General features: G+C 40.1%; 1 non-coding gene and 1 pseudogene across 1 annotated transcript; both read right to left on the bottom strand.

Annotated features, from left to right (window-relative positions):
- Positions 1-213: 213 nt before the first annotated feature.
- LOC123453824 lies at positions 214-320 on the bottom strand. The gene has a single exon (XR_006633002.1). It is a non-coding gene; the product is annotated as a U6 spliceosomal RNA (small nuclear RNA).
- A 25,353-nt stretch (positions 321-25,673) lies between these two features.
- On the bottom strand, positions 25,674-45,730 carry LOC101603820 (annotated as a pseudogene).
- Positions 45,731-72,089: the final 26,359 nt, after the last annotated feature.

Genomic DNA, 72,089 nt, shown 5'->3' with positions numbered 1-72,089 from the left:
GTATTTAGAGAAAGGTTTGTCGCTAGGGACACACTCCTACATTGACATACCTTCAAAGTGTCTTTTGAAAACTTTATGGTGTAAGCTCAGCATATTCACAGTGTTCTTATTTGCATATTTATGAGACAAACTGAACATGCCCCAAAGTTATCTCATCTACCCTCCCAACATTTTTTTAATATTTTATTTATTTATTTGAGAGCGACAGAGACAAAAAATATGGAATGCTTCACGAATTTGCGTATCATCCTTGCGCAGGGGCCATGCTAATCTTCTTTGTATCGTTCCAATGTTAGTATATGAGCTGCCGAAGCGAGCACCCCTCCCAACATTTTGATCATATACTCCATGACCTTGAATTAAGCAAGCTCAAAATATGTCTGTCATTTCTTCCTTGAACTATTATCTTAAACTAAGCATGTTCAGGAATGTGCCCATTCCCAAGGTGCTTTTCTGTATGAAAATGTATGGCCTCTCCAGATAAAATCTCTATAGTTCTTTTGTTTGCAGAGAGTGCATTTCTTTGGAGATAACACCTGTGTGCTCCTTACTTGCTGTAGACAATGAATCTTTATACAATCTTTTACTTCTTGGTCATAATAATTGTTTTGATTTCTACACTCACCAAAATATAACACAATTATGTTTCATTGCAATCTGAGTATATGTAATTCAGAATTGATTTCATGCATTTGTGTTAATTGATAGAGTAGAGAATTAACCTGAATTGTAGTTGCTTAAAGTTGATCAATTTGCAATGCCCAACAAAGGCCCTAATCTGGCAGTTGCTGGGACTATGCATATAGACTTGGAGTTTCCAAGTTCTTGGTGTCTTAATCAAAGAATTGAAAAAGTGCACAAAGATAGCAAGGCAGCGAGAAGCTTTATTAGAAAGCAAAGCAGAAGTACAAAGGGAGAAGAGGGACACACCCCAAGGGAGCAGCCAGTTCCTGAGTCAGAATATTCAAGACCCCCAGCAATTGTTTGGACCTTCCCTTTGTGGGAAACAGAAGAAGCAGAGCTTGGATAGTTCTGTTTTGAAAGACAGGCTTGAGTTATTCAAGTCTCTACTATGCATGTCCTTTCCCAGGATGCATCTGGTTCTAATCATATATCTGCCCAAACATGTAAAGGCATAGTTGGTAAACTGAGGTTTCCGATAAAAGATTAACCCAGAGAACACAATTTGCTTTCTTACACATGCATCTACCCAAACTAGTTCAGGCTGGCCCCTTCCCTCACATTTCTGGATTGTTTGGGACATGTATGAATGAAACTGGAGCCTAGTTTTAACGTTGTCAAGGAGAAGCAATTCACTCTACTCTTTAGAGTATGGTGCATATGCAGTTTGATGAAGGTGTGTATGTGAAGGGACGGTGTGATCTTAGGTTGCTGGATGCATTGTTAGTGAAGACGTGTGTGTGTTTTGCTCAAGCCAAGTAGGCTGCACACTATCCCTGCCTCACAGCTAGTCATAACTGGAGAGGTAATAATTGTATTTGGTCAAATATGATTATCTCATTATATGATCAAAAACGATAAACAGAGCCAAGGAAAGACACCCACATGGCTAGCGATCCCATGTGGAGGGCTTAGAAAAACTGAAAAGAAAAGGAAGTTCAAGGAGCTCCTGTCATGTGGGGAGCTGGAAGGGGTGAAGGAGCCCATGTGGAGAGTAAGGGCTTAGGGGGAAACTCAGCCACACCTGAGGTGCCCAAGTGGTCAGAGAGCCTGCCCTTCCCTTGCAAAGATATTTATAAGCTTATAGTGGTGAGCTGTCATCCGGCTCAGGTGAACCAGAAGGACAGCTGGTTGGTTAGGACTAGGGGCTGTCTCAGGAAGAGGCTAACCCTGACACCTACTTCGAGGGGCTGAACTTGACCATCCACAATGTTTAAATCCTTTGAAAGACCTCCCTCCCAGAAGGGGTCCTGGATGTTTGTGGAGAAACAGGTCTAGAGAACTAGGCAAGAGAAAAGAAATCAGATCCTCTTTGATATTTTGTAAATGCAAACTTTCCTGCCTATTTTACTTCCATGGGTCCAGTCACCCTAACTCTACTCCCTCTCAAGATGTTATACACACTATTGAGACTACATTTCAAAGGGAACTTGGCATTGTAAATCTCAACCACTCTCAGATATTTTACTGCTGTATCCTTAACTCATAAAAATGAAGAACAGATTCTCAATGCTGTGCTTGCTGACTCATTTCCTGAACATGCAAGGAGATAAAAAAGATAATTGATTCTACTTTTATTGATTGCTGAATGTCTTGGAGATTTTAATAAATCAAAATGTAGCAAGGATTTCATGCAAGCTTCAGTGCCTAGTGAATTGTACCTAGTTGCTTTAAATGTTGAGAGGTTATTTAAATCTACTGATTATAAGGTTTAGTAACATGACTCAGGACTTTTATGATACGATAAAGGTGGTTGGTCGTGTCAGCCATTTCAGTCATCTCCAGTTTTATTCTAAACTTACCTAAGAAACAGTCTCCCTGGTACTAAAACAAAATGCTTAGAAAGAATGCTGAGTCATTCCTGTGACACTCACTGATGAAATAGCAGCACACATGTTATGGAACCGCCAGGTTGCTTTCTGACTGGCAGCTATGCATCTCTGCATTAACCACTGCCCATTGCAGTAAGAATTTTCTGTGATTGCAGCTTCAAGCTGCTCTAATATATGGAAACATAGATATTTAGAAGGCAGTTTACCATGTTGTCTGCTCAGTATAATCACAGTACTAGGACACCCCTCCCCGGAAAGCCCACGTCCCTAGCCATAGGTTTTTGGCCAGCTTTACAGTAGTAGGCAGGAATTCCCTGTGTGAAGTGAGCCCCAAGTCCAACCAGAAGGTAATTGGTTATTCCAATAACATTTATGCTGCTATTTAACCCTTGGGCATACCTAATCTGGGGAGTCAATATGGGAAACAGAGTCCACAGCTAGGTAGGCCTGTTGTTGGTTTTTCTCCTCTAGCAACTTGCATAGCACCTTCTGGCTTGAAGGCAGCTGGCTGGCAGGGAAGAAGTTAATAGCTCAGTTTCAGCTTAATGTCCTACAACCAAAACACGTGGCGTCTTTGGCAGTAGGGAAGAGAAATAATAAACTATGTTGTTTTTAGGGGGTCTCTCTAGTTCCTGAGCAGCAACTCATTGGCAGGTACCTCATCCTGGGATTGCATTTTACCTTTAATAACCTATGGCTTCTGTGAATAGCTTTATACACTCATGTAGGGTACTTTTGTTCAAACACTTAAATGATCGTGTTTTAATTGGCTCGCCGTGTGGTATGTTTCTATCTGGCTTATTCAAACACGTTTTGGTTTGAGTCATGCCTCCAACCATCACCTTTTCTCCCTCATACCCACCCCATCACTGCTTAAACCCTTTCCAGTCAGTATTTCCTTCTTCTACATTCATGGCCCACGTGTTCTACTACCCCTACAAAAATCTCCCTCTGTGACCCAGTTCTAGCTTCTTGTCCTATACAGGAACTGAAATTTATAGCTACAAATATCTAGAAGTTCTAAACTAAGATCTACATATGAAGGAGAGAGCATGCAGCAATACCAATCCTGGGCATTTTCCTGAAGGGAAATTGTCATAAATTATACATTTTATACACTACTAGTCATCTACCATAGATTTATAATTGTCTTATACAGTTCTTTTAAATCAGACATGAAAAATGAGTGGAAAAAATACATTAGTAGTTCTAAAATTTACATATGTGGATAATTTAATGGTGTTCTTTACTATGTATTATACATTAAAAAATGTCACTCTGTGATACTCCCTATGGCATTTCTTATATTCCAGGGTTGCTAATAATGGGCTATACTTGTATTTGTTCAGTGATTAATGTCTTAATTCTCCCCTCCTTTGTGTGTGCATGGTGTGGTGTGGTGTGTGTGGCCTGGCAAGTGCCCCATATGCTCACCTATGGTAGGGAGATATTTGCTTGTTATGGACAGAATAGAACATTGGGTGTCTTGCTCCATCGCTCTTCTACTCAGTTTCTGTTTTGAGCTGGAGTCTCTTTGCTGATTCCAGAGTTTTCAGATTGCAAGGCTCCTATGCTTCTCTGGTCTTTGCTCCCATGCAGGACTGGGGTTACAGGCATGTGAGGCCACATCTGGCTGTTTACGTGGGATCTGGAGATGCTAACTCTGGCCAGTGCATGCCCTGCCAGGCCCCATGCTGGTGCAGGAAGTGCACTTAACCACGGAGCCTTCTCTCCAGCCCTTCCCCTTCATTTTTGTCAGACAGTTGTGTTCAATATGGAATTGTTGGTTGACTTTTTTTTTTTTTTACCATTCCATTCAGCTCTTTAAATATGTCATTGCACGGCTTTCTGTTTTTCATAGTGGCTTGCCTTTGCCATTTGCAAATGGTTACCCACTTCTGCTGTTGGAAAATTTTCTTTGACACATTGTTATGATACATCAGTGTGATTCTCTGAGTTTCTTAGATGTTTGCCCTAATGTTCATTTAAGTTTTGGAAGTATGTGAGCATTAGTCACGGACTTTAAATATCCTTAAATATTCTTTGGCTTTTTTTCTGTTTCTCCTTTCTTTTGGGTGTCCTAGTATGTGCAGGTGGTTTACTGTGTGGTATCCTACAGGTCTATTTCTTATTTCTTCATTAGTTTCCTTTCTACTCCTCAGAATGCATAATCTAAATTGGCATATCCTCAGCTTCATGAATCTTTCCTCTTCCTTTCCAAGTGTGCTATTGATGCTACTGAAATTTTACATAAATTGTACTATTAAACGCCACAGTTTCTCTTTGAGTTCATTTTATCATTTGTATATCTTTACTGGTATTCTTCATTTGATGAAATTCCAATTTTTAAAAAAAATGTTTTTATTTATGAGAGAGATAGTATGGATATGTCACTGCAAACAAACTCCAGATACAAGCGCTACATTGTCCCTCTCATGGTATTGAGGGATTGAACCTGGACTGGTGGGTTTTGCAAATCAGCACCTTTAACCACTGAGCAATCTCTCCAGCTTCCTATTCTTTCCTAAGCTTTCTTAAGATATAATTTCCTTTAGTTTTTTGAATGCATTTAAAAGAGGTGATTTGAAAGTCTTTGTCCAACAGGTAAACTATATAGGCTCTATTGGACTTTCTATTGATTTCTTTGGATTACACACACACACACACACACACACACACACACACACACACTATTTTAATCCCCCCCCCACTACACAATGTCAGTTTCCTGAGGCAGAATGCACTAAAGTGTTCCCTGCATTTTTTTTTTTAAATGAACAGATCTTAGGTAGTGATTTTAGACTAGGTTAGTTCTGAATTACCCAAGCAAAGATAATCCCCCTGATCTGGTCTCCTATGGAGGCACCAAAGGTCACAAATTATTCTTTTCAAATGTATTTTATTCTGCTCTATCTCTTACAGGTACCAGCAGTGTGGCTCTTAATGTCACCTCCGAGCTAGAGTGAGAGATGGGATTAAGGTCAACAAAAAGTCACAAAACTCTCAGTTCTATCAGGATTTAGCTGGTGCTTTCTGATTGACTCTGGATTGCTTCAAGCTTTGGGGCAGTTTCCAGAGTTTAGAAAGTGTTGATTTTGACACTATTTGCCAGGTTTAAAATTTTTGTCTACCATTTAAAAATATATTTATTTATTTGAGAGAGAGAAGGAGAGAGAAAGGCAGATATATAGAGAGAATGGGTGCATCAGGGCCTCCAACCACTCTCTGTAAATGAACTCCCGATGCATGCTCCACCTTGTGCATCTGGTATAGTGGGTCCTGGGGAGTTGAACTTGTGTCCTTTGGCTTTGCAGGCAAGTACCTTACCTGCTAAGCTATCTCTCCAGCCCCTGACCTGCCAGTTTTTGTTAATGTCAGTTGACTTTTTAAATTCCATTTTTTGGGGGGAGGGAAGTGAGGAAGGGCTCTGTTAGGAACACCAGAGAGGGGAGTGCCTCAGTACAGTGTGTAAAGTGCTGTGCTGTGGAGCAGACATTAGGGAAGAGCATAGGGAGCTCCTCCATAAGTTGAAATCATCTGATAGAAAACAGAGATGCATACTGGAAGTGATCAGCGATAAATTAGGTAACCTCAGGGAATTCTAACTCATTGTGTGCCAAGTGAACAAGGCCAGCTGAAATATTGTGTGGCCAGATCAGAACTACACAGCATACAGAAACTTTAAGTTAACAATATGCAAACATTATTTTTTGCTCAAATAATTATTTTATTCCATTAAGCTTGGGGTTGCTTTGTTATATGGTAAAAGCCCATTAAGAGCTATTTCATCATTGGGTTTTTATTTAAAATCATTCCTTGAAAGTTAAGTCATAATGCTCTTATTACTTTGCAGGTTTGATTCAATTTCTCATGCATTACAATAATTATACTTAACATTTATTGTATAGGCATAATATGTCAAGAACGTGCTGCTTGCTTTTAAGAACGGGCTTTTTTTGTGATATTTTCATACAAGTGTATCAATGTGATTGGTCCATATTTATACCCAAAAGTTTGTTTATGAGAGCGTTCAAAAAGGAAATTAGACCAATGTAAAATAACAATATGTGTATAGAGAAAAAAATAAGATAAAGTAAAAATACTACTGAAAGTATAATAGAGAAAAAGGATAAAAAGATAAAAGAATAACCAAAGGGAAAAGGAAAATAAATAATGCCTGGTGATGAATAAAAGCCTAAATAAAATTAGATCAATTTATGAAGGAAAAGAAAATAAACATTTTATTCATGTACATGCATGTGTGTACATCTTCTTGTATGTGCAGGTATGTGTGTGCATGTATGTGTGCATGTGGAGACCAGAGGACAACCATAGGTGTTTTTTTCTCAGATATAACATCCATTTACTTTTTCTGAGATGGGGTCTCTTAGCTGATCAGTTAGGTGAGACTACCTGGTCCACAAGCTCTACCAGGTTACTGGGTGTCACACTCAAGTCATATATGTTTGAGAGGAAAGAATTCTATTGACTAAGATGTCATCAGCCCCAAAACATGATTTAAAAATATGGTGAAGTAAAAATACCACATAAGGGGCGAAGGAGGGGCCTCTGCTGTTCACTCTTAGCATTGCCGCTTGCAGGCCGCTCACTTTCCTGTGTGCTCAGATGGAATCCCCTGGAGTGACTAATGTTCTTAAAGTGCCTTAAGAGGGTGGGAAGCAAACCCTGGCCCCCGGCTCTGTCCAGGCGGAGGACCTGTCTTTGGAACTCTCAACATGCCCGCAGCCTTAGTCACAGGAGGGAGGATGCCTCAGAGCTTCCCGTAGGCTTTGCAGAGGTTTCCTGCTGGCCTCAGGGCTATGCACGCGGGGCTCTGCAGAGCCCTGCATGATCAGTCTGCTCCTTTCAGCACGTGTCATTGTGTGGGACCCTCCTGCCCTCCACAACTACCTTCTAAGGACTGTGGAGCTACCTTCGCCTGGACCTGTGGCAGGTTACATGTGGGCTCCCTGGCTTGTGTTAGTTTCCAATTTCAGGTCCTGGGGCAGCTCAGAAGCTCAGGATGCCCCTCAGCATCTCAGTAGTGGCACAGTAGGAACGCCCTGCTCCAACACACACACACACACACACACACACACACACACAGCTGAAGTGGTCACTGCAGGAATCATTGTCTCATCGAAGCTCTCTGTGAGTGGCCTGCAGGTAGGACTGCCATGCCAGTCTCTTCGCTAGGCTGCCTGGGTCACCTTTAGGGTGGGCCTTTCACTCCCCTGTCCCTCAAGGAAGGTTTGTTTGTTCTTGTGTTGCTGCTCATCTATTCCTTGCCCCCCTCAGCTCTTCTTTCACTGCCTTCATGAGTTTCCTTCCTCTTGCTCTCCTTAGCAATTGTATCTGTTCTCCCCTCCACTGTCTCTTCTCCTTGGCTGGGTCACATGGGGAAGGTTCTGCTCTGCCGTCTTACTGGAAGAATCTCACCACTTATTTTATTTTTTCTTTAAAAATTAAATATTTTATTTTTATTAATTTGCTTTGTACTCAGTGAATACAGTCAAGTTGCTACCATTGTGAGCCTCCTCCCTGTCCTACCCCTCCCCCTGGCCTCTCCTTGTTGAGGTGTATGGGTCGTGTGTTGTGGAGTTAGCCCATAGTTATGGGTAGGAGGAAATGTCTCTGTGTATCACGATCCAACATGTGGCTCTGACATTCTTTCTGCCCCCCTCTTCCACAAAATTTCAACTCCCGCCAAATCACCAATTATTTTAATTGCAAACATTTGAATTCAGCAAATCCTCAGAGTAACTAGCAATGTGGGTACTCTTATACCCATCATACAGATGAGAAACTGGGAGGCTAAAAAGGCTTATGAGCTTTAAAATCACTACGAACTTCAAAGTCACTAGGAGGAAGGCTATCTAAACCAAAGTCCATCCGACTCCAATGGTTTGTTTTTCATCCCTATGTGCTGTGTTGCGGCACATGCTGGTGTTGTGTGTGTGTTTGTTCATGGGATAAATAATTGTGATTCAGTTGCTCATATTCTAACATTCTTCATATTTCAGAAGCTATAAATTATCCACAGTGGAAGGAATCTGGTATTTTCCATCCAACCTTTTATTCTGGGAGCTATTTCAATGAGACACAGCTGAGTCCATTAAGCCTTGGTGCCCCTGGGATGCAGCAGGGGACTGGATGCCAGGGTTTAAGGGATGTAAACCACTGTGTGGAAAATAGAATAGAGAACACTGGGGCAGTGGAAATTTATCTCCCTGTGAGTCTTGACTTGTCATGTTTATCCTGAAGACAATATGCTTATCTTCCCTTCAGTGTAGCAAGGTGTCTAGGGGGGCTTGTTTCTTTATCCCATCTTCATTCTCCCATACTCCTGCCATTCAGTCTCCTGAGACAAATTTGACTTAGGAGGGCTATTCTACCTCAGATCAAAGTATCAATATACCCTGACTTCAAGGGATAGTTATAGAATACACACATGGAGCTCATCCTTTGACTTTAAGACTGTAGATATGGCCGAGAAGAGGAAGCTATGATTACAGAAAATGATCTAAGACTTAGCTGAAGTCTGGAGCTCTAATTTGGCCGGACCACAGCCCAGGTCTTTCAAGTCAAGCAGAGTTTCTATGGTGTGGCCAACCAGAAGCCTTTGTGACTGTGCAACTGGAACAATGAGCTGCACAGATCACAAGTCCAACTCAGAGGACTTAAGAATCATTTACGCACACATATTGTCCATTTGCTTGAGATCTAATTCGATTGCTGGCTTATGTCCGACCGCTAGAAGACTGTATTTTGAAAATTTTTCCAAGTTGCCTTAACGTAATTATATTTTGGTGCTTTGTTTTCAGAGTTGAATGATGGGAAACCTGGATTTAAGTCTCTGCTCTGTCAACTTTTGTCTATGTGACGTTGGGAGAGCTTTTGAACCATTTAAACTGCCATTGGTTTTGATTTGACAAAACATGGTAATAAATACTTCATAGAGGGGTATTTTTTGTGTGTGCAAGTGTATATGTGTGACTATACACTGTGTACACGTTTGTATGTGTGTCACTGTCTCTGTGTTTTGTATGTGTTACATTGCTGGAGCCTGCCGGCTGAAAGGGCCTGGTGGGGAGTGAGGATTAAAGAAAGACAGAAGAAAGAACGAAAGCAAGGACTCCAGTCCAGGACTGAAGCACCATTTACTTCTCAGCAATGCTTTTTAGTATCTTCTTGCGAACAGTTTGCCCGTGTACAAAAATTCCATGACCTTCACACAAGTTTCTATCAAAACAACTTCTTTCTGTTACAGAGTTATGCACCTCGACCACTTCTTAGTACAAAAGATTATTCCAAGGTTCAAAGAGAAACAAACCCTCTGTTCCCAGCAATACAAGCATAAAGGTTCCAGGAATGCTCAGCTCTTGCCAGTAACACTGAATGTACACAATCTTGCTTACTTACATGAGCAAAAATCTTGTTGCCAAGCAGCTCAATGCTATGGATTCAAGGCCAGCCCAATGGCCACCGACATTACATGAATTATTTTCTGGGAAGAACGAATTAAGCACTTGCTCACTCAGGTAGGGCACCACTGACAGATTAAAGGCCAATTATACCAAGGCTCACCCAGGCAAACCAATGTGTGTATTGGGCCTCCTTACAGAGCATGGACCAAGTGGTTACTTACAGGCCCATAGAGACATCAACCAGTTGTATCATTGGAATGTCCCGTCCGAGCATGGGTGATGATCTTCTCGTAGCTCTATGGATGGAGCGCCCGTTCCCCTGATCATCTGTCCTCTATATAATTTATGTTCCCATGAGGTTGCAAGGCACAGGGGTCACATTGGACCCAGATGAGAGTGACAACCTTTCTTGCCCGCTCCTGTGGGAGAAGGTCAATGGGCTCAACTTTGAGAGTCTTGCGCATGCAGTTACACCTGCTTGTAATGAAGAGTAAGTGTTTTTCTTAGAGGGCTGAGTCACACAATAGTGTGACATGTGTGCATAGATGTGCATTCATGTGTGTATGTGCATGTGTGTGTCTACCGTACCAGCCAGAAGACACCTCAAACTTTGCTTCTTGGGTACAGTGCCCACCTCTTTTGGAAATAGGATCTCTCATTGTCCTGGAGCTAACCAATTCGGCTAGACTGACTGCTTAGTGAGCATCAAGGATTCATGTCTCTCCTTCATCCTAGCTCTAGGAATGCAGGTGCATGCCAACCACATCCAGCATTTTTACCTCAGCTCTGAGGATCAGATTCAGTGGGAAGCAAGTACTCGACGGGCTGACTTATCTCTCCAAATCTTCAATGAGATTTTGGACAACTTTAATGGTACATGTAGCCCATCTAAAGAAATTAAAAAAAAAACCCAGCTCTTAAAAAAATTATAGCTTAAATTTTGCAGCTTACAAACAAAACACCACATGAAATTCATTTTGGTATATTTGTAGTAAAATTTGTCATGAAATTTGTTGCCAAGGTCATTGCCAATTTTCAATGCCTCTTATAAAAAAAAATTCAGTTATGTTTTACGAGCAAGTTAAAAAAGACCTTTGCCTCCCTGGGAATGTGGCTTTCCTCCCCTTCCCCACTTGCCTCCAGTAGTGAGAATACCTGTTCGTTCATGGTGTTCTTTCTGCCCTCCCTCTAGAGAAGCATAGGGCGATGTTTGCACTTCTTACCAACTGTAGCAGTTTGCATGGTTTGATTACCTACTTCCCTTTCTCTCTTGTGCCTGTAATTATAAAATATTGATTTGTATTAGTTACGTTCTTATTGCTGTGACCAAAACAGTGAACAGGAACAACTTCAGAAAGGAAGGGTTGGTTCCAGGTTACTGTACATCATGCAGGGAAGGTGCTGTGGCAGGAGTGTGAAGTCGCTGGACACACAGGGTCGGCAGTCAGGAGGCAGAGAGAGACAAAGGCTGCTGCTCCCTCCACTTAGGATCCCAGCCCATGGAACGGTGTCACTCATTGTTAGCAGGAGCCCTCCCAGTCAGTTAACCCACTCTAGAGGACCCTTCACAGACGTCTCTGAGTTTTATTTCTGTAATGATTCTAAATCCTGTCATATTGACAACCAGAGATTACCCATCACACTATTTGACAATCCACATTAGATCAATGTCTGATTTTGAGACATCTTGGATTCTTTTCAGACAGGTGAGGCATCTAAATTAAGTCAGAATGACACATAGTCTCTTAAAGGTTTTGTTTCTTAACTTGACAAATGCCCTATTTCAGAAGGCTGACAAGAGTCAGGCAATGTAAACACATGCCTTGTGGGAAAGGAGAGATATGTACTGCAAGGTAAAGTTCAGTCCCCCATCGCTGCAGTGATATAATTGCCTCTGGAATGCTTTCCAGCTTGCTCTCATTTCATTGTACACTGCGGAGTTTGGTGCCTGCCTACACGTGAAGATTACTCACTGGATTTGGGATTTTGATGTTAGTGACCATTGTATTCTGCTGAATCTAGCCATGACAAACAAGGATTCTTGTTTGATTTTTGTTCAAGGTGGTGTCTCACTTTAGCCCAGGCTGACCTGGAATTCATTCTGTAGTTTCTAAGTGGTCTCGAACTCACAACAATCCTCTACCTCTGCCTCACAAGTGCTGGGATTAAAAGCATGGAATCTTGGGAATGGAGAGATGGCTTAGCGGTTAAGGCATTTGCCTGTGAAGCCTAAGGACCTAGGCTCAATTCCACAGTACCCATGTAAGCCAGTTGTACAAGGTGGTACATGCATCTGAAGTTCATTTATAGTGGCTAGAAGCCCTGACATGCCCATTCTCTCTATCTGCCTTTCTCTCTCTCAAAATAAATGAATAAATATTTTTTTTAAAGCATGGAATCTTGAAGAAGATCTCTTAGTCTGTTTACTAGCACTGTAACAGAATTACATTGACTGTGATTTAAAAAGAAAAGACATTTATTCCCACACTCTGGAGGTTCGTGTGTTCAGTACCAAAGTATTGGCATCTGGTGAGGGTTTTCTTGCTACATAATTATGCAGCAGGAAGGTGGAAACATTTCAACTCTGGTCTCCCTTCCACTGTTTATAAAAACCATCATGAATCTCTACCTCTTCACCTCAGCTTACCCTAATTATCCCCCAAAGGCCCAACATCTCAATTCCATCAATGTGGGAAGTTGGGGAGTAAATTTTCAACACAAAGACTTTGAAGGACACAGTCATACCATCTCAGAAGGGAATAGAGGCAAACCTTCTGGGTGTTCCCTGGTCCAGATCCTCCTACGGTTTCTATCTCCATACATGTGGCTTCCTTTCTCATTGCTTTCTCCTGTATCCCTTTTGATGTATTTTTTTTTCCACATCTTCTCCCTTGCACGTGTCCCTAAGACCAGCATGGAGCAGTTAGGACAGGCCATGTCTGTGGGGTCTTTCCTTGAGCCTGAGTCTGCGCAGCCTGCTTCAGGTCCAGCAGCCTGTGGAACAGAGGGGAGAGCTTTATAGAGAAAATGAAGCTGGCCGGCAATGCACTCATTAGCCTCTGAGTAGATCTTCCTTCTCTGTAAGATGCATATTGATTACGGTTGTAAAAATAACACACGATCACAGCAGATATTGAAAGAAGGAATGGAAGATTTAAAGCACAAACTTACTAATATTCAAAACTTTATCATACAAATACAGTCTCAAGTGTCTTCTTCGACATATCTGGGATGCACATCTGCACATCTTTTGTTTATGCATAGATCTGCATGGTGCCCTTGCCTATGTATGCATGTTCCTATGTGTGTGGATATGTGTGCATGTATGTGCATGTCAGAAGAACACTTCGGGTGTCATTTCTCAGTAATACTGTATGTTTCCTTTTGAGTCAGGCTTTCCTTGGCATGGAGGTCACAGATGAGGCTAGATTGCCTGGGTAGAAAACTCCAAGAATTGGACTGCCTCCACTTTTCTAGCACTAAGTTTACAGGCATCTGCTACCATGATTGACATTGGGAAACTGAGAATTGAATTCAGGTCCTCATGTTTGGAAGGGAAACACTTTACCCACTGAGCTGTCTTCATAGCCCTAAATGGATATGATTTTTAGTTGCTCTTAAAAAGAATTTGCATTACATTATATGATATTGACCCTCAGTGTTTCCATCCTTGAGTTGGATATGCTAATGTGTGTCATCTTGAACTTAGAGGGTTAAATGTCACAGGGAGATAGATACCACTGAAGGCACAGGACGTGATGAGCAAATAGTAAATTTGACTTGAGTCAGGGGTTTGGCTTTGGGGTTGCATCTTTCCTCATTGCCCAGTTATGTGTTCAGTTCGTATAAAAGTCATGGCTCAAATAAACAGAAACAGAGTCTTGAAAACATCCCGGAATGAGGATGGCCAGAACTCCCTTCTTGATTAAACAAAGGCGAGTGGTTAGCTGCCCTTTGTTTACCAGATTTCCATGAGAGTTCAGCATTGGGAGTTTAGGCAGCTTATGGAACAAAGCAAAACCTTCCAATGAAGCAGCTCAGGATTAAACCGGTCCTTTTACATTGTTCTGTGTTTGCTTTGCAGAAGGAGTCGCTGATAGGAAATGAGGGTGAGGGTCACTGTTGGGCAGGGACGTTTCCGTGCTCTGGGAAATCCCGTATTAAAGCGCCTGGCTTGACGACAGCAGATCTCAGTGTGCGGTTTGTCATTGTCCTCAGGGATCTGGTTTTCCAGCCTTTGTGCATTGCCAGAGGAGGTGGAAACCTCTGAGCTCTAGTCTTCAAGGGACAATGTCTCAAAGTGATGCCTGTTAGGCCGCACGTGAACAGACGGAAATTACAAACCAGCAAGAAGATGAAATAAAACAAGCAAAAAGAACCTTCCCCACCTTTGGGCTGGAGTTACCCTGCTGATCTGCACTAGAAGATCAACTAGAGGCTGGTGTTGCATCCCAGTGGAAGACCTGCTGACCATGCACAAGCTGAGGCTCAAGACAGTCCCTTCACTTAAGGATAAGCTTGTTGAGGGAATGGAATGATGTGGTCACAGAGATTCCCCACACACAGATGGGGTCACCTTTGTGGTTTCAAATCCTTATGTGTATATACCATCCATCATATACACGTCTACTGAGACACGTGACTGTCATAGTCCTTTTAGGGATTCTAAGGTGAATTGAAAGTATGTTTTACCTGCTGGGACTTCAGTTGAGTGAGTTAATGACCTGAATATCAATGACCACAATGAAAAGAAAATCATTAATAAGTTCATTGAGGAGACAGGCACAGGTGTCTGAGGGAAGGGAGAATAGCTGGCCTTCAGTGATTTGGGACTGAAGTGTGGCCCTTCTCAGTGGTATCACAGGCATTATGGATCCTGTCTTCCTCTAGCCACACGAGAGTTCTTTAGGATTCATCATTCTTGAAAGAGGACCCCAAAGTTCCAAAGCATCTTGTATTATCAGCTCGTTCGAGAGCAGTCCATCTATGTGAGGTTCAAATGAAGAGGTGCTATCTAAGTGCTTGGAAAGCTCTGTGTCTAGATTAATTGGCTTACATGGCCTTTAAGTTATATAATTTTAATTCTAAGACTGGGTAATGAATGAGCCCAAAACGTATTCCTAATGGGGAGCATCAATGCAATTGTATATAGGATCACAGAGCTCAGGGATAGGAAAATTTCATTTCTCCTTCTTTCTCCCACCCTTTGCTGCATGGCCTCTAAGTGACCTGCCTGTGAGGTGGTGACGGGATCATATCCACACATCCCAGAGGGCCCAGGTGAGAGCTGTATCAGCAGAGCTTGTGAATGGAATAGATTGTGCAATAGACATCTGGAGCTGGGCGGGGTGAGCAGTAACCTGACTCTAGCACTGTTTATAGGGCTTGATGACTCAGAGAAATCTCCCTCCTGACTCCAGAGCCAAAGTCACAAAGGTGGCAAGGAGTCCAGGGTCACTTCCCTGACCCTTGTTGTATCTGTTACTTTCTCATTTCTGGGATGAAATGCCTGACTAGAAGAGGCATATGGAAGGAAAAGGGTTTAATTCTGCTTAGAATTAGAGAGGGTAGGGTCTATCATAATGGGGAAAGTGTGGCAGGAGCAGGAAAAAAAACTATATATATAATCACATTGACAGGGAGGGAGAGAACAGCAAGTAGGGAAGACTGTGATAATTCCAGGTTTGCCCCCAGGGACACACTTCTGCCAGCAAGGCTTCGCCTCCATTAGGTTCCACCACTTTTGGGGGGTTAAGTATTCAAATATTTGAGCTTATGAGCTTATTTTCAATTCAAACCATTCCATTTCCTCTGCAGGAGAAGTGGAGAACATGACTTCCTGTGACTCACTGTCTCCAAAAGGAGGTCAGAACTGAGGGCTCTTGTTCATATTAAGGAAAATAAAACATTTACCAAGTGCTGCTGTTTAGTTGCATTTTGGTTTGGTGATCTTCCCCTTCTCATGAGACACAATTGCAGAGCTTTAAAAGAAATACAGATGAAACTACAGAGGAACCAGTGAGATGAGCAAAGGTGCTGCTTCGACGAGGAGACTGGCAACCTGTGTCAGGGTGACGCAGACAGACACTGAGGACACTCAGAATGCACCAAGGCGGTAACCCAGAAACTGCCAAGAGCTCAACACTCACGCAGGATTAAAACACATTCACCAAGGTTCAGGGAAGTTCTAGGAAGCGGGGATGGAAAGAATGTAGGAGCCACAGGGCGGGAGGTAACATCCAGAGACAGAACCCTCCCCACAATGACAGACTGCTGCTGTCACAGTTCATTACCCACAACTCCATGCGAATATCAGTAATCCCACTAAGGAGGGCCCTCAGTGAAGTGGGCTCAGGGAGGAGTGGAATAATATCTAGCCACACTACAGTTCTCTAGGATGCATCTTTCCTGAAGAAGGACCCCAAAGTCCCAAACTATCCTGTATTATCAACTAGTTCAAGAGCAGCCCATCTATGTGAGGTTCAAATGAAGAGATAGTATCTAAGTGTCTGGAAAGTCCTGTGTCTAGATGAATTGGAAAAATGATATAACCCGTGTTCATACAAAGTTTCTACTTAATGATAATAACAGTAATAAAATACAAATGGCTAGGTCCTATTCAAGGCAGCTTAAATTAGAATTTCTTAGTGGGATGTGGTGGTGCACACCTTTAATGCCAAGCTCTTGGGAGGCAGAGGTAGGAGGATTCCTGAGAGTTTGAGGCCACTCTGAGGCTACACAGTGAATTCCAGGTTAGCCTGGGCTAGAGTGAGACCATACCTGGGGGGGGAAAAAAAAAGAAAAGAAAAAAAAAAAGAATTTCTTTGGGACTGGAGAGATGGATCAACAGTTGAAGGTGCTTGCTTGTAAAGTCTGATACTCTGGGTTTGATTCCCAGTACCCATATAAAGCCAGATGCACAAGGTGGTTCATGTGTCTGGAGTTTGTTTGCAGTGGCTAGAGGCCCTAAGCATGCCCATGAACCCTCTGTCATTTTTCTCTCTCTCTCTTTCTCTTTCTCTCTGACTGAAAATAAATAAAAATACTTTAAAAAATGTATTTCTGAATGACAGGTCAGGACCCTGGTAAGCGCTATCAGGACATTGGTAAGTTCTAAAAGCCCACAGGGGGCTATGATTAGTGAGAAAGACTGATAAAACTAGAGCTGTTCAGAAGAGCTTCCAGCATATTCTAACAAGTGGCAAAAATCTGGAAATTGCTCACGTTGTATGTGCTCATTCAGAAAACAAAACAGTTCACATGTTATTGACGTTTCGCCATGTGCAAAACATCTCATGTGCATAATTTAAATGGACCCTCACAACATTTAAGATATAAAAGCTATAACTGGCCTTGTCTTAAGTGTTAGGATGTGGTTGCCCTGAACCACAATCCTAAGTACAGAGGAGACCAGCAACCAAACATAATGTCCTCATTCCACTGTATTGATCACCAAGAAGCTCATTACTCAGAATCCCAAGTTCCATGACTTTTTTTTTCCTTGTAAATTTGACTTCTACTCCTGCCCTCTCCCTACTCCTTAAACAATTTGAATTCTCAGGGAAGAAGAAATCCAATGGTTCAGGATATGACAGAGTATAATGTATACATGACTCATCCATGTCAAAGCAACACCAGCTAAAAATGAATTCTGAATGGTGGGCTTCATAGCAGGTAGAATCAAAACATGGCCAATGGATAACTGAGGCAGAAGTAGATACCCAAGTGCACAGATAACAGTCCAGAGATAAACGAGTTACATTTCATCTCTTTTACACTTTTATTTCAGGCCACTTCTTGTCCCTTTGTTAGTAGCTTTACTCAGCAAATACAGTACGGCATCTGGGTTTTTATCGTGGCGATTCTTAATTATCTTCCATTTAAAAGTCTCAACATTCTTCTTTTCAATGCAAGTTACGCTTCTAAGCAGTTGGGAGTTTTCTATTGTACACTGAGGTGTAAATCTAGAAGAACCACCAAAGATACCGTTAGATAGGAAAGACGTGGTAATAGTTGCTTAGATCATACCACATACATGGCTAGAGACTACTGATGGCAGCATGTACGGTATGACTTACAGTACTCATAGAGCGCTGCCTATAGAGGTAACTTAACATCCATGCTTTATTCATGAACCTGAGCTTCTCCAATCTATTGACTTGGGAATCTCAAAGAATCAAGCCTGTAAGTTTGCATTCTAAATAAATCTCATGCAAGTTTGGGAACCTTGCTCTTAGCCCCGATTTTCACCTAGGATATACCCTTCAGCCAAAGACAGTACAATGCTTGTCTGTATTGTTAGTTACTTTACGAAAATCTTCTCCTGTCCCAAGGCTTTCTGGAACAAGGGCATAGGTAGCACAGGCTGAGTCCCCGTGCTCCTTTTTGCTCACTCTTCCCCAGTCCTGCACCCTTATCTTCTAGAACCTTGTGTTTCGAACCTGGCATGCTCTGCTTTGATGTCCTGGCTGAGCTGCTGAGTCCTTTGGTTGCCCTTGATGCTGAGAGGTGCTGGAAGCCAAAACTCTCTGACTCCCTTTCTTAGCAAGGGGAGGTTTTTCTCCCTCTTCTTTCTGATGGTAGGTAATCCATGGGATGCCATGACTTCCTCTAACATTTTTTTTTTAATTTCTTCATCAGAAAAATAAAGAGGAGGGAAGTTGGGACAATGTAGCAAACTACACACGTTTCCAAAAAAAATATCATGCAAGACTGAATGCTGCTGTGACTATAGATGCCACTTTTCACAAGAAAGGGATATGCTGTTGCTGTCTTGAGACTTAAGAAAAAAAAAAAAAAAGGTGAGCTTGCTTTAAGCATATTAGTGTCAATGAAAGTACCTTCTTGACAAAAATCCAAATGGAATTACTTGTCCCTTATCTTCAAGGACTCCATCGGTTGGTCTCTGGACTTGAGGACGTCATGCACTGCAGGGCTCTGGGGAAAGTGAAGGTGACATGCATAAATGCCCTGATCTTGTGCTTCTCACCTACAGAGAATGGGCTTGCTTTACACAACACCAGGCTGATGACCCCAGGGGGCGATATGAAGGAGACTGTGGGCTTCTTATCTCCCTCCTGTCTCAGTCTCAATCTGCTACTTTTAACTTGCTTCAACATGTGAGATTTTATTATACAAAATGTATGGCTTTGAAAAAATTTTTAAAAACTGTGTTATAATTCAAATAAAGCAGCAGAATATTTTCCTACAATTTCTCATCATTTAATGGAAGTTTATTAAATTGTAGTGAGTTTTACTGACTAAATATAAGTACAAATGGAATAGATGACTCTAGAACTGGAAAAATACCATGTTGTTATATTAAATCTATAGTAAGATTAATGTTAATAGGGCATGCTTCATGCTACCCAAATCCTACTTCTAAGCATAATTTGCCAGACATACCAGTTTCTCTCAGGAAAATTGTACTGGAATTACTGCAGTAAATCTATTAAGATCTGAAAACTTCACCAAGGTCATAGAAGTGATTTCACATTCCATAATATTTCTCTGTTAGAACATTCTTCATATATAACAGACATTGATAAATAAGGCTAATAATACTCAGATCTTCTTGCTTTTTATTAGCAGATTAACATAAGAGCAGTATTTTTGAAATATTGTGAATCTCCAATGATTTTATCAATAACAAAATGTATATATTTTTGAGTATATATTAGAGTTGTGGACTGAATCACAAATGTTAATGGAGAACCAAATAAACATTTTTGGGGCAGGGTTTTGAGACATTAGCATACATTCATTTCTTCTTACAACTTGCTTAGTTTTGGCGCTGAGGAAAGTGGGTAAGTGACTCCCTCTAGAGTGATTTTGCTGCTATGATATTATGCAGCATTTGTGAACAGGAGACTTGGGAATGCCAAAAAGAAAAGAAAAGAGTGTTTCAGTTATAAATCAAGTTGTCTTGCTTTAACTAGGTGTTAACAGATCTATTTAATTACAAGGAAGAATTTCTTCATATATTTTCTCTTCCTTCCACTTTCCTTTATTGGTTACAGACATTTGCAGATTCTAAAGTCAAAGAACAGACAAACGCATATTTTTTTTCTAATATCTAATGTTCAGAGTAGAGCTAGTAAGAATTACTTCCAGAGGTAATAATCTAGGTTTTAGTTTTGTTCTTAGATACCGGATTACATTAAGACATCCTGATGCTTAAGAAAGAGAGAGAAATCCTCCTGGAGATGCTGAAAATTAGGCCAGGAGCCATACTGCCTGAATTTGCATCTGAGATTTCTCCCTTCTTAGATGTGTGATCCTGAGTGCAATGTTTCGTCCCTGTATGGCTCATTTTCTTCATCTAGAAAGATGGAATGATAATTAGTGTTTAAACCATTAAGGCTCTTGGTCGGGGTGAAAAGCAACTTTGGGCTGTTTCCTGTGATTTAGATACCAAAATGGCAACTATATAAGTACTGATTCTCAGTTCTCAATTTTTTCAAATAATTTTATTTTTTATAGTTGTAAATTTTAAAGTAGGCTATAAGAATATTTTATTTAAATAATTTTTATGTAAGATGCTACTATTCATTATAATTTATATTTTACACTGAATTGCAATATGTAATTCTAAACCTTATAAAAGATAAACTTATATATAAGTTTAATTTTGTGTTTCCACATGTATTCTTTTTTACATTCTTTGATCAAAATGTTTATATTTTATGCACTTTGAATAAAACGTTTTAGTACAGAAACAGTTCATTTAGAATGATTGTGCTTTAGCATTATAATGTCAAAGTGCAGCTCAGAAAACCCAGAATATGAATATAAGAATCATGTTTTCCTAAAGAAGTCACACACTTAATGGCTTAAAAGTTGAAATCAATGAAAGTAAACAGATTTCACATGCACATAAATATTATGTATGCATTTATAAGAACTAATGCAATACTGATAAACTCACAGGCGAGGACACTCAGCAAACATAACATTGATGCAGATGTTCTGATGTTTTACTCTAAGAATCACATTATGTACTAATACTTAGATAGAATGGTGCTTTATATAGTGAAAAGAGCACAACAGTTACAAAAATAGAACAATGGCAATTTTCTAGGTTAAATAGATACTAACGTTCAATTTTTAAAAAAATATTTTCACATGTGTATGTGTGTGTGCGTGCGTGCGTGCGTGTGTGTGTGTCTGTGTGTGTACACATGCACATGTGTGATTGCATGCCTGGATCTCTTGACACTAAAAATGAATGCTGCACATCCAACTTTGTGTGGGTGTCTGTGGAATTGAAATCCGGGCTGGGAGGCTTTGTAAGCAAGTGACTTTAGCCACTTAACCATCTTCCAAGCATCCCAATTTTGAAATTTCATGCCAGAATGCTGAATGTATAAGACACAATCATAATGAAAGAAATGAGTATTATTTGGAAAAGCAAAAGACAAGTCTCATAATGTACAATGAGTGATGTAAAGGAAGAACTTTTTTCTCTAACAGAAAAATAATTGATCAACTTCATTATAGAGTGAGCACTGAGTAATCATATATGCTAAATAATATTTCCATGTGAATTGTTAGATTACCAGCACAAAAACACCAGGTAATCAAAATTAAGTATTTTGTTTATCTACCTTAAACCTAGGGTCCACAAATGAGGAAGAATGTGATATTTGTCTTTCTGAATCTGGCTTGCTTTGCATAATATGATGATAATATAAGTTGTTCACGTGCATCCATTTCCTAATGAATAACACAATTTCATTTGGTTTTATGTATGAATAATACTCAATAACATGTAGCATAGTTTCATTACTCATTGCTACTTTAAAAGATTAGGGGCTAAGGATGTAACCTAATGGTAGAGCACTTGCTTAACATGGCCAAGGTCATAGATTTAACCTCCATCACCCTCTGCCCTCATCTCTCCCTCCCATAAGATTATTTAGAACAACTAATCAAATATGGATATATGTAAAATTATAAACTAACAGATTATAATTGTAGATAGCTATAGAGTACAAAATCTGTTCTGTGCATACAAAATAGAATGATTAAATCAAGTTAATTAGCAAACTCATCAACTTAAATACTTATAATAATTTTGTGATGAGTATATTTGAAGTTTAATCCCTTGCATTTAGGTTTTTCTCTCTGTCTACCTTTTTGGGAAAAATTTGTAGACTATTTATTTGATATCTTTTCTCTTTTTAGATAGAAGCAGTTATTACTATCAGTTTCTCATGCAGAGCTGTTTGTACTGCATCTCATATATTTTGATATATCATGTTTCCACTTTCATTTATCTGAAGATATTTTTATGTCCTTTCTGATTTGTTTTTTGATATGTTAGTTAATTGGGAGCATGCTATTCAATTACCACATATTTGTGAGATTTTTCAAAATGTCTCTTCTCCTTGCTTACTAGTTTTATTTTCCTTTATGATTAGGAAAGGTACTTGATAAGATTATAAAATCCTTTCAAATTTGTCCAGACTTGTTCTTTGGTCTAACACGTGACTACAGAATGTTTTGTGCACATTTAAGAAGAATGTGAGATAATTATAGTTAGAAGAAGGCATATTGAAAACATATTTTATTTAAGGGAGAAAGAGAGAGTCTGGATATGCTAGGTCCTCCTGCCAATGCAAACAAACTCCAGACACATGCCACAGTTTGCATCTGGCTTTACACAGGTACTAGAAAATCAAACCCAGGTCATTGGACTTTGCAGGCAAGTGCCTTTCCCACTGAGCCATTACTCGAGCCCCAATCTATGAGTTTTTATATTTGTCCTTCAGGAAGGTCATGTGTGTGTGTGTGTGTGTGTGTGTGTGTGTGTGTATGCTTATGCACACATGTGCATATTTCACCTATTCAATGAGAGAAACATAAAGTATGGAAAGGAAAGGAAACAAATGTAAAGTGTATGCAATCAAAATAGATAAATCCACTTGAAATAGTTTCCTATAAATATGCAATACTTTATTTAAGCTCAGTAAAAATAACAGTGCAATAATCTACAGTAGTCGCAAAAAAATAAATGTAAGTATCTCATATGCAAATCCAGGCAGTCTGCCTCCAGGTATAATTTCTTGTGTACAGCATCTCTAGAACCTGGGATAGCAGGCCTTGCAAGCAAGTGCCCTTAACCACCGAACCAGCTCTCCAGTCCAAAACATATATTTAAAAGATAGGAAAAAAATAAATTTAGCCTTCAGAGATGGCTTAGCAGTTAAGGCACTTGCCTATAAAGCCTAAGGACTCAAGTTTTATTCTTTAGTACCAACATAAGCCAGATACACAAGGTGGGCCATTTGCATTGGCTAGAAGCCCTGGCATGCCCATTTGCAGGCTCTCTCTCTCTCTGCATCTTTCTGTCTCTCAAATATATAACTAAGTATTTAAAAAAATTAAAAAGGAAAAAAATAAATTTAAATATTTTTCTGAAATAGAAATGATAAATGTTTGAGGATGGAGATATGTTTGACCTGATTTAGTAATTATAGAACACACATACACATATATATAATACAACATATATATTATTATATTATATATATTATGTATCTATCGTATACATTATATGTTATATATTATATTATGCACCATATATATATGTACCATAAATGTGTATAATTTTTATATTTTTAAGTGTTAATTAAAGAAAGTAACTTGAACCAGGCATGGTGGCTCATGCCTTTAATCCCAGCACTGGGGAGGCAGAGGTAGGAGGTTTGCCATGAGTTCTAGGCCACCCTGAGACTCCATAGTGAATTCCAGATCAGCCTGGGATAGAGAGAGACCCTACCTCAAAAAACCAAAAATAACAAACAAACAAAAAAACGAATCCATGATGTAAAATGTACCTTAAAATGTATGTTTTGCTGCTGATTGGTGGAATATTCTGTTCACATTAGGGTAATTTTATCTAAAGTATAGCTCAAATCCAGCAATTCATTACTGTGTTTTGGATTATTCCTTAGTATCACTGTAATTGGATCTCTCCACTTAGATTGTTGGAAAATTGCTTTATATATTTAGGTAATCTGCGTTGAGTGCATGTAAATTGAGAATGTGGTATGACTATTTTGACAAATTGACCCATTAAGTATTGCATAATTTTGTCTGAAATAAGTATAGCTAACTATGTTCTCCCTTGGTTTTCAATTTTTTTGAAATATAATTTTCAATCCCTCCATGTTAATTCCCTTTGTGTCCTTAAAGGTAAAATGTATCTTTTGTAGGGAATTTATAGTTCAATCTAAGTTTTTGAAAATCAACTCAGTCACTTTTATGACATATTTTGAGCATGTGCATGAGTGCATGTGTATGTGGGGGGGTAGAGCATGTGTGTTATGGTATGTGAGATGATGTGTGTAGTTTGTGTGTGTGTGTGTGTTTGTGCATACATGTACACCCTGAGAACATGCACACAGAGACTAGGGGAGAACGTCATATACTCCCCTTTTGCTCAGAATTCTATTTCTTTGAGTTGGAGTCTTTCTTTCAGTCAGTTCAGTACTGCTATTTTCATAGCTTTTTAGTCCCCAAGTCTCACTGATTTTCTCCTGTCCAGCTTTCTCAGGGCTGAGTTGCAGACATGTGTGGCCATGGCCGGCTGTTTACATGGACACTAGATAATGGCACTCAGCGGCCTAAGGCCCTCTTGGGGCACTCATGCTTGTGGAGCAAACTATCTTTTTTAACTGCTGAGCCATTTTTCGTCTGCTTTATGACTTTCTATTAGTGAATTTAATATAGCAACAGTAATCTTTTAAAATCTGATTTCTGTTAGTTTTGAAGATTGGTCCCCCTCCTTTCCTTGTCTTCCTTCATTTCTTCCCTTCCCTTCCTTTCTCCCTCCACTCCTCCCTTCCTTCCTTCCTTCCTTCCTTCCTTCCTTCCTTCCTTCCTTCCTTCCTTCCTTCCTTCCTTCCTTCTTTCCTTCCTTCCAAACTTTCCATCCTCCCTTCATTGCCCCTCTTGCTATTCTTTTCTGTTACCTCTAATTTGATTATTTTCTGTACAAGTGTGCTTTTAACTTTCTATTTATTTTGGGGGGCATGTACTATAGAATATTGTTTTGTTATTTTCATGAAGCATAAACAAAATATCGCATAATTATAGCAAACTATTTCAAGTGGATAAATCTATTTTGGTTCCATAAAAATTTACATTTATGTATTTTTAAAGACAAATGATATAGCAGTAAACATACACACTTCTAACACACTAATCACAGGGAAGATTTTGATATACTCAACTTAGCAATGAATAGGTAGCTGTGGTAATCTATTCAATAGTACGTTCTGGGATTGTGATTGATGAGCTCAGTCTACATGGGATGGGGGAGCAAATGAAAACACAGAGAGTTAAATTGGATCATTTAAGAATGTGGCAAGAAGAGGAAGAGAGAAATAGTTAAATATTGAGGAGGTTGGAACAGCAGCGCTGAAAAGTTTGAATGTGGAATTATCATAGACATAAAGAAAATCACAGAGTGGAAAAAGCAACCTGACAGCTTTAAATTGTCACATCATTAGTAACTGCCAGCCTGGGATAAGCTAGGCATTGACTCCAGATTTAAGAATTCTTTCCATCTTCATGTTCATGAGAATGCTTTATTGTGGGGTCTTACACATGGCTGCTGCCATCCCTGGACTGATATTCCTCAATAGACAAGCGAATGTGATGAGAGAAAAAGGAGAAGAGGACCCGGCCTGGGGAGCCTCAGAGAACGGGGCAGCCCCTCTGGCGCTTACTCTTGGACTTGGAGGCCTGCGGGAGTTGCCATTTCAAATACCTCCCGCAGCCCTTCCTTGGTTTTGGCTGAACACTCAAGGTAGCCAAAGGCAATGATTGTGTTTGCCATGTCCGGGCCTTCCTCCGATTGAACAGACTCTTGCTTCATCTTGGCCAGCTCTCTCCGGGTGTGATCATCTTGCCCTGTGTCCTTCTTATTCCCCATGAAGACTGAGCACATTGGGGCAGAGGTGCTTCACCTCTTCACCTGGGTCCATTTCTCAGGAATGTTTTCCAGGCTCTCAGGGCTGTCAGTGGAGAAGCCCATGAGGATGACGTCTGTGTTGGTGTAGGAGAGAGGCCACAGGCGATCATAGTCCTTTTATCCGGCCATAGAGAGCCAGCTCTACCTGCTTGCCGTTCACCTCAATGTCTGCAATGTAGTTCTCAGAGACAGTAGGGACCTAGACCTCTGGAAAGTGAACCTTGCTGAAGACGATAAGTAGGTAGGTCTTGCCACAGGCACCATCACCCACAATCACCATCTTCTTTTGGATTGTAGCAATAGCTGGGACTTCGGAGGCTGTGCTCCATTTTGAAGGTGTGGATGATTCCCTTTGCTCTGATGCACACTTTATGGTGCATTTAGGGTTAGACAGCTTGGCACAGGTGCAATACAGGGTGTGTTCCTTGGCTATTTTGAAACATCCTTCTTTGAGAAAGATGGCTACTATTAAGTCTATCACAGATTAAAGTTAAAATCTGGCTCTTGGTGTTATGGTAACCACATTCATGTTTATTCCCCAAAACAAAAAGAACTGTGACAATCTGGAAATATCATATAATATTTAGCATTAACTAAATAATCTTGAGGTATACATATACCCTCTCGGAGAGATTCAGTGAATTGCTTCAATGAAAAAAACGAAAAACAAAAAACACTAGCTCAAATGGAGCAGAACCAAGAGCCCAGTGCTAGAGATGTCTTTAAATATGTTAAAATTGTAAGAGTGACAATGAATTCAAAATCTTGAGTTGTGGAGAAAATTCAAGAGATATCAATCTAGAATCGGCAATATTAATATATAATGCTTTATATACAAATTACATTACCTTTCATCGTACTATCTAGAAGGAAGTCTTCCAAGCAAGAGGGCAACCAAATTTGCAACTTCTTAAAACCTGAAGACTATCACTGCCTTTCACTTGAGAAGAACATTTTCTTGTGATTAAAATGTATCTTAGGAAATGTCCCTTGAATCTCAATTGAATTTTGGGTCAATGCAATTACATTTGATAGCTTACTGAGGCTTCATTCTATACAAAATGGAGAATGGAAGAAAATGGTTATTTTCCTGTATGAATTTACTTTAGTATTTTTTTGTCATCTTCTTAAGTCCTCCTTCTTTTTATTCCACATTGATTTCTAGAGGAAACAAATTCAACCATAAAATGTATTCAATCAATAATTAAGCAAAACAACCCATTAATTTAGTTGTAAGCTAAATGTGGAAGCTTATTTGAAAGTGATTCCTTTCAATGACTAATGTTGAGAAATCTGTTTAGTAGATGATAATTTGTCAAAATTCAACCATGCCATTATAATTTTTTCAAAACTTTATTTTAATTTTATTTATTTGTGTGTGAGAGAGAGAGAGGGAAAAAAAGCAGAGGGAGAAAGAGAGAGAGAGAGAGAGAATGGGCTTGCCAGGGCCTCCAGCCACTGCAAATGAACTCCAGACTCATGCACCCCCTTGTGTATCTGGCTTATGTGGGTCCTGGGGAATCAAACAGAGGTCCTTTGGCTTTGTAGGCAAATGTCTTAGCCGTCAAGCCATCTCTCCAGCCCTGCCATTATTATTTCTAAGTGTCATTCAAAATAACCTTTCCATTTTTACAGCTTTAGCCTAGAAAAAATAGGAAAGTTGATACACATCCAGCTTGAGAAAATCAGAATGAACATTTTGAGATCTTGTCTTCAAATATGCCTGTTGTCAAATATAAAGTACAGATTTCCTCTGAAATGCAAGTTCTGTGACTCTGCAAATGAACAATTGAGTGAGTAAATGCAAATATAACAGAATTAGGTCATGATCTCAATACATTGTTTTTCAAATGTGCTGTTTTGGTAGGATACTGTAGAAGTTACTTTCAGGCTGCCAGGACAAATACCTGAGCAGAGCAGTTTATGGGAGGACAGAATTTATGTCCAGCTTACAGATTGGAAAGGAAGGGTCATCATGGCAGAGGAAGCATGACAAGACAGATAGCCAGCATCACATCTTCACATTAGCAGGAAAGAAACAAAAAATTCTGCTAAGTGTGGGAAGCAGAGCTGGACATAACACCTCAAGATCCACCCCCCAGTGACATGCTTCTTCCAGCAAGGCTCTGACTTCCAAAGGCTCCACATTCTGCCCAAGCGGCACACACAAATTAAGGGTTAAGTATTCAAACACATGAGCCTTTGGGAGACATCCCACATCCAAATCACCACAGATACATTTTTATTAATTATTTTTAAATAACCAATCACATATTTATTTATTTGTTTTTTTTTAATCTGCTAAAGAATGAATTCAGAGCATTATGCTTGGCAAGTGCTCTACCACTAAACAACACTCCCAGCCCAGTCACAGACTTTTAGTGACTGCATGTAACTGTTTCATTTTTATTAGTTTTGAAGCTAAGCATTTAAGCTAATTCTAATTCTTTTAATAGTTTAGACAGTAGGTACTCTTCAAGATCATTTTTGGGTATATTTTTAATTATCATATTAAAATTATTTCTAGACATTGGATAATGTAAAATGGGATGTACATTAACTATTTTGATACATAATTTTAAATATCTGTATCTCCTGATATTGTTCAGGTACTACATGGCCATCTCCTGACTCTTGTTAGTGATGAATTATAATTATGCAATTTTTTACCATTTTAAAAATAGAATTAGTACTTTTGATGTTGGCATGTATAAATATTTTATTAATGCATTTGATGGTCATCAGAAGTTTATATGTTATTTGTGAATTTGTTTTCCTCATATTAATCCACTAGACTTATTTATATCTCAGGGATTTATCATATAGATTTTAGTTTTGTTCCATACACATTAATTATATATTAACTTGAATATTTTATGTCTGCACCTATAGCATTTTTTAAATATCTTAATATATATGTATAATGTATTTGTTTTAAAACTTTTATTCTTTTTTCTTCAAAAAATTGCCTTTGTGGGAGTATTTTGGGGGAATTAATATTGTATTGATTTAAAATTTTTAATTTAATTTTCAAAAAATTGTCCAGATACATATTTTGCATTGAGCATATCCCAACTTCCTTGTACTGTTCTTTGTGTTATTTTCCCTTCCCCCTATAGTTTTTCCCCTTTGTCCTAAAACCTACATTAAACCTATATAATTTCATTTAAATATATATATATATATATATATATATATATATATGTGTGTGTGTGTGTGTGTGTGTGTATGATTTTACATGATTATTTAAAATCTAGGAGCTACAAATGAGAAAAAGCATACAGTATTTATTTTTCTGAAATTAGCTAGCTTAATTTGCTTAAGATAGTTATTCTAGTTGCATCTATTTTCTCACTAATGTATGACATCATTCTTATTTATGACTGAAGTAATATAAGTGTGTTTGTAAACTAAATTTTCTTTGTCTGTTCCTCTGTTGTTGGAATCCCAGGTTAATTCCATAATTTAGATTTTGTGAATAATATAAATTTAATTTTTTGTCCTTGCTTTAAAATTAAACATTTATTTCACAGTTCAGGAATGGTGGCACATGCCTTTAATCCCAACACTCAGAAGGCAGAGGTAGAAAGATCACTGTGAGCTCAAGGCCAGTCTGAGACTACATAGAGAATTCCAGGTAAGCTTGGGCTGGAGTGAGATACTACTTAAAAAAATACCAGAAAATTCTTGTATAAAATTAATAAGACTTAATTTTCAGGAGAGGTGATTGGCTTGGATCTTCATGTTTTCTTCCACTTAAAGGTGATTGACCTTCTTGCTGCCCCACATGCGTCCTTAGCCCCACGCCCAGCAGAAGCTCGGAAGGGCAGCACAGACACTGCTCCAGATATCAGCCCTGCCCCGCTCCCCAGCGGTGGTTGGATGATGTCATTAGCTCTCTGTCCCCCTGGACCACTGGTCACAGTGAGGTTCACTTGGGTCCCAGCTGTCTTCCTAGCAGCTCCCTCTATCTATCTAAAACCAAGTACTAGACAGGGGAGCCCTCACTGTGGTCTGGCCAGCACTCTTTCTTGAAGAAATGCTTTGAAAACTGTTCATATGAAAGACACACCTTCTCTTTTTTTTTAATATATTTTTTTAAATTATTTATTTATTTTAGAGCGACAGACACAGAGGGAAAGACAGGTAGAGGGAGAGAGAGAGAATGGGTGCGCCAGGGCTTCCAGCCTCTGCAAACGAACTCCAGACGCGTGCGCCCCCTTGTGCATCTGGCTAACGTGGGACCTGGGTAGTTGAGCCTCCAGCCAGGGTCCTTAGGCTTCACAGGCAAGCACTTAACCGCTAAGCCATCTCTCCAGCCCACACCTTCTCTTTTTTTTTTTTTTTTAAACACAGATGTAGATTTTTTGTGTTTTTACATTCTTTTTTATCATGTTCATGAAATATTGCGGGGATGGAGAGTTAAGTAAAATAGATTAGCCTTTGTTTTACTCTGAACCAAAAACTTTAAAGTCAGTTTTGTTTGGTGGTTATCTTAGTATCTTACAATGTCACAGAAGATGGTGCGGACAAGAGTGCTTAAGTAGAATGGCTGTCTTTAGCAGCCACGGCTGCCTGTTTGGGTCTGTTTTCTACATCAGTTCCAAGTGATGCTGTAGTATTAGTAGTGAACACTCTCTTTGCCTAGGAGAGGAGGAATCTGTGTGTGCCATCTTTCATTGTGGCTTCTTGCTGCCAGGAGGACCCAGTTTGGGTGGGATGGCTTTGTGATCCTTTTCTGGTGTGACTATAAGTCACTGGTCACCTATCTCAGATGCATTTGTAATTCTGAGCCATATTTCTAGTTGTAGGATAAAACTCTGGCTTGTGAAACTTTCATCTGTGACATTAAGAAGCTTCAGAAGAGAAAGACTTGTAAACTTGAAGGATAGAAGGTCCTAGTACTGAGGAAATAATAAAAAAATAATAAAGACCTGAATTTATGTTGGTTGATTTCTTTTTCTGTGTGTAAGTGTGTGTGGTGTATGCATGCATGTGTATGAGTGCACACGCATGTGCAGGTACACGTGCACAGGAGCCCAGAGGTAAATTTTGTTGGGTGCTTCTCTCAACTGCTCTCCATCTTATTTATAGACATAAGGTCTCTCTACAGGGACGCCACTTATTCTTCTAGTCATCTTGCCCTGGCTACCCTCCTGTTTCTGCCTCCTGAGTGCTGAGATCATAGGCCTGCACCGTATGCCCAGCATTGACATGGTTATGACGATCCAAACTCAGGTTGCATGGCAAGTGCTTTGCCCACTAAGCCATCTCCCCAGCCCTGCAAGCTCATTTTATTTTTTGTTTTTTAAAATTTAATTTATCAGTTTTCTTTTCAGCAAATACAGGCAATTTGGTACCATTGTTTAGGCTCATCCATGATCTACCCCCTCCCATTGGACCCTCCTTGTTGATGTAAATGGGTCGTGCATTGTGGAGTTAGCCTACAGTTATTGGTATGATAAATGACTCTGCAAATCATGACCCAACATGTGGCTCTGACATTCTTTCCGCCCCCTCTTCCGCAAAATTTCCCTGAGCCATGTTGGGTTCATTTTTGGTCTGCTTCAGTGCTGAGGTGTTGGGGGCCTCTGAGGCTCTTGCTCTCTGATTTGGTAGGAGTTGATTTTTCTCTGTGTCTGCAAGCTCATTTTAAACAGTGAGATATGCAACACCTTGGCCATTTTATTTATATCGGACCTTGAGCTGATCTAGTTGGGCACTCCACTCTCTTAGTAATGAGTACTGGACTCTTGAAAGAATGGACTTGAAGTGGGCAGACAACTCTATCTGCCAGCAGGATCATCTGTTATGTCAGAAGCTTGGGGTTTGTACAGCTTGATCATGGATGTGGAGAGGGTTAGAATGGTTGGTGGCCATGACTGGCCGAGATCACACTTGGCCTGCTTGCTTCTCAGAACAGTTCTCATGTGTGTGACACAGAGGTTACATGCATGTTACACTCTTGCTCCGTGGGCAGCATAGCACTCATTTCCACTCAGTGTCTAGACTTCAGGTCACACTCCAATCCCAGGCAGGGTTTTCTACTCTCTTTCTGTAACCAAAAACAGGCCTGCCGCGATGCACTCTTTCCTCCTCCAGTCACCAGCGGTGCATTAGTGGAGCCGGAGCTACGCTGAGTCACAGATCTGCTAAGATGTCTTCTTCTGCATGAGCAGGTTGGCTTCCATCCTGAATATTTCATGATTTCTGTGCATGCTTGGCAGAGCAATGCTCTCGCAGTGATGAATTCATCCCACACACGTTGGCAGCTTTCCTCAACTGTTTACTTCAGTAACATCATCAGCAATTACCCTGCAGAGTGGAAATTTAAATGGGCTCCACAAACAAACATGCCTTTGAATCAGCCAATAACAAGATGGGCTCAAAGAGGCCCAATGTAATTAGGCAGGGCAACAGTTGAGAGGAAATTAATCAAGGGGCAGAACATAAAATGCAATTGATTCTTTTACTATAGGTTTGAAGGATTATATAATTCCAAAGAGAACAGCGAAGTGCGGCATAGGAAATGAGCAGTCCGTCAACACCTACCTACTCATCCTGTGTGTTGAGGCCGCTACTATTTATCCACATGCTGGAGACACAAAAGCAAAGAATGACACCGTTGCTGTGGTAGACATGTAGTTTTGACACACAGTGTCTTTAAGAATGGCAGTGCTTTTCACTGTGAGGATTTGACAAGTGAAGACTGGGGAGGGGGTCAGTGGTTCAGGATGTGGAAAATAGTGCCGGAAAGTAAGTGGGTGAGGATGACATTGAGGGGGCTCTCACTGCTCAGGGACAGCCAGAATATGGGCAGTAACTGCTTCCAGGGTTCAAAAAACAGAGAGGCTGATGGGATTTGACACAATTAGAAGAAGCTTGTGTGTGTGTGTGTGTGTGTGTGTAAGCTGGTTCATAACAGGTGGATAGATAGGATCATAAGTAAATGCAGAAGGCAGGTCCGATGAACTTTTAAAGACAAATTCAGTTTTGCTTCTTTTCTTTTTTTGGTCCTGTTATTTATTTTTTTTTTTTCCTGAAGTGAATTCTATAGTGAGGTGGGTAAAACTAGGAGAGAGAGTACTTGAAAGAGAGCAGTGGCAGACAGAGTTGGAGCTTGCATAAAGCTGAAGTGGTTAACAGAGAAGCAGAGGGATGGATAGGAACAATTTTGCTCATAGAATCAACTTCCAGTGTTGGATGTGCGTGCTAAAGGTGACAGGGTCTACTTGAAAGGCTGTTTCGAAGGCTCTCCCACCTGCTTGTGACTGTGAGGGTGCTGGATTAGAGATAGCCAAAGTGTATATGGAGATTTTCATGTAAAAAAGAATGTGTCTCCTAAGAGAATTGTGAAAATGCTAAGCTTATTTCGGAGTTGTAGTAAAAATCACTGTGATTTAACTCAGTTCTGCACGGTTCCTTTATAATTTAGAAATGTGTTTCAAATCACTATGTCTTCTTTCAAATTATGGTCATACAGTTTCTGATGATAAGATGATAATAGTTGTTTTCACTCAGTGTGTCTGATAAAAGCAGGACCTGAGAAGTGGTTTCACTTGGCTGGGCACTCATAGACATATGCCCTTTTGAGTTGAAAAGAACCATCATTGTCTACAAAAATTTTAATGCCATTCTAACCACGGCAAAACTTATCACTCTCCTTTAGTATAGTAACCTCTATGTCAACTTCAGCAATAGTGCTTGTACAGTGAGTGTCCCTTATTCAAAAATGCTTGTGGCCCAAGAAATGTTTCAGATTTAATATGCTTTCAGATTCTGAGACATTCACATATAGATATTGAGATTCCTTGTGGGTTGAAACCCAGATCTAAATATGAATATTTTTTGAGTAAAGCAGAGGGAGTTTACTGAGAAAATGGTGGGAAAGTCCCGGAGAATCAGGGCAAGCATGCTTTGGATTTAGGCTGGCAACCAAAGAAAATAAAGGAAGAAGTAAAGAAAAAAAAAAGAAAAGATTAGATTATATTTTTTGAGTTATAACTTAGGACAGCAGGCAGGCTTAACAGCGAGGATACGTCAACAACTGCCAGATTTTATTTATATGTCATATTCACCTGATGAACACAACCTGACATAACCAGAAGGTGATTTTGTGCAATGTTTCTCTCTCTGTCTCTCTCTTTTTTGTGTGCGTGTACCTGCAATTTGACAGCAGCCTTTCACATGAAGTCAGGGGTTGGAAACTGATGTGTGGAGCCATGTAAGTGTTCAAACAGTTTCAGATTTTTTAATATTTTCGATTGCATACTTTCAGAAGTGGGATGTTTGATGTGAAATGCATTGCATGAGACTTCCTACTTTGTACGGCTCTTTGAAAGGACAATGTTGATGTCTTACTGCCATTGCCCAGCCATTTCTCAGAAATCCTGACATACAATGGGGGATCAATAATTATTTATTGAAAAAACTGGAGAGCAGAGCATTTTGAATTCATAGGGGCTGCTTCAGTGATTCAGGGAATGAAGAGCAAGCGTTCCTGCACCTCATGCAAGATTACAGCACAGTTTACAAAGCAGGAAGGTGGCTCTGCCAGGGCCCAAGTCTGCTGACTCTGGTAAGAGTGTGGTGCTAGACGCAAGGAGATGAAGTTTCATTTCCTAGTTAGACAACAAAGTATGACCTATGGATGCATGGATAGTCTTTCACTTAGGTTTAGAAAGGACTCAAAAGAGTCTCACATTTAAGGAAGAAAAGGGAAAGGAATTGCAAGGAAGTCTGGATCAAATGAAAGTGAATAGAAGGCAAGTGAGTGCTTATCAAGTGTATTTAATTGTTTGTCACTTCTCAGTCTCACTGATCAATCTTCTGGTATGAGAGGTATTTAACTTGCTTCTTAGGTGCTAATTCACTGTCACTGAGCATCTTCATTCATCTTCCATGAACATCAGGAAGCTTCTGACTGAGTGTTGAGTGACTTTTCCTGGGATGTCTACTCACCCAGACCAAGAAAACAGTACCATCCAGTTCTAGCTCAGCAAACCAGTGAGTTTACTGGGGTTACTTACAGAAACAAGGGTGAGACGTTCCCTAGAGGAGTTATTTACACGCATATGGGAGTTACTGGCATAAGTGAGGATTACTTATAGGAGTATGTTACAGGAGCGTGAGTGAGGGATTCCTGACACAAATATGGAAAAGGTGTTACAGGATTGTAGATGACTCTGGTATTTGTATCAGTAGAAAGTCCATCTCAGGATGGGTGAAAGCTCATGAAAGTTGCATCCCTGGGGGTCCATACATCACCTGCCGGCAGCTGGGCTAGATTGAAAGTTTCCCCTCCTACAAAACTGGGACTGCCTATAGATGATCTTGGGAAGGGGCTTTGTGAATCTTATAACTTTGTTAGCTCCCTGACCCTTATAAATCACAAGAGCTTCTATCCTTCCTCCAGGAGAGAAGGTTTCTGTTAGAAGGAAATGGCTATGCAACACTTGATTAAGAAACTAAGACTGGGTTACCATTTGAGGATTGCTAGAACGCAACAATATACCAAGACCTTGTTGTGAAGCATCAAGCCCACAGTGAACCAGCCAATGCCACTACATTGTTAAGGCTTTATTGTATAAAATTGGCACTAACTGTTCCTAGATTTAAAAAATTTACATTTTAGTAATTTTGAGGTAAAATTTAAATATCATAAAATTAATTATTTTAAAATGAAACTTTTGGGGCATTCAGGACATCCAAAATGAATTCATTATCTTTAACCAACATAAAACATTTCTTCACTTCTTTTTTTTTTTTACAATTTTTTTGTTAACAATTTCTATGATGTACACAATATCCCATGGTAATGCCCTCACTCCCCCCACTTTCCCCTTTGAAACTCCATTTCTCCATCATATCCCCTCCCCTCTCAGTCTCTCTTTTATTTTGATGTCATGATTGTTTCCTCCTCTTTTTTTAAATTTTTTTTAAATTTTTTTTATTTATTTGAGAGCGACAGACACAGAGAGAAAGACAGATAGAGGGAGAGAGAGAGAATGGGCGCGCCAGGGCTTCCAGCCTCTGCAAACGAACTCCAGACGCGTGCGCCCCCTTGTGCATCTGGCTAACGTGGGACCTGGGGAACCGAGCCTCGAACCGGGGTCCTTAGGCTTCACAGGCAAGCGCTTAACCGCTAAGCCATCTCTCCAGTCCCCTCTTTTTTATTAACAACTTCCATGATTATAAAAAATACCCCATGGTGATACCCTCCCTCGCCACACTTAGTTCTATCTTCCAGGGAGTATTTTTCATCCTCTCCCCAGTTCCAACCCTGCTGCTCCTTCACTATCAAATGGGTACATACATCTTAAAACATTTTCACTGCCTTTCTCCTCTGCCTAGAAAACGCTTCTCCTACATGGCTATCTTGCTCTCCCCTTATTCAGTTACAGAGCTCATTGCCATTTCCTTCAAGAAGGCTTCCCTGACTACCTTATGGAAAGCAGTAACCCATTGCTCTCACTCCCTGTCTTACTGGTTGTTGATTGATGATAAGTGGAATGTGACATCCACGTGTTTCATTACTATCATTTCAGCATCAAGGACAGCATCTGATACATACGACACTTTTGAGTGGCATCTCAATGAAGGAAGGTGTGAATGAATTCTCCTCTAGAGAAAGAGAACTATGAGCAAGCATAACGACTATGAATAAACTAGGTTTTGGAGTGAGGCAGAACTTCATTTCCATGTCTAGTCTGTCATTCATCACTCAGGCTGTGATCCCATGTAAGGTACTGAACCTCTCAGGACCTCAGTTTGTTCACTGGCAAATGAACATGGCAATATTTACCTTGCAACCTTAGGAAAGACTTGGCTGTTAGGCACGTAAATCCCTTTTATATTGTCCAACACATAGTAAAGTCTTTAGTAATTGTTACTGTAGCTGAGGATAATAGTCTTTGCTCCCAAATGGGTTAGGACTCATGAGGATAACATTTCTTAGCAGGCACCGTTGTTATATTTTAGCCATTGTAGTTCTGAGATTGCTGGCTGTCTGCTAATATGAAAACCTGATTTCCCTTAACTTGTGCCTCATTTCCCAGTAGTTATTTTCTTTTGGTCTTTATCTTTCCTCCCTGCAATCATTATACTTGGCATCTTACATCTGTAGAGCATTTCAAAAATGATGCCCACTATGTTGTTGGGAGGGAGTATCTTGCTACTCTGAGCATTATTCTAAAACTTTCATCTAGAAAACAAATTGCCTTGACATCATAGTGCACTTTCAGAACATGAATCTTCATTGTTCTTTTAGAGGAGCACTGAAGTTGTGGTAAAATCCCTCAGGTTACCTTGGACTGCACTGTGGATGACTAAATCAAGCACAGAGATTTCACGAACCACACCGTCAGCTCAAGCCTGTTACGTTATAGTCACTCCTACCATAGGCAGGCCCTCTGCTCGTGATGACCTGGGGATGTGCCGAGGGTGGGAAGGATACATCGTGTGGTGTCATATTACATCACATTTTATTGTATCTAATTCCGGGGTTGGGAAATGCAGGTGCATTGGTGATTACAGGCCTGGCTTGGTGTACGGCCTGGTAGTAACGGCTGCTTATCAATGGCTACTGTGCTGACATGGCCTTTGTTTTCCCCCCAGACTCAGGATCGCCATCTCTCTGCACCCCGTCCTTCTCCCAACTCCCTTCTGAGCTGCACACTCTCACCTCTCCTCACATGGTGTTCAAGCACACAGGGGAATCAGCCCATCAGACAGACCTGATGAGCTAAAGATCGTATATAACTTCCCAGGGCATCAGCCCCATGGCATTCAATTTATACTAAATGAAAAAAAAATTTAAAAAAAATTAAGCAAGGGAGAAAAATTGGAAAGTAAACCAGATTTCAGAAACTGCCATGCCAAAGGGAAACTGAGCAGTTAGGGGACAGGTGTTCTCAGTCTTTGTGGAAACAAGGCTGCATTATCAGTGATGTGCGTGAACAAGGCGGAGCACTCCATGACTGTTTGGTGGATCTGAGGCTTTTATTTATTTATTCATTTATTTCAGAGAAAGAGAGAGAGAGAGAGGCAGATAGAAAGAGAGAATGGGTGTGCCAGGGCCTTTAGCCATTGCAAATGAACTCCAGACACATGTGCCCCCTTGTGCATCTGGCTTACGTGGGTCCTGGAGAATGGAACCAGGTTCCTTAGTTTTTTGCAGGCAAATGCCTTAACCGCTAAGCCATTCCATCAGTCTGGATCTGAGTTTTCGTAAGCTGTATTACATGAGGTCTGTACTCAGTGACTATTTGCCTTGCGCCATGACCCTCATGCATCTCTCTTTTCTCTGACTCTGAGTCCACTGCTGTGGTGCCTACTGCATCTTCCTCTAGTTGGTGAGACGCTCTGTCTTGCTGGCAGTTGAGAGATGGAAGCAGGGCACAGCTGGGAGGTGCACGGCTGGGATGAGGGAAGAGCCGCTCTCCCTGGGATTCTCAGCTGCCTGAGCTGCGCCTCACGCCTCTTCTGGGGGTCTCCTCCTATTTGAACTGGTGGAATTAAGGTGAGTGTATGGCTAGTCCTTAAGCCTGTGGCAAGAGAAAGGCCGTCAGCCAGGGTTGTGGAAGACTCTTCACAGACCTGTCAAAGTGAAATGATGTGCGTGAGACTCAGACCTGAGACATGAAGAAAAAATAGATCTTATGCACAGCCATAAAAATCCCCACATTCTTCTCTCTATTTTTCTAAGTAACCTAAATATAGACTCAATGGATCACTTAGCTCTAAGCCCCACTTTACAGGGACATGGGGCACATTTAAATATGAGCTACTTTTAAAATCTGTGTTTCAGTTTTGCACTGTGTTTTAAGCAAGGGACTGAAAGATGTTTTAAAGAAGGTTACTAAATCTGAGTGGGAACTCAGTTTGGATTCTGCATTAGCTGTGTTCCCAGTTAGTTTCACTTTTATGGAAACAAATTCAAAAAAAGGAATAAGACATAAGTAAATTGGGTGACAAAATCAGGTATGCTCACTTGACCAGAGATGCACAAAACACATTGGTCTCTAAAAATCACTGTAAACTATTTTATTTATGAGAGGGAGAGAGAGAGGAAGAGAGAGAGAGAGAGAGAGAGAGAGAGAGAGAGAGAGAGAGAGAGAATGGAAAGGCCAGGGCTTCCAGCCACTGCAAACAAACTCCAAAGGTATGTGCCATCTTGTGCATCTGGTTTATATGGGTCCTAGGGAATCGAACCTGGGTCCTCTGGTTTTGCAGGCAAGTGCCTCAACTGCTAAGCCATCTCTTCAGCCCCTAAAAATCACTTAAAAAAATCATTCCCAGGTTGTGGTGAAACATGATCAATTACAACAAACGTGTGCCATACGTGCATTCCCTTTGTAAGCACCTCGAAACTATTTCATTTATTCATTTCAGTAAGTTTGGGAAATGGAAACAATAAAGCACCAACCTATTTCCCAAAGTTTATAAATGCTTAATGAAATAGCTATGGGCTGGGGAAATGACTGAGTGCTTAAAGGGGCTTGCTCTGCAAATCTGCAACTCCAGTTGGATCTCCAGCACCAATGTAAAACAGGATACAAAGCCAGGCATGTGTCTCTAATCCTAAAATGGCTTTGGCAATGGAAGGCAAGACCAGGGGAATCCAGAAGCTCATTGGCCAGCTACACTGGCCTTCCCAGCAGCAAAAAGAAGAGAGATCTTGTCTCCATGAAGGTGGGAGCAGAGATCAGATCCTTCAGTCTGGCCATGTGCTGTGGCATGCATACATGCGCCCCGTCACACACCAGACGCATATAAAAAAATCCAAAAATTTACTTAAGGGCGTGTAAGGTAAATGCCTTGCATATCTTGTAATCTATGCATAGTAATTTACTCCCATTTGTATTCTGCATGAAAGGAAGCAGAGGCTTGTTGAGTTGGTCATGCCACTTTCTCAAGATCCGCTTCCAAACAAGCAGAAGTGTGACTGTCCTGGAACTCAGATGGTATGAGCTGATCTTGGGATCAAAGTCTTTTATGACCCCGGATTCCTTAGATACTATTGTAAAAACAATTCCAGTTGAGAAGAAAAAATAAAAACATGGGGCAGACAGACTGGTAAGGAAATAGGACTCTCACACTTCCTTTCTGCATTGATTATACACTTCAAACAATGGGAAAGGAACACACAGAAACCGAACACTCTGACTTCAGTCTTCAGAGTTTCTTTTGGCTTTGAGTCAGACACTCATTTTTGTGTGTGCATGCAACTTTTAAAGTCTTTTAAGGTGAACTATGCCTAAAAATGTTTCCAGGAGGTTTTTGTTTTTTTTTTTAAATACTATCCCAAATAAGAAAAGCACAGCTTCATCAACATGAGTAGTGTATTTTAATATTTTATATAAAGAACAAGATCCAACGATGGAAAGTAATAATTGCCTGTTAACTATCCATTACAAGAGGCTACTGAAGAATCTTAAAAACATAATAATGAGAGGAGGAAGGAAGAAGGTACGAAAATACATGATGTATAATCCCATTTGTGTAAAGGTCAAAAATAAGCAATGCTAAGCTACATTATTTAGAGATCCATGCATAAGTATTAGAGCTCTTGTGAAATGTAATGAGATAGTTACCATCCAAGTGAAGTCAGGGTTACTCGAGGATATAGGCAAGAATTCTGATTAAGAACAATATGTTGAGTGTCTTTAGAATGCGAGAGATTTTTCTCTTTCTGTCCTTGTAGATGGATTGTCAGATGTTTGCTTTGCAATAATTCATTAAACAGTGAGCTTAAATTTTATGCACTTTTCTGTATGCAGATCGTGTTTTACTTTACAGGACAAAAATGATTTAGGCAAGAGTAGACATGTGGAGGAAGTAGCTAGAGGTGGGGGTCAGGATGCTTGTGTCCCTCCCCAGATTCTCCTCCTCCCCTCAACTGGCAGTCAGGCCAAGCTATGTAGGCGTGGTGGTTGCTCTGCTATGTGTATGACATGAAGCAGGCCCAGCAGGTTCTGAGACCTGGGCCTTTGGGAAAATGCCTGAGTCTTTCCTCTTGCAGAAGGTGGGGGAAGAGCTGGAAATGATTTGGATAATATTTGACATTACATTTATGAACAGATAGTGCAACATTTTAGCTAGCTCGTCCCTCAGGACCCTGCAATTACTCTCTGCCATCCACAGAGAGAACAAAACCACACACACATGAAAGAAAACCATCCTTATTCTCAGCCAGACTGAAGCATCAAGCCAGTCTCCTTTAATCCCCCAGGTCATAGCCCATCATTGCTTTGCACAGTTGCTCAGCTTCAACATAATGTGTACCTGCCCCCATTTCCCTGAGCGTAAGGGTTTCCAGAGTAGATAGGAGATTGGAGTGCATGGATTTGAAAACAAAGGAAAGCACAGTATTTGGAATGAGGACAGTCTTGAGGGAGCAAAGAGGCAGAGGGGAGAGGCACACAAGCCTGGGTCAGAAAGCAATACCTGCAAAGAATATTACTGTCTGCAGATCCAGCATGCCGGGGTGTGGATTCAGGGAAGATACAGCATTTGAGATGAGGCTGGCTACTTGGGGGAGAGCTTGTGCTTCCAGTGATGCGAATCATTAAGAGGGAAACTCAGCAATCCATCGCAAATCTACAGAGCATTCTGGGCTTTTCAGGTCGATGCTTACAGCTAGGGCTGACTCAAACCGTGTTTGCATTATTTAGAGCCAGGTCTGTCTGCTGAATAATACAGGAAGCAAGGTGGACCCCCAGAGTTAACTGAATCAGTGGGGGAGACTGTTCACACTGCCAGGAGAAACGTGTAGTGAAATCCTAAACAAAAAAAAGTAGAAAACTTAGATTTTTCTCTCATTCACGTCATACATGACATTGGGTCTGATATATATATATATATATATATATTTTTTTTTTTTTTAATAGAAAAAGAAGATATTTTCCTTGACTACTGAACTGGCTTTGCCACTTTGGTGATGAATAGATTCATTGCTTTATTAAAGGTCATATAGTACACTGCAGAGGAGCTACTTACTTTAGTTGACGGAGCTCCTCCTGGCATCAAAGCAGAGGGGACACATCCTCTGCCTTTGTGATCAGGCATCTGCAGATGCTGCACAAGCCTGAGTGTTTGAGATGGCAGTGGCTACTTTCTGAATGCGAAGGATTAAGGGGTCAGGGAATATAGGCTCCTCAGCTGTGCAGTGTCAGAGATCTCCAGCACTGTTTCCATAACAGGAGTTTTTCATCTTAAACTGGATATGACTTTTCAAAGACTATTACCAGAGCCAAATTAGACGAGATAGTACACCTATAGGCACCACCACAGTGACCTGCTTTCGCTGTCTGTCACCTGCGCATCATCTAGCTTTCATGTACAAACATCACACCCTGCTGAGCTCAACGGGTAAAGACATGGCGCCATGTGTTTCCCCCTAAATTCCACCTGGTCTTAGAATTTGATTTAAAACTTCACCTGTGGGAAGAGCAACAGAAGACCCCCTCCTCACACACCCATTTTCTTTGTCTTTGAGATTCCTCATTATGTAGCCCTGGAAAGCTGTGTAGCGCAGGCTGTTGGTCTCGAACTTTCAGTGATTTTCTTGCCTCTGCTTCTCAAGTTCTGTGGCTCCAGGTGTGTGCTACCAGGCCCAGCATTTCCCTTCCCGCCCCCTCCCTTCTTTTCTCCCGTCCTCCTTACTTTTATTTCTATTTCTTTGTTTTATCCTTCCCTCCTTTCCTTCCCTTTACCTTCCTTCCTTTCTTTCCTCTCTTTGTCTATTCCTTCCTTCACTTCTTTCTTCCTTCCCTCCTTCCTTCCTTCCTTCTTTCCTTCCTTTCTTCTTTCTTTCTTTTTCTTTCCACAGTACTGGTCATTGAGCCCAGGACATCATACATGCTAGACAAATGCTCTACCACTCAACTATATCTCCAGCCCACTAACATAAATTTTTAATTAAATATTTTGGAACAGGCGATCCATAGTGTATACTGTGTAATTTTAAAGGAATATTTATGAATATAAGTTAAATATTTTAAATAACTTTGAACAAGTTCTCTTTATTGACCACATATTCCTTTTGGAAAGGGAAATCATTCTTAATGTCAGTGGGCCTGAAAGCAGCAGATCAACTAGACCAAGCTGAGCCATGCTACTTTTATGATTTAGTCTTTATTTTGACCAGATGACATGTATCCACTTGGGGTCTTATTCCTACAGGACTTATAAATAAAATTTCCTGCTATCTTACCCACTCCTGATCCAAGGAATACTCTGATGAATTCTCTTCATTTGTTCTTCTGAATCCTCCATTCCTATTTTGAGACATAGTGTTTCCCTTATATTAACGAACTGTAATTAGTCTTTTGCTTTAAGCATCAGGATATTTTCCTCAGGTCTAGTCTTACTGGATTTCCCCCGTGGAAGCCCACATCACTAGTGGGTAGGCAACCCATTGCCTTCTCTATTTACTACAGGGACTGCAAGTTTAGTTCTAGTGGTTCTCGGTACGCATGTACGCATGGAGCAAGGGCATTACTGCAGGCCTGCACTATCCTGGTCTGACTCACAGCCCGGCATCTCCTTCATAAGACCCGTAATGCTGTTCACGCTTCTGTGAAGTCAACGTGTGTGAAACACTCATACGGAGGAACGGAGGGGAGTCAGTGCAGTAGGGGTGAGTGTGGACGACCAGAGGGTGGGCGTGAGAAGGTAGGTGATGAATATTTCAGCTTTCAATCACTAATATCCATTAACAGTGGTTGTACTTCCTGTCTCAGAAACACTAAAGCAGGATTTCACAGACATGTTGTGGGAGGAATTTGCTGCTGGGAATAGAGTATACCATGAACATAGATGCTCTGAAACTTGATGTTGTTGTTTTTTTTTTTTAGTTTTTGAGATCGTATTTAACATAGAATTATTGATTTTAAGCCTATAATTGCACATGTTAAAATGGTCATAAATATTCTTAGTCAGATTTACTTAGGATGTTTCATTGGCCTAGTTTGAAACAAATCAGTAAAGGGACACGTTCCGGCCACACCTAGGTCCTTGAGGCTGACTGTATCATTAGAAAATAGAATTCGGTCACTAAACTGGAAGGTCAGTACACCCCTCCAGGACGGTGGTCCTTCATAGGCAGCAGTTGTCAGTTTGATTTTGTGGAAATGACCGGTGTTTGAGGAGTGTGGACAGGAGGATGGTGTGCTTCCAGTAAAAGGCAAGATTTCCTCCCTGAATGGGCTTCCTGCCCAGAAGACAGCGATTTGCATTTTATCTGCAGTGCATCCGTCACTTTTGTGCAGTGCCGCAGCACAGCCAGCGTCTGCCTGGATACAGCCTTGTCCCGGGAGGACCACACGCGTTTGTGACCAACCAGTGCTGGGGAGTTGACACGCCAGCACTTTTCCCCCTCTTACTAAGACCCCAAGAAACTGTATTGAAACCTCTTCATTAGCTTTTCAAGGTCACTTAATAAAGGAGCTTAGGGCTGGAGAGATGGCTTAGTGGTTAAGCGCTTGCCTGTGAAGCCTAAGGACCCCGGTTCGAGGCTCGGTTCCCCAGGTCCCACGTTAGCCAGATGCACAAGGGGGCGCACGTGTCTGGAGTTCGTTTGCAGAGGCTGGAAGCCCTGGCGCGTCCATTCTCTCTCTCCCTCTATCTGTCTTTCTCTCTGTCTGTCGCTCTCAAATAAATAAATAAATAATTTAAAAAAAAAAAAAGAAAGGAGCTTAAAGAACTTATCACTAGTTTTGTTTGAGCAAAGGAGTTGAAAGATTTAAAAAAAAAAAAAAAAAAGGTACAAGAAACCTAGAGTGGAACCTTTGAAGACCGAGTCATATTCGCAGGAACTGTGTGCCAAGAGAGAGGAGCGCACATTCTCCCGTTGTCTACATGGCTGGAGTCTAGGCGGACATTAGACCAAGATTTGATGCTGTGAGAGATTTGAAATGTCATTTCTGACTAATCCAACCTAATACCTGGCAGAGTAAGCATTGCAGAAAAGGGAAGGATAGCTTCTTTAGGAAGCTTTGGCTCCGATGGAAAGTGATGTGAGAGAGTTCTTGTGGCTCCAGGAGACTGAGACCCTGCTATGCAATGTCACAAGAGGAAGGACAATGGGCCACTCCATGTAGGCTCCAAGAAGCCCTCTGCCTTCAGTCCTTACCTACTAACTATGAGGAAGAGCTTTCCTCATCCCATGTTTAACATTCCTGCTTGGTGAGTTCCAGACCTTTGTCTCATGCCCAAAGGGTTCTTTTGAGTTTGAGAAATATCCTCCAACTGTGTAAGGATGATTTACGTATGAAAGTATTAGATGAACTAAAAGTTATTATCTTTGGGGAAGTAGGTAAAAGGTTGAAAATCTTCCCACGTCCCCTATTCTGGGGTTGCTATCAGGAAATATGCGTGTAATATGAGAGTAGCCACCATAATACCATTTTAGCAAGGACTGGTAATTCCCTTAAACAGGCTTGCACAGCTCTTCACTGTCCTGTTAAAACTCATTTTGTAATTGAAGTGTTGACTTCTCTTGTTAGATTCCCTCTCTCCTTCTCCTGAACCAATACATCTGCCTTCACATTAGACTCTAAGCCAATTGCCAGGCCAGCTGCCCCATAGCTGACTGGGTTCCTATCCCTAGCGATTCAGCTTTGTCCATCTTTATTTTCTGTACAGGAGGCCAGCAGGAGAGGAACGTAAGGCTGTATGAGGCTACGTGCGAGGTTTTGCACGCATCCCCTCCCTACTGAACGCCCTTCTTTCACGGCCCGATGAAATTCTACTGCTTCTTCTCCCCCGTGCAGTGAAGAAGTCCTGGCATACTGAGCTTTATACATCCCAAGTTGCCTGTCACACACTATGCCTCCCCAGAGCCCGTGGTCCTCTGACCTCTTCCTTACCCTCTGTGGCTCTGCTCTGCACGTGTACATGTGTGCATGTGGAGGCCAGAGGACAACCTTGAGGGCTGGTCTTCAAGTACACTGTCCACTTCGTTCTGAGATAGGGTCTGTCCCTGCCTGACCTAGGTCTGACCAATTAGGCTAGGCTGGCTGGCAAGCAAGACCCAAAGATCCCCTACCTTTGTTGCCTAGGTACTGGGGTTATAGGCATGTGTTACCACACTTAGCATTTTTTAAAGTTATTTATTTATTTGCAAGGAAAAAGAAAGAGAGAGAGGGAGAGGGAGAGAGAATGGCCTTGCCATTGCAAATGAACTCCAGATGCAAATGCCATTTTGTGCATCTGGCTTTATGTGAGGACTGGGCAATTGAACCCAGGTCATTAGGCTTAGTAGGCAATGTACCTTAACTGCTGAGCCATCCTTCCAGCTCACGTACTTGGCATTTTTATGTGGGTACTGAGGATTCAACTCAGGTCCTCTGGTTGATCTATACTCTGGAATTAAAGTTCTGGTCATTTCACTCCCTTTTGGAAAAGGCTTCATTAATTCATTTTAATTTTTAACTTTAAGAAAGATACAAAATTCTTGGGGTTGGAGGGATGGCTTAGCAGTTAAGGAGTTTGCTTGCAAAGCCAAAGGATCCCGGTTTGATTTCCCCGGACCCACGTTAGCTAGATGTCCAAGGGGGCACATGTATCTGGAGTTCATTTGCACTAGCTGGAGGTCCTGGTGCATCCATTCTCTCGCTCTCAAATAAATAAAAATAAAAGAAAGATGCAAAGTTCTTAACTGGCAATTCTATATGTCTTCCCCACTCTTCATTTACGTCTCCTATAACACGATGCTATAAACAGAGCGGGTTCAATAACAAGGATTGAATTTCAAAGCTCTGTAGATTGTTTGAAATTCCAGAGTTCAGAGTACCAGAAAGGTTGGGTTCTTTGCGAAGGTCGTGTTTGGTCCTGATTTACAGAGCATTTCTTCTTGTCATGTCCTCACACGGAGGAAAGAGTACTGGCCAGCTGTGCCCCTTCACTTATGAGAAAGCTGGTCTTCAGAAAACTCTACTCCTCCAGTATTATTACCTCCCAATAGCTCCATCACTACACTGCCGCTGGGAGCATCAATGCATGAATTTAGGAGGCAAGCATGCCATTCATTCATTGTACATAGTCTCATCTTTTCTACTCTGCTTGTATGCAATTACATCATGAATTCTGGGGCCATCTGAGCATGTATCTTTGTACAGTAAGTTTCTTATCTGAGGAACTTTGACATCAGTTATAGTTGTCCAAAAATATCTATAATTTTAAAGACATTATCATGGCCTAGCCCAACCTTAAGAATTAGACAGATCTGAGATTGAATCTAGTTATCTGTTAGCTATGCATAAACTTGAGAAATCCAAAATTCTCTTGGAACTTCTTTTCCATCTGCAAAGAAGAGCGTATTCTCAATTACATCATAGTTTTATTTCTGTGTTAGGAGTAAATAGCTGTGATATTTTTGTCACATAAATAATTAAAGTTGTTATTATTCTGTCATTATGTCACTGATAAGTTTCTGATTGAAAGCTTTGCTGAACTTCCAAATAGGGTTCTTAAGTTTAATAGTACATTAACATTTTAGCGTTCTTTTAGTATACATATATTACCTAACATTAAATTTCTGTTATAAATATAACCCATTCTTCCATAGTAAAACCTTCTTGAATAGAGTTGGCAGTATAGAACAAAGTCCTTTACAATATTGAGCCTCATGTCTGACACATAGTAGGAACTCAATAAAAATTGGGCAAACTGAAGTAATGATTAATCGGCTGGACTGTTATATTTACAGTACTTTCCTTTTCTTGCTCTGAAGGGCTGTATTTGGGACATGAATCTTTGAATCTAAGGTAACTTGAGCCCTGAAGTTGTGGTAATGATGTAACTCAGAAGATTGGACATGAACAGTGTTGACCTATTTGCTAGCCTCAGGAGTCCTATTTGAGTGTTGAGAAATGCTGACTTAAGAAGATGGGAGGCATTTGGAGGGGTGTTTTGAGGTGTTGAAGGATCTATTTTCTAGTGTCCAAAGCACTACTTCCATTGGCAAAAGCTTCTAATTGTGGTGTGGGACTTTCTACAACCATCAATTAGTTTGAATCACTAATGGATTTTGAAGGAAAAGAGAGCTTAAAAGCTGTTTTGAAATCAAATGTTTAAGTTCAGAGAACTTGACAAGAATACATTGTCGTGTGGACTTATGTACACATAAGAATACTCAACCCATATAATTTCCTGGACACCAAAACTCCCTAGTATTTTTACTGCACCTTCCTGTGTATAAATAAATGAAAGCCAAAGAGTGGGAGAGTTAGATAGGTAGAGAGAGAGTGAGAGAGAGACAGAGAGAGAGAAAGAATTTGCATACCAGTGCCTCAGCCATTGCGATCTAATGCCAGACTCTTATAAGCTAGAGAGACAGTTCAGTAGGTAAGTGTGCTTCCTGGGAGAGCATGAGGTTTGTGGGGGGCCTGAGACTGCTGGAGTTCAAATCTCTAGATCCCACATAAAACCTTGGGTGTGGCTATGCATGCTGTAACCCCAGTCTGAAGGAGAGTATAAAACTAGAGTCCACAAAGCCCCTCCTCCCAAACTCCCAAAATTCTGGAAACAGCCAAAGAGACTCTAGTGCAAAACCAGACCTAGCAGAAGACTGGAGGAGCTAGGCATCTGAAGTTGTACTTTGTCCTTCTCAGGTGAGTGACCTGGCTACAGGCAACAGTAAAGAGCACATATATGTGCAAGTGCCACACACACACATATACACACTACATCACACGTGCACACACACAAAGATAAGATAAAATGAAATAATAAAAAAGAACATTATTATCTCTTTCAAGGCATTTTAACAAATGGTAAATTTACGCTAAGATAGGTGAGCATTATTCTTTGTTATTTTTATTTTTCTAAAATAAATGTTTTTAGATATTCAATAATATCTCAGTGGTTGAAGGAATACTGAGTCTTTTATTAAATTTTTAAAAATTTATTAAATTTTTATAAATTAGTTTTGTACTCAGTGACTACAGTCAAGTTGGTACCATTGTTAGACTCATCCATGTCCTACCCCCTCCCCGTTGAGGTATATGCATCATGCATTGTGGAGTTAGCCCACAGTTATGGGTAGGAGAAATATCTCTGCATATCATCACCAAACATGTGGCTCTGACATTCTTCCTGCCCCCTCTTCCACAAAATTTCCCTGAGCCATGTTGGGTTCATTTTTGGTCTGCTTCAGTGATGAGGTGATGGGGGCCTCTGAGTCTCTGGATATCTGTTATGGTAGGAGTTGACTGTTCTCTGTGTCGATCTCCTTTACCCTTGTGCTGGTACCCGGTTCACCAAGAGAACAGCAGCCTTGCTTGTTTGGCCAATTGTTCTTAGTTTCAGCCAGGGCCCTTTTGAAGTATGATGGGATGATTCTCTCCTTAGGATATGCATTTACCTGAAAAAGAGAAGCAGATTCTCCAAAGATAGATCATAGTTACAATATTTGTTTTTCTAAAACCAGAATCTTGTTCAAAAGACCCAAGTAAAGGCAGACAGCTATTAAACAGAATCAGGGAAAAGGGGAAATAACTTAGACACGGAATTTCTAACAGTTAATTTTCTGGTTGCTCTAGTCAAGTCCACCCAAATGTGGGAAAAAATACATAAATATATTCCAATAAAATGAACTATCAATATGTTTTCGAGACCATGTTGCAGAACTGTAGATGGAAAAATTTTTGATGATGTAATCCTATTCAGTTGACATTCAAGGGAAATAAATGCAGTATCTGTCAATTTAAATCATAGTAATGCTTAAAATTCTTATGTGCTGTCTTGATTTATTTGTTTTGGGTTTAAGTATGCTAATGGGAACTCTAAAATTCAATCTTCATATCCTTGAGGGATTTCTTAAATGCAGGGTGCAATTTAGAAAATTGAATAATTTTTTAAAAGCTTTGCACTCTAAATGCTTTAGAAAAAATAATCTACAGTCGATATCCCAATCATCTTTATTTCAAAATTAGTAGCTAGAGTATGTAAAAATTAAATCTCATTTTTTATAACTTCAAGGAAATCTTTGATATGACAAGGGGATACTCTCTGTCTTTGAAATGGCCCGTAAGGAGAAGGATTCATTGATCTGGAGACTCAACCTTCTTGTAAGGAACAGCAGGGCAGAGCTGCTTGCTCTGTCCTTGAATCTTTGCATGGTGCCTGTTGAAAGACATTTATGCTGCTTAGGCTGTGGGTTGGGAAGAGTGGAACAGGAAAAGCACTTGCATGCTGCTTGTCAAGGATCTCCCCATCCTTTCTCATCCATGCTCCTCCAAACCAAGCATGCTCAGTAGAAAACAGTAAGCTCCACTAGCTGTCACCAGAACAGCCAAGTCCTAGGAGCCTGGAGGTTAACAACGCCAAGTCCAACTGCTTATATTTTTACTTAATTCCATGTTTATAAGGCATCTGGTGTCATCCAATGTCTGCCCATGAGGAATAACTTATATCCATATCATTAACTTGGACAGAGCCCTGTGTAAATGTAATGAAAAACACAAGTTCTTACATTTGAGATAGAATGAGTTTACATATCCATGTAATTATATATCATTCATATACTATATTATATTATCTGTTACACTAGCAAAACATATAGACTGATGCTGACATTGGGATACTGATTTTTGCATATATGAATAAAATTTGAATAGATAATAGCAATAATGAGGGCTAGTCCAATATTTAATAGTTGACTAAATAGTTTGTCTGGCATTGCTCAGTTGATTTAGTCTCTTTTCTAGAAACTAGGTAGAGCAGCTTTAATTCCAGCTGAAGTCAAAACTTAGGAGGATGTTCATACACTTATTCAGAAATTAAATGGAGGCTATTGAACTCAAAATTACCACTGATCTCTGTTTCGAAAATTTTCATTCTGCATCATGGAATAATGGGAATTTTTATGGACAGATATTATTGACTGCAAAATAAGGCCCTCTAGTACTAGTGTGCTGAGCATTTGCCTAGCAGCTGGGGTCCAGTGGATTGTTCAGTATCAGGAATACCAAAGAATGTTACAAAGATGGTGCCTCTCTGTAAGAAAAGTAACATACTGGAGATCCTATAAAAACTAGTTTTAAAGAAAACTTGTGCTGCTTCAAAATTCTATTTTGGTTATTATGACTCTACTGAATATTGAAAGTAATCTATAATAATTAAAAAAAATCACAATGTAGTTTTTAAAGTTCCATTTTATTTCACTGCCATAAAACATACAAAACTGTGTTCATTATGATTTGTTTGAAAATGGGAGTTCAAAGAGTCAGTTCCAGAAATGCTTGATTGCTATATATCTCCTTTCAGATAGTGGAGTTACTAAGATGAATGAGACCATGATTTCCCTCAAGGGTTTAAAATTTAAAAAGATCAAAACATAAGTGACATAAAAATTGTAATCTGACTTAGGCTGTGGCTTCTTAAACTTTTTCCACACATGATTTCTTTTTGTCTGGGTAATTTTCTATGCACTGGGTAAGAAGGAATATAAATAGGTATACATATCAAACACTTACAGGAAATAAGTTATAAAGAATTTGGTTTTAAAACAATTCTTTGTTATACATACAATTTTACCATTTACTAAAGATGCAAGCAAGCAAGTATGCATACTAATGAGGGGGATACACTTGATTATTTTTACATGAAGAGTTAAATATTGGCTGAATCTTTGATGCTATAGTATGTACACCATCTTCAACATTTTTGTAAGTTAATTAAAATTTTGATTTTATAAGCTTCCATGCTGAGAATGATGCTTTACATAAATAGTAATACCAATTGGCAGAAATGTGCTAAGAACCATTTCAGAAATTGCTGAAAAAATTTTCCTACTCCCAAGCCCCAAATTCATCTTAAGATTTTTAAAATGAAAAAAATTGTCACTAGTTCACACAATTAAAATCAAACATTCTAGCAAAATACAACACAAAAATAGATTGATTTGATATTTATATGCTGAGGAATAATAATGGAAAATACTAAAAGGTTTTGTTTACCATAATTAAATTCTGGTCTCTATAACAGCAAAAACTTAAAAACAAAAAGCACTACAATTCATATCATACAATAGTTTCAAATCTGAATTGATATATTTCAGTCAGCCCTGATTGGTGTTTGGCTGCATCACATGACTGCATGCGCAATGCAAAATACACATGCTGTGTGTTCAGAGCCAAGGCCACAGTGAAGTTGCGTGACATGAAATGAACAGGTCAGGGTGCCTTTAAAATCACGGCCAATCCTACATCTGTCCCGCAAAGTGCTGGGATCATTGGTGTGTACCAAAAAGCTGCAAAAAGGAATTTGAATTAATTTTTGGTTTGCACATTTGGAAACCCTTTATTGTGCCAAATTTTTTCAACCCCCATATTTAATTATGCAACCCCACATAGGGTCATGACTCGCAGTTTAAGAAATCGGGACTTAGATAGGAAGGCAGCAAACAAGCAGTTATTATCTAGAAATGTCAAGAGAGACTCTGTGGTAGCTTCCTTCTCATTGCTGGGGGAAAAAAAAAAAAAGCAACCAAGGAGAAGCAGTTTATGGAAGGAAAGGGTTTATTTCTAGGTGACTTTCTAAAAATTATTTTTTAAATAAATGTATTGTTTAGTTACTTGGGAGAGAGAAAGACAGAAAGAAAAGGAGGCGGATAGAAAGACAGACTGGGTGTGCCAGGGCCTCCAGCCACTGCAAATGAACTTCAGATGTGTGCACCCTCTTGTGCATCTGGCTTTCGTGGTTGCTGGGGAATCCAACCATGGTCCTTAGCCTTCATAGGCAAACACCTTAACTGCTAAGCCATTTCCCCAGCCCCCAGGTTATATTTTTGAGAGGAAGTTTCAGGCATGGAAAGCATGACAGGCCTGAACAGGAAGCCTGGGTCACATCTCTACTCCAGGAGGCCCCAATGACATTCCCTCCACAGCAAGGCTCTACCTCCCAAAGGCCCCACGGCTTCCCAAATTGTTAACAACTGGAAATTTACTATTCAAGACACATAAGACTATGAATGAGCCTATTGGGCACATTTTATTCAAATCACCACAGGCTCCCAGATAAAAGAACTTCTAGTGGCTTCTTAGAGAAAAGGGGATAGGCCTCACACACTGCCTTGTTTGTCCAAGACTGAGCCAAAACTCTACACACAGGACCATCATATCTCTAGGTGTCTATTTGCTGTCAGAGGGGTGGTTTATGATTCACTTCACTTAACACGGGACAAGAAATTTAAGCAATTGAACATGGATATTCACTGAAGAATTTGATAATACAGAAATTACAAGAGTTTTCAACTCCATGAAATTGATGACAATTCAATATTAACAGTGCTCATGTTGCTGAAGGAAAATGTTTACAAAGGAAAAGACAAATAAGGAAAATAATAGGCTGAATATGGTACATAGAGAAGAACCTTGCAGCACTCAAGAGCTGAGTCAGGAGCAACACAAGGCCCAGACCAGCCTAGGCTACATATGATCCTATTAAAGAAGAGGAGGAGACCAGACCTCTGACTGCACTGTTTGCTGCCTGAAAAACAAATCGTTAATCTACCATCTATCACATTTCTATTTTCCCAGATCTTTGATCAGATTCTATTTCATTTTTATTTTTTTATGAGAGAGACACTGAGAGAAATAGAGGGAGTAAGAGAGAGAATGTGCATGCCAGAGCCCCCAGCCACTGCTAAAGAACACCAGATGCACATGCCACCTTGTCCATCTGGCTTACATGGATCCTGTGAAATCAAACCGGGGTCCTTTGGACTTGCAGACAAGTGCCTTAACCACTGAGCCATCTCTCTAGCCTTCAAATGTTATTTTAATTAAGCACAGACATTGAGAAATACAAGCTCTTCTCTCTTCCAAGGAGGAACTGTTACATGAGAAAAGCCAAAATAATTTGTATCCTTCAGTGTTGGAGAATTGTAGGAATCAAGAGTTATCCCTTGTTAGGTAGTTGGAAGTCAAATATTTTTAAAGAAATAAGGAAAGCCCTTTTAATTGTTCTGTGATCATCTTAGTCTGCTTTCTTTGAAAAACAGAAGAATAGCTGAATTGGGCACATAAGTTTTTCCCTTGTCTTTTAGCATCTTGGGGTGGTCCAAGTATACTTCCTAGTTACTGTGGAGAGTACTTATGGGGTTTTAACTCCAGTCTTGGCTATGTTAGTATCTAATTGTGTGGCATGCATTCCACTTTTGTTTCTATAAAATGCAGTGGTTGAATCTGATAATCTCTTCTTTCAATAAAAGTTCATAATGGTAGTAGCAAGAGACTAAATATGTTTTTTTTTTTTTTTTACCTCAAGCAAATGGAAATAAATTGAACAGAAGGAAATTAGCAAGACAAAAGACGAGGATGTAAGGACTAATCTTATCGTTCAAAGAGCTACTTTTTAGTGCTAGTTGAATGTCATAGAAGTAGACCATAGGAGACACCTCCATTCTGAAAGCCTGACCTTTCAAGGATAAAGAAGAAAGAAAAGGGATGTTGGGATGAACAGAATTCATTAACACTTCTCAAGCTCTTATTAACACAGGATTTCATTTTCCCTAAGAGCCTTTAAAATCCCTGTAGCAGAAGATATTTGATTACTCATAAAAATCATCTCACAACACACAGCACTGATAGAAGGGGCGGAGGGTCTAGGAGGAATTAAACCTAGCTTGGGAAGCCAAAACTTCTCGTCAGCTGTTCTCGAGGTTAACACATTATAAATTTATGCATTGCATATGGCAAGTGGGGGGTGGATTGGAGACTCTAGCAAGCCAGATTTGCTGTACACAAGCTTACTACTTTTTTGTTTTTTGCAGAGAGGGGAAATATGTCAAGAAGTAGCATTAAAAATGTGGTTCTTAGTGAACACAACAAATGATACGTATTTTGAATTATTTTAAAATGAAATTCTGTAATAGAAAGACCATATCTTTTTCAGTTATTATAGACTTCATACTTAATACATGAAATATTCTGAAAGCCATCTTGGTGATTTCTATGAGTCAGAGCAAAAGGGAAATTCGCTTGGATATATTCAAATATCTTCCATATCAAAGAATATGTAAGATCTAAGTTTGGAAATGGTAAAAAAAAAAAGGCATGCATTAATTTAGCTCAACATATATATATATATATATATATATATATATATATATATATATATATATATATATATCAGAATAAAAAAAAAATCCCTGGATTGCAAATAATGTGTGGGTCAAGAAATAGTTATTTGTCATCCCTGCCTTGTGTTAATGAAATGGGTAGGCAAGAGCCCCCAGGTGCATTTGATACCTTGAGGTCCTGCTGAGAATGCAGCTGTTGGCTCTCTATATAGACTAAATACTGGAGCTGAGGGAATAAAAGCATACATACCACAATAATGAGGTCACTGAGACAGCTCCCAAATTGAGACAGCTGAGCCAAATCAATAGATGCATTTTTCTTCCCCTTAAAATTGCTGAGCCCATTAGAAAGGCCAATATACTTCATGGTTGGACCTCTGGAACCGAGAGGCCATGGTTCAAGCTCCCTCCAGCATTTCACAAGTTAAAAATTTAAATGCAGGGATGATTCCAAAGTATGATCACACATCACTGACAGTTTCCCTAGGATAAGCATTCCTAATTCTTTGAAAAATGGCATCTTGAGCATGTAAGGTGAGTGTATGTTTTTGATTTTTGCAGGACAGGACACTGTATGATGGAAAGTGCAGGCCCCTGCAAATCACACAGATTGGAGTTAGAATGCAAGCCACCAGTGCACTAACTGCGTGGACTTTGCACATGTCACTGTAGATTAAAACTAATGGAGACTCTCTTCTGTGAAAAAGTACAAAACAAGAGAAGACAAAATCTGGAAGTCATTTATTAAATTTATTTATTCATTTCTTTTCTTTTCTTTTCTTTCTTCCTTTTCTTTTTAGTTAGGGTTTCAATCTCTCCCAGGCTGACCTGGAATGCACTATATAGTCTCAGGGTGGCCTCAAACTCATTACTATCCTCCTACTTCCGCATCCCAAGTGCTGGGATTAAAATGTGTGCCACCATGCCTGGCTGTTATTCGTTGTGTGTGTGTGTGTGTGTGTGTGTGTGTGTGTGTGTGTGTGTGCATGTGTGCATGGGCACTAGCATGCACATATGCATGTATACCTGGGCACTTGGGTCTCTTACCACTGCAATTAAATGCCTGTCTGGTTCTACATGAGTGGCTGTGGAACTTAACCCTAGCTGTTAGGCTTTACAAGCAAATGCCTTTAACTTCTGAGCCATCTCTCTAGGTCCCTAGAAATTTAAGGAAATAATGATGTGGATATCTATTTAGCTATAGTAATGTTCCTCACATCTGAAAATAAGCTAGATTTATTAATTAGTTATTGTTTCAATAAACCATGAAGCACTTAAACAAAGAATATTACATATTAACTTACTAATAATTTACAGGATAGTTCAGGTAATGGAGGCTTGAGATATAGTATTGAGTAAAAAGTAGGATTTACTTAATGCATTTTTGAGAAATCCAATATCATGTATAGTTTGCATCCACACAATGTCAATACATCAGTGAACACACATGTAGATCATGCATAGGAAAGGACATTAAGATAACTGAATGGTTGTGATTTTGGGTGAGTCTTGTTTTTTTCTAAGGTAGGTTCTAATTCTAGCTCAGGCTGACCTAGAATTCACTCTGTAGGCCCAGGCTGGCCTCAAACTCTCAGCAATTCTCCTACTTCTGTCTCTCAAATGCTGGGCTTAAAGATGTGCTCCACCTTGCCTGGCTGCAGGTGAGTCTCATTTCTCTTTGTTTGCTTCTCTGTATTACTAAGTTCTCATAATAAAGAGAGCTATACTGTTTGTTTAATGGACAACAAAACTGAATAGTATTTCATAAAGTAGAAGAAAAGGATGTTTTTTCCAAGCAGACAAAATATTCATATAGCACATGATGTGATATCATGAGCTCCTTATGAAGAAATTTTGGTCTGTTTTCAGTGAGAAATTGTAAAACTCTGGTATGAAAAGAGGAGGAAGATAAGAAGGTAGCATTCTGAAACCAGATTGAGTCACAGAGATATAGTAATGGTAAAATACCCAAGCTCTTCACAGACATTTTGAAAAGCTTAAGTGCGGGTAATTTTGTAAGCATAGATCAGCATTTCCCCCCCCCCCCTTAGGAAAACATTTCATTCGTTTGTGTCACTTCTAGAAAGAGGCAGTAAAGGCTGGAGGCAGAGTGCAGCACCAGCTAGGTCTTGCTTGAAGTTGTGACTTCCCTAGTTAGTGGGCCGTTCACCCTGGTCTGCTTCTATCTTGTGGTGTTTGACTGGAAAATGCTTCCCTTAGCCTGTGTGATTTGAAAGCTCTGGCCTAGTTGTGGAGTCTTTGGGAGGTGGAGCCTTGCTGGAGGAGGTGCACCCCTGGAGGGGCAGACTTAGAGTTTCTGTTAGTCCAGCCCTACCGGGTGTTCAAAGCTCATCAGCTACTTCATTGTGGGTACTTGATGATCTGAGCCGGCTTCTGCTTCTGTTGTGCTTTAGACTGGCAACTGAAAATAAACCCTTTTCTCCAGTAAAATTCATTTAATCAGATGTCTAGCTTAAGTGATGATAAGGTAACTGATACGTGTCTTGGTAACTTCATTGCCTCATCTGTGGAAGGGGCAGGCTCATGAGAGTAAACATTACCTTAATCACAATAGACACTTACCTTAGTGTGCTCTAAATTTGCTTAAAACAGCACTCCTGGTTACATGAGACTTCTAAGTAAAGTTATTAAACAGAGTGGCAATGCCCAGTGATACTGAGTAAGCATTAGTTATGAATATACCATGGTCATAGAGATAGTAAATGTATGTTTATTAACAACTATCTTTGGTATCTACAACACACAACTCAGTGTTAGAAAACAAAGAGATGAAGGGATGAATAAGACATGTTCCTTGCTCCCAAAGAATCTTGAACTTTGAGAGAGATAGATTTATAAAGAAATACAGAGTATACGCTTAATATGAAAATGATCAATCTCACAGAACCAAACTGAACCAGGTCTGTTTGTTTTGAAATTGTACCATAAATAGCTGTCACCTGTGTCTTTGTTTCTGGAATCTTGGGATAGATGGATACCTAGATGTGGAGGGTCACTGTGGTAGACTGCTTCAGGTCACTAAGATGAACTTCCACACCAGGCACAGTTATGGAGGAAGAGATATTTATTGAAGCTTACAGATCCAGGGGAAATTCCATAATGGCATAAGTTTGCCCCTTTTAAGGGACCAAGCAGCCAGAGATAACCCCCAAGCCAAAAGCCACACAGCTTAGTACACTTCAGGAACTCCAGCTAGGCACACTTTGCATATCTTTAGATTGGAATTTCAAACCCACCACCACTCCTTAAGATCTGTCCGGTGATACCTTCCTCAGTTAGGTGGCTGCAGATCCAAACTACAAACTAATAAAACACTGAATTTATTGGGGGCCATCTATTCAAACTACCACAGTCATCTTCCAGACCAATTTGCATAATAGGATTAAAAAAGTATCAAGTTTTTATTTAGGTTCTTCTTTGAAATTTAGTGTATATTGAAACTCCTCAGTGGACACAGTTGGGTCTGACAGTAAAATATGCAGATAGATAGATAGATAGATAGATAGATAGATAGATAGATAGATAGATAGATGGAGAGTAGTAATTGTCCACTGACAAGAAAAATGTTCCATTGATTTATTTCTTACATTTATGTCATGTATTTGAAAAATAACTTATTAATTTTTTCTTCTAGGGCTAGAGAGATGGCTCAGTAATTAAGGTGCTTGCCTATGACCATCTGAGTTTGATTCCCCAGTGCCCACATAAAGCCAGATGCACAAAGTGATGCATGCATCTGGCATTCATTTGCAGCAGCAGCTGGAGGCCCTGGTGTGCCCATTCTCTCTCTCTCTGGCAAACACCTTTAATCTCAGCACTCAGGAGGCCAAAGTAAGAGATTTGCTGTGAATATGAGGCCAGCCTGAGACTACATAGTGCATTCCAGGTCAGTCTTGGATAGAGTGAAACCCTACCTTGGAAAAAACCAACACCCCCCCCCCCCACTTTTCTAAACATGAAATTGTTCCATAAATAAGTGACATATGAAGCTCTAAAAGTCATTTGACTTTGTGTTGGCATTGTTCTCCTATACCTTTTCAAGTAAATTTACAGCTATTTGAATTGTTCACCAGTCTTGTGAGGTTGCCAATAATAGCACAATTAATTTCATTGTACTGATGATAAAAATGAAATATCTGAAGATTTAATGACTTTTTTTTCAAGATCCTATCAGGTGGTACAATTGGCCTAGTATCCAGACCTATGACGTTTCAGCCTCAAACTATCTTATATTAAGCATACTCAAAGTACATTTTAAGGTATTTATAAGGATGATGTATGATGCTTATATTTAAAGACAGAATAAGAGGAGAGCACCTCTGATTGTTAGGTGTGTTCAGAGGCCTTGTAGAAAATCCATCGAGTTTTATAGGTCTGCATTGCAGACCTTGCATCACACTGATTGCCTCCTAGACTCTGCACACTGCTGGGTCATCCTTTCCCTATGCATTATGCAACACACAGAGGAGTCTTTAAACACTGCAAAATAGCTGGAAGACAGATTTAGTATCAGAAGCGCCAGAGAGCCCTGTTTTCTCTCATACACTAATGCACTCTGACTGCACACTGCAGGCTGACTCTACTGTTCATTGGCATTCATCGAAATATTCCTTCAGTTTAACGCTCATAAGCGTGGCTTATGAACAAAGCTCAAGTTAGTTTTTGCAAGGAGAGGAGCAGAGCACATGCTAAAGGGCTTTTCAACAAATAGTATAGAATAAAGCTATGGGAATTTGGATAACTTCATTTTCATACAGACAGTTTGGAATATTATTCCTCAAATATTTTCCACATGAGGGTATATGTGGCTTTCAGTGGAAGTTTTAATATATCCATGGAAGTAAAAGCAGAATTACAAAATTTTCCATCTTCAAAACTTCAACCACTTCAGATTTAGTTAAGTTCTCCCAATGAAAGACCACTAATAAACCCAAGAAATCTAATATAATCTAGTATTAATTTTTTATTATTTTAATATAGTCAAGTTATTCATAAAATTTGAAATCAATATTTCAACAGTGATTACTGATAGGAGATCCATGCAAAAAAAAAATCTTCATTCAAAAACAGTAAACATTTAAAAATTTTAACTTTAAAACCATCAGATACATGTAATTAAAATTATGTAAGTATACAAAAGTATAGAAAATAAAAAAGTACTTGCTATCATACATCAAAAAACATCCACTCAACATTGTTATATATATTCATAGTTTTTAAAAATACTTTTATTTTATTTATTTATTTGAAAGAGAGGAGAAAGAGAGAGAGAGAATGGACACACTAGGGCCTCCAGCCACTGCAAACAAACTCCAGATGCATGTGCCACCTTATGCATCTGGCTTATATGGGTCCTGGGGAATTGAACCTAGGTCCTTTGGCTTCACAGGAAAGCACCTTAATCACTAAGCCATCTCCCCAACCCTCTTCATTTTTTAGATACTTTTTTTGTTGTTGTTGTTTTTTTGAGGTAGGGTCTCACTGTAGCTCAGGCCACAGTGGAACTCACTATGTATTCTCAGGGTGGCCTTGAGCTCATGGTGGTCCTCCTACCTCTGTCTCCTGACTGCTGAGATTAAAGGTGTGAGCCACCACTCCTGGCTAGATACTTTTATTTTATTTATTTGAGAGTGAGAAGGACAGAGAATGCATAGGTTATTTTTAAGTCAAGTCTTTTTATATGTCTATAGTTTCTACAAGTCATATACAAATTTATTTTATCAAATAAGAGACTATAATCATACATATATATATGCTGTTTTCTACAATTACTTCTTTTTTAAATTTCCACTTACCTGAGTGTGTGTATATGTGTGAGAGAGAGAGACAGACAGACAGAGGGAAAAGAGGCAGATAGAGAGAATGTGAGTGCCAGAGCCTTCAGCTACTGCAAACTCTAGACACATGCACCACTGCATATGTGGGTCCTGGGGAATTGAACCTGGCCCTTTGGCTTGCAGACAAGCGCCTTAACCACTAAGCCATCTCCTAGCCTTATATATGATGCTTTTGACATCATATTTACTAAATTTGATTGTCAAATTGCATTGCTAATGGCCAATGAAAGAGAAAACTATCACAATGGTCTTAGTGTAGAGTGCTAACCTGATCTATCAACAATAAACTGCTGGGCTAGAGGGATGGCTTACTAGTTAAGGTACTTGCCTGCAAAGCCAAAGGACCCAGGTTCGATTCCTCAGGAGCCACGTAAGCCAGATGCACAAAGTAGTTTATTTGCAGCTGCTGAAGGCTCTGGTGTGCTCATTCTCTCTCTTCTCTAAAATAAAATGAAATAAAATAAATAGACCACTGTGCTGAATTGTCTGTTTTTCCCTTTAGGGTGAATTTTGTATTGCAACGCATATTCAAATTAATTTTGTTTTTATTACTGTTCAGAGACATTTAAATAAAACCAGCCATAGAAGGCAATGAGTTGTATGTATTGACTCATACACCATTTCACAAAGTGTCACATGTCACGGGACAGACTCCCACTTAGAGAATCACAGACACACATGGACATCTCTGTGTGCATATTGTGTGTGTGTGTTTAGCCTATTTTGTAGGCATGAATTATTTTGCTTGTATGGACCCACATTACATCAGTATTTGGTGAGTTTCATCATCTGTTCTCTGGGGAACTTGGTCTTATTCTCTCTTACCAAACCATGAAAGATATTTAATTCAGTCACACTAATCGAGAGTATAGTTTTTTTTCTTTCCATGAGGAATCAGGGAGTTAGAGTTATAAACTTGAGCAATGTGTGAAGTTTACACAGTGAGTCAGAAAGCAGGCATTCAACTTTGAGCTTGATGGCATTCAGTGTCTTATATAAACTACATACCTATGATAGGGCTTCTGACAAGACAAGTTCAAGTTTTCATTCTCTTATGAGGAAAAATACTTCTGTGAATCTATCCTGAAGTTTCTATCCTCTATATTTATCTGTATGCTTCTAATCTCTGTGTACACTGTTCATTTCTAGAATTTAAGTTCAGAGCCTAAGCAAGAGAGAATGGAATATTGATTGTGTACGCGCATCAATGTCAGGTGTTTGATATGGTAATAATGAGCTCTTATACCAGCCCTGCAAATATTTAACTATTGTCTAATTTTACAAATGAGGAAAATGAAAACTATGAAGCTTCCAGACTAGTCTAGAGTTGTGGCAGACATGAATGTGAGCAAAAGACAGGCCCCTGACATCAAGGGTTGTTGCTCCTTTGACAATGGAGTTGCCTTGTTGTTGATCTTTAAAAATTTACAAACCAATTTGTAAATATAATCCATTCCCAGCAAGGAGCAAAATGCAGTAGAAAAAAAAGATAGATTTAAAATGTCTGCATGAGCCTTTAAAGGCTGTTATTGTGGTTAAGTCATTTGAAATAGCATCTGCTTCCGTTTTAATTTTAAAATTAATAATAAATAAAAGCTCTTTTGAAAATTAGGCACAATAACTAGACCCTTAAAATTTTATTAAAGTATCATTCAATTTTTCATATTTCCTTAAATTTCCTATGTTCCTCTTAAAAAGATACTACATGTATGTCCTTCATGCAGGAAAAACAAAAAAAAAAAAGTAATAAGAACCTCAAAACCCAGAATAATACGAGCATCAATAAATGTTTTCCTGTCCTTTGAGATATTGCACTTTGTTCTGAATTATGGTAGAATAATATTTTGTCATTTGTGTATTACTTTGATTGATAACAGGAAGCTGTTATCATGAGTGAGTGGAGTTTTCCCCAGACGAGAGGTCTGCTGAGTGTTTGAAGCATTCAACCAGGAAGGAGTTGTGGTTTTCACTATGGATGGTTAAAAGGTCAGCATGTAGATGGGGCTGTGTCATCTGATGATTATTGCCATGGTTACCATGCTTCCTGGGATGCATGTAATGGACAATCAAGTGCCCTCTGGCTGGGGAGCAGCTGGCATGCCCTGACAAGGGCATGACCTGGGGAGGCATGAGCGGTCAGTCTAATAAGGGGTCACTTACTAGGCTGAAGAATCAAATCTCTTCTAGAATTTTATAGAGATTAATTCATCAAATGAAGCAAGACATGCTGCCTAAAGTGAGATTAGCAACCAGAGACTTGGTTCCAGTTAGCTGGTCCAGAAAGTGATAATAACTGCTCTATAAATCATTCCTTTATCTGCCACAGAATTCATGTTGGCCACTAATCACTGAATCATGAATTCTCATCAAGCTCGCTGTTAATCTCTGTGATTTTTCTGGAAGGGTGCCTTGTCAAATCTAGAACAGTCACCCTTACCTTTTTACTCTCCAATTTGTAGCTAATGTGATAGACTTCTCTTTCTATATTTGGCACTTGGATCATCTTTAATACATTGTCTTATTTGCCTCCATACCCACTCCAGGAGGTGTGAATTTTTAGTTTCAGATGAGAAAATTGAGTCAAAGAATTTAGTGGTAGATCCAAGTTCACATAGGTAGTTAGTGGTAAAACCCATATTCCAAACAAGCAGGTCAGTCTGACTATGTAAGCTTCCAACTGAGCACCACAGTGTGTCTAGATGCCAACAAGTGATCAAATCCCATCACATCTTCCTGCATCATTCTTGGTTCATTCACTCCTTTTTCATGATCATTGGTTTTGTTGTTGTGTTGCATGCGTATGGGTGGGCATGCATGTGTGTGTGTGATGTGTTATGTATTGGGCATATACGTGTGTTCCTGTGAGACATCCTGTGCGCTCACCTGCAGTGGGGTGTGGCCAGAACAGAAGTATCCTGGTCCATCTTTCTTCAGCCCTTTCTTCTTGTGAGCCAGAATATCTTACTGATCTGATGTCAGAACCTGCCTTTTTGTATGTGTGTGATTCCTTGATTCCTGGGTCTTTCCTCCCCTGTGAGAATGGGGTTACATGTACATGTGGTCAACTGATTATGTAGGTCCTGGGGACCAAACTCAAAAGGTCTCTTAGGCCCTCTCAAGGTCCTTATGCTTGCACAGGAGGTGCACTTAAGCCACTGAACCATCTCTCAGGACTATGGTCATTGTTTGTGGACACACCCCATCCTTCGTTGACCCTCGCTTGGGTTATTACAAAAGTCTCCTGAAGGTTGGTATCCTCATAAACTCCCCTGGTGGTAGAGTGCTCTTTACAAATTCATAATACAGAAATCAGGGCAATAACTCCATGCTTTAAATCCTTCAATCTAAGGCTACTGTGTAGAGTATAAAATAACAATTTCTAAACTTTTTAGCTTGAGATTTCTCTACAATCTAATTACAATTTTTCCTTGCTATGTTTGACAGTTCTTGCCACTTTGCCTAAAAATAATAATAATAATAATAATAAAAACGCGGGCGTGGTGGCATGCACCTTTAATCCCAGCACTTTGAAGGCAGAGGTAGGAGGATCACTGAGAGTTTGGGGCCACCATGAGACTACAGAGTGAATTCCAGGTCAGCCTGGGCTCAAGTGAGACCCTACCACAAAAAAAAATAAAAAAAGAATAAAAAACCCTTTTTCCCTCTGACCACACTTTTCAAGTACATGAGAGTCTTGCCTTTCCTTAAATGTAGTATATTTGTCCACTATTATATTTTGGAGTCTATGCTTAAGGAATTGAAAAGCAGGAAGTCATTTCCGAATGCTGTAGCTTCTTGGGAGAGAAGTGGTTATATTTTATTGTGTGATCTAAGAATAAAGGGAACCATTGGGGATTTTTGCTTTTTGATTTTAGTTGCTCAGTTGTTGAAAATGAAAGAATTTTTTTGAGTTATCACAGCACATTCTTCTGAACACCAGAACAGGCTAAAACTCCCACCCATCCCACCACCAGCCATGAGAAGCTGGCTGGCAGCTAATGGAGGTAAGCACTTTTGCAGAGCACATACTGAAAAGATGCAAGGTATGGGACTTGTGAAGATCAGCAATACTAGGGCTGAGCAGATGCATGCAGGAACAAGAACTGCACAGGGACGGAGGTCATCAACTCTGTATTTCAGACCCTGAAAGTTGGGCATTTGTAGATAATCAAAAACTTTCTATTATTTCAACACAAAGATGGATGCATATAAAACAGTGCAGATGATCAAGACAGGGATTCAAAGAATCTGTATCTAAGTTATCCTTTTATCTCTGAAAATTAAAAGGTTGGTTGTTACACAGGGAGCCTAGACAGGACCACTTGGACAGAATCATCGAGTGATTTTCCAAGAAATATTGACTGTAGCAAAGCACAATCAATGTAGACATCTATAGACCTGTGGTCTGTTACACATTGCCTAGTTCCATCAAGGATTACATATTGCTAGTTTCTTGCTATTATATTTATTGTAAGACAAAATATCATCTTTTCATTCCTTAGTATTACAAAAGATGTAAGAACATCTAACTCAGACCAGCTACTACTCTTCTGGACACTGAAACTGATAAGCCAAATAAATGGAAGCCTGCTCTCACTCTATCACACATTTTATTTTTTAACAAAACGTTAAAATGTTGGCTTGCTTGGGCTTCCACAACAGAGCGTCCCAATGGAATAGCTTAACCAAATGGAAATTATTGTCATAAAGTCTGGAGACTGGAAATCTGAAATTCAGATGTCATCTCTTTGATTCCTCCTAAAACCTGTAAGGAAAGAGATGGACCCAGGTCTACCTTCTTGGTTTGAAGATTCTCACCTTCCCCTGCATGTCTTCACATCATCGCCTCTCTGTGCATGTTTATAACACACCCACATTTCCTCTCTACTAATATAATATTCATATTGGATTAGTTCTCAACCCCACAACGTCATTTTCTTTTGATCGCCTTCATAAAGCCTCCATCTCCAAGTGAGGTCACATTCTGAGGGAAATGGAGTTGTGGTTACAGCATAGTCTTTCTCTTATTCCAGTGTGCCAAAATCCTACTGGTTTTATAAACCTCAAATTAAATATCTTTCTCGTGAGCAGTCTTTCCTTTGCTCTTAATATAACTCGATGATCCTGCTTAGAGCTCCTGCCTTCCTCCCAAAATAACAAAGTAAAAGAAACAAAAGTTATGATCTCAGCACAGTTTGCTTTAGACTGCTGTTGGGGTTCTGCTCCCCTAGTCTGAAGTACCTTCTAGAACAAGAATACTTTTCTGGGCACAGATCCGGGAATATAGAAAAGCTGCTTCAAATGTCTGGAGTGAGGAAGTGACCAGGTCAGGAAATGGGAGGTCACCACTTCTGAATCAATCTAGTTTACCCTAGGAAACTTTTACTCCTATCTGAGCAAAACCAGACAACCACCTCTTATTTTATCCATTTCCCCCCTGTAGTGGTTGGGATCAAATGTCAGGTGCTTTGAATATTTGTTCCCTAGCTGGCAGCAATTTGAGGAAAGTGTTGGTCCTTTCTGAAGGAGGTCTGTTGCTGGGACTGTCTTTGGGGTCATATAGTGGAGCACAGCTTCCTCTCGCAGCTGTGGAGATGTGATACCTGCCAGGATGTTTGCTTTCACCACGATTTCCCTGCAGGGATGAAACTTCCCCTTAAAACTGTAAGCAGAAACTCATTGCTTCTTTAAGCTGCTTCTAGGCAGATGTTTTTTTATTTTATTTTGTTTCCTATAAGAGAAGGAGAGAATTGACACCCCAGGGCCTTAGCCACTGCAAGTGAATTCCAGAGGCTTGCGCCACCTTCTGTGCATTTGCCACCTGTGCACATATGTCATGTTGTGTATCTGGCTTATATGGGTTCTGAGGAGTTGAACATGGGTCCTTGGGCTTTGTAGGCAAGCGCCATAAACTCTAGGCCATCTCTCCAGCCCTGGGCAGATGTTTTGTCCCACCAACTACACCCACTAATAATGTCTAGTCATGGCTGATCATAAGAATAAGCTGAAAAACTTACCAAGAATATATTTTCTTATACTCTTCCTGGAGATTCTTATATAATAAACTTAGGTAAGTCCAAGAATATCACTTTTCAAAATGTCTTCATTTTGCGGCAATTCAGCTGTCAAGAGCAAGTCTAATCACTTTCCACCTGAAACTCTGTTCTATACCTTCTCATAACAGAAGCTCTAATCCTCCCAGAGGCCACCAGTTACCCGCATGCCTTGTCCAGCAAGTGCCTATACCTCATGAATGGTAGATTGAAAGATAGAGAGTTTCTTCTTCAGTCCACCATGAGAGGCTCAACAGCTGTGTGGAAGACCATTCGACATACGGACCTTTAATTTTTACAACTCCCTCTGTTTTCATAACTCTACCTTTTCATGAGTTACCCATATATCAACGATGGGTGAACTGAAACTGTTTCACTTCTGACATTTTGTATATCTGCAGAGGATGGCAATCTCCTCTAATACTGATCCTTTTGCTGCTACACTTTCCCTCGTAATATCTCAAGTGCCTGATTTACATACTTATTCTTTTTCCTTTCTCCTGGGTCTTCATTTTTTTTTTCCTTTTTACCTTCCACTTTCTTTTATCTCCCTTTTTCCTCCCATCCCTCTCTACCTCTCCTTCCTTTTTTTCCTTTTTCTTTGTTTCTATTTCTCTTTCTTTTACAACTTCTCCTTCTTTTTTTAAAAATTTTATTTATTTATTTATTTGAGAGACAGACACAGAGAGAAAGACAGGTAGAGGGGGAGAGAGAGAATGGGCGCGCCAGGGCTTCCAGCCTCTGCAAACGAACTCCAGACGCGTGCGCCCCCTTGTGCATCTGGCTAACGTGGGACCTGGGGAACCGAGCCTCGAACCGGGGTCCTTAGGCTTCACAGGCAAGCGCTCAACCGCTAAGCCATCTCTCCAGCCCTACAACTTCTCCTTCGTATAGTATGTTCTTATAGTATTTTGTCCCACCAACTACACCCACTAATAATGTCTAGTTATGGCTGATCATAAGAATAAGCTGAAAAACTTACCACTGTCCTGAATGGCAACTTGATTGGATTGAGAAGTGCTGAAGTGATTAAGAAGACCCATGGATACATCTGTAACACTGTGTCCAGAGAGCTTAATCAACGGGGCAAGCACCATCCTGAATATGGGACAACATCCAAGACGCTAACTCAGTGGTTCAGTGTGCTTCCTGTGCAAGCATGTGGGCCTGAGGAGTTCCAAGACTGCTGGAGTCTGAATCCCCCAGCACCCACGTAAACAGCTAGACTAAAACACATGCCTATAACCCCAATCCTGTGTGTCGAGCACAGACCAGAGAATTGCTGGGGCTTGTGAAAAACAGCAAGCTAGTTGGGAGAGATTGCTCAGTGGTTAAGGCACTTGCCTGCAAATCCTAATGTCTTGGGTTCACTACGTCAGGCCAGATACTGAAAGTGGCACAAGAGTCTGGAATTGGTTTGCAATGGCTAGAGGCACTGGCAGGACATTTCTCTCTCTCATTGCAAATAAACAAGCAAGCAAACAAATAAATAAATAAATATTAAACAACAGCAACAACAACAACAAAAAACCCAGGAAGCTCTGGACTAAGAAACTCACTGCTCCAGTCACAACAGCTAGGAAATGGAATTAACATAAATTCCCACCAACTGATGACTGAATAATGAAAATGTGGAACATATAAAAAATGGAATTTTGCAGTTCTCCAAAGAAAAATGAAATTATGAAATATGCAGGAAAATATGTGAAATTGCAAAGAGAAATGTGACGCAAATGTCTTGTGTGCCTTTGGAGCATCAAGTGGCCCTGGTGTTCCTCCCCAAAAGCACATGTCCAGGCAAGTAAATGCATAAGTAAGTAAATAAGTAGTAAAAGTTTTCCTGAAGTCAAGTAGTCTTGAGTTCAGACCCTGTTCTGTCCTGTACGCTAGGTGTGAACTAGGGAGCAAAGCTTTCTGTGTTTCAGCTGTCTGCTGGGTAAATGGAATGGTAACAGCTCGTCTGCCCCACAGGAAGGCTGTAGGGATGAAATGGGACATACATGTAGAGCACCCAGGCCAATGCCTGCATTGTATGTAGTCATGTCTGTGGCAGAAATTTGCCTCTTATCTATATTATCATTATTAATAATAAAATGCAAACCTTTTAGTAACACTTGGAGTGTCAACCTTTATCTCCTCTGCCTAAATTCAGGATTGCCACTGGGATCAAATCTTGAAGAATATTGCTGAAAGAAATTTCTAGGAGATGAGCCTTGGTGTTTGAGAATATAATGTGGACAATTACAGTGGCCTTGGCCAGTTGCTGTAGGCCAAGAGAAGTTTAATTAAAAACAAAAAACTTGTACATGGTGATGGTAAAATCATCTAATAAAATTAATATTCACAGAGATATTTGATGAGATTTAACCTTGCTGCACTTGTAAAAAATTTTACCCGATAATTACTGCTTCTTGCTGAATGCATTCCTGTAGATTATATTCTTCTCTAGAAGTCATTAGTGGAGAATTATCTACATAATGAAGATCTGGAAATATTTACTTACTCATCCAGCTTAAATATATTATACATCTCTAGATAATACATGCTCATTCAGCTTATTTGGGTAGCTTGAAAATTGAACCTGGAATGGTAGGATTTGAAAGCTAGTACCTTCAACCACTGAGCCATCTTCCCAGCCCCTGGGGAAACTTTGTAATTGTATGTTGTATTGACTGTAATCTTTGGAACCATATTCACTGAAATGGTACTATGTATGTAAGTCTGCAATTAGGTCTACGGCCAACAAGACAGGCATAGCAACTGGTCTCCTGTGGATCAAGTGTTAAAGTGTGCTTCAAATAAACAGAACACTAATGACCAAGCAAAGAGAGTGAATGTGAAAGCATCTGAGCCAAGCACAGGTGGTCAGTAGATAAAATATAAGGATTTTTGAATCACAGCTGGAGGGGGAGAGAAATTGTTAGCAGTGAGCTTTGGAGGATGAATTCTGAAACCTGTGATGGAGAACTAATTCTGGAGAATTCATGTGGACAAATGAACTTGGTCTGAGGGTGAGGATCCAGCCAGAGTTGTAACCAGGCTGCATACCCTATGCATATAGGAGTTAATATTGTGCCCTGCGAATGTGTATGTCTATGTGAGTGTGTTATGTGTATGCCTGTGTGTGTGTGTTTGGAGTGTTCAAATATTCCATAAAATAAATTGAAATTTCTCCTCAGCTCACAGGAATGGCCAGGAAGATGGAAATCCAATCACTGTCATGAATGCAAGCATTCCCTGTATGATTGATGGCTTTCTATATAAAATTCATGTGGGCCTCTTAATTCACATCTGTCAATTTGTAACTTGCTTGGTCCATGTGTAGCCTCCACCCCTCACCCCAGGCCACCAATTCATTGCTTTTGAACCAGTGCATCTCCTGTAACCTCACAAATAAAACATACAAAATATAGAAATAAAAATGAAGCATTCGGGTTGGAGAGATGGCCTAGTGGTTAAGGCATTTGCCTGCAAAGCTGAAGTACCTTGGTTTGATTGCCCAGAACCCACGTAAGCCAGATGCACAGGGTGGCACATGCGTCTGAAGTTTGTTTGCAGTGGCTGGAGGCCCTGGCATGCCCATTCTCTCTCTCTCTCTCAAATAATTTAAAAATATAAAAAGTTAATTTTAAAAAATGAAGCATTTAGTGGGAGTTTTGAATATCTGACCAGCCAGACATAAAGAAAATTTTATTGACATAACACATCTTGCGTGCATGAGGAAAAATGGGTTGATAAGGAGAAATTGAAGAAAATGTTGAACCAGGAAGTAAATAAAAACCTATGAAGCCCTGAGAATATCAGTGGACCTTCGGAATACATTTAATTCTGATTTTTCCACTATATATGTCAGTTACTCCTTGCAAAACAATTGCTTTTGGGTTTTGGTCTTTTCAAGCAAAAATCCTAATACTCAGAATATTTGTACTCAAGTTCTATCTTCTAAAATACTGATAGTAACTTTAGGCCAATATTTTGGCCAGGATATGTTAAGATATATAACAAGACCCCCCCCCAACATCTTATTGCCTTTAGACAACAAATGTATTCGGTTGAGAAATGTCTTAGTGGATAAGGTGCTTGCCTGTAAAGCCTAAGTGTTTGACTCTGAAGATCCCACGTAAGCCAGATGCACAAGGTGAGGCAAGTGCAAGGTCACACATGCCCACTAGGTGGGGCAAGCATCTGCAGTGCGATTACAGTGGCTGAGGCCCTGGCTGCTAATTGTCTCTCTCATCTGTGTTCTGTTCCAGGAAGAATCTACCTCCCCTCATTCTGGAGCCAGAGTGAAGGGCATGTTCCTGTCTGATACATTTCTTGTTTTGTCACAGAATGTTAAGTGGGAAGATCAGCAGAACCCACATGTAATACTCAAAGCTTCCCCTGGAGCAGGGAACATAGTTCTGTTTTATTGGCCAAAAAGAGCCTCAATAGGCAATGTGGACATCAGAATGGAGAAGGAATAGGAAGCAGTGACAACAGCTGCTCACACTCACTTTGCCACGTAAGCGAAATCCTGCTTGAACATGATCCATTATTATCCAGTTCACCTACTAGAGTTAGTATGGTTTTGAAACCTTTCTTTTATGAGACTTATGGTACAGCAACCCTGAGCATCCATTCTTCTGATGGGCATGGTAATAGAAAGTAGTGAGGGCTGGAGAGATGGCTTAGTGGTTAAGCGACTGCCTATGAAGCCTAAGGACCCCTGTTCGAGGCTCAATTCCCCAGGACCCACGTTAGCCAGATGCACAGGTGGGCACACGCGTCTGGAGTTCATTTAGCAGTGGCTGGAAGCCCTGGCCCACCCATTCTCTCTCTCTTTCTCTCCCTCTTTCTCTAATAAATAAATTTACAAAAATGAACAAAAAATATTCAAAAAAAAAGAGAAAGTAGTGAGAGCTAGATCTCACCTGCCTTGTGTCATGGCTGCTCCGTCCCAGGTGTTCCTACGCCCTGCTGGGCTGCCACACAGCACAGTGTCCTGAGCATCTGCCTCTTCCTGCTTGTGGCTCCTCTGTTTTATAAGGAAGAACAGGTCCATCTATACCACACCTTCCCATAGTCACTCTCTTTGTCACCTCCCAAGGCTGCTGTTCGTGATTTTGTAGCAAGGTTTTCTGGCTGGTGGGGGGAGGTGAGGTATGCAAACCCCATACCTGAGCTT

This window comes from Jaculus jaculus, chromosome 12 (assembly GCF_020740685.1).
Source record: "Jaculus jaculus isolate mJacJac1 chromosome 12, mJacJac1.mat.Y.cur, whole genome shotgun sequence".
NCBI classification, from domain to species: Eukaryota; Metazoa; Chordata; class Mammalia; order Rodentia; family Dipodidae; genus Jaculus; species Jaculus jaculus.
This window is presented reverse-complemented; position numbering and strand designations above follow the sequence as displayed.